This window comes from Carassius auratus, chromosome 23 (assembly GCF_003368295.1).
Source record: "Carassius auratus strain Wakin chromosome 23, ASM336829v1, whole genome shotgun sequence".
In the NCBI taxonomy this organism is placed as follows: Eukaryota; Metazoa; Chordata; class Actinopteri; order Cypriniformes; family Cyprinidae; genus Carassius; species Carassius auratus.
Window position 1 is genome coordinate 2508763 of NC_039265.1, and position 53373 is coordinate 2562135.

At 39.8% G+C, this 53373-nt stretch overlaps 2 protein-coding genes across 5 annotated transcripts; one reads left to right on the plus strand and one right to left on the minus strand.

The window, feature by feature from the left end:
• Positions 1–6857: 6857 nt before the first annotated feature.
• rnf114 (ring finger protein 114) lies at positions 6858–12905 on the minus strand. Its single transcript, XM_026199216.1, has 6 exons — positions 12698–12905; positions 12077–12227; positions 10609–10715; positions 9529–9643; positions 9187–9294; positions 6858–8195 (listed from the first exon to the last, which is right to left on the minus strand). The coding sequence occupies exons 1-6, from the start codon at positions 12814–12816 to the stop codon at positions 8130–8132; spliced, it is 666 nt and encodes a 221-aa protein (XP_026055001.1). The 5' UTR covers positions 12817–12905; the 3' UTR covers positions 6858–8129.
• A 1477-nt stretch (positions 12906–14382) lies between these two features.
• Positions 14383–19465, plus strand: LOC113040978 (spermatogenesis-associated protein 2-like). 4 transcript variants are annotated; one of them, XM_026199213.1, is made up of 3 exons: positions 14383–14475; positions 15683–16438; positions 16968–19465. In XM_026199213.1, exons 2-3 carry the CDS (start codon positions 16088–16090, stop codon positions 18273–18275), a joined length of 1659 nt encoding a protein of 552 aa, XP_026054998.1. In that variant the 5' UTR covers positions 14383–14475; positions 15683–16087; the 3' UTR covers positions 18276–19465. The 4 variants fall into 4 exon arrangements, with proteins under 4 accessions (XP_026054998.1, XP_026054997.1, XP_026054999.1 ...); XM_026199212.1 differs by having other exon boundaries at positions 14412–14581; XM_026199214.1 differs by having other exon boundaries at positions 14412–14581; positions 15686–16438.
• The last annotated feature ends 33908 nt before the right edge of the window (positions 19466–53373 follow it).

Consider the following 53373-nt stretch of genomic DNA (forward strand, 5'->3'; position numbering starts at 1 on the left):
TGCGATCTTGTGGAGGTGTACGGCGCGTAACAGACAACTTGTGTGCTTTGATTGACAGATGAGCTAACTGCGACTTTTTTTCCCCCCTATTGAACAAAAACAGAGGCAGGAGACACACCAGTGATTGAAATCAAAGAGAAATGGGAGGTCTAAATAGAAATGATGAGAGAGTATTTGTGTGTGTTCAGATGGGTTACTTTTTGTGTGGTGTGTGTTCTCTAGGCATTGTAAGCAACTTCCTTTTTGGAGATAAGTGTAACTGAATGGGTGCTAGTGTATGACATGTGACTGTATTTATAACTTCTGTTCAATGCAGAAAGAGGACGATGCCTCTGGTGTACCTAAGACAGCATACGTTTCAGAAGCAGGGTGTCATCAATCACCGGTTGCGATGTGTCCACACTAACCTGGTTTATGACAGCCAGAACAACATTACACTAAACAAACCTGTTTTTGGCACTAGTGATTGATTTCCACACTGTCCCTTCACACGTCACGCATGCCAGAAATCACTGTCAGAGCAGTGGACTCAACTGGTGCTTATTCGAACCCGGGTCTAATTTCAAATATATTTCAAATGTATTAGGTATATTCCTGTACTCAATATGGTCTTATATGTGTGTGTATTTATATAGTGTATAAATGTGTGTGTGTGTGTATGTGAGTAATAATGTTCTCTTATGCTTATCGAGGCAGCATTTATTGCATTAAGTAAAAGTAAAAAAAAATAAAATCCAAATAAAACACTTCAAGTTTACATTAGAGGGGTTTATTTTATGTACGTTAAAAAATAAAATAATTTCTTCCTGTGGCTAAATTTTCTGCATTATTTATTTATTTATTTATTTGCATTAGATTTTTCTGGAACTGGTGATTTATTCAGGATTCTTTGTAGCATGAAAACGATCAGTTTTGCACTCATTCATGTAATTCCTGACTGCTTTTCATATGACAGCATTATATGTTTAAAAAAGCATTCTGTCATGATAATGTCACGTTTACCCAAACAATGCATAAATAAATAAATGTTTATTATATTTGTTTAGTACTTATCCTTCAGGTGCTAAAAGAAGCATTATGGAATGTAGCTGCTAACTAGAATCAAATTCCTCATGATTCCCCTCCTTAATCCGAACAGCAGCATGCTGTGTATGAAAGACAGAAGAGCACAAATATTTTTATAAAGGAGATGTTCTGAAACGTAGATGTTCCTAATTAACAGGAACGCGTCCAGAGGCGGTGCGGAGGTTGGAGATGGCCGGGGGGCGGACTGGAGGAGCTGGCAGGCTCGGGGATGAGGGAGGGAGAGAGTTTCTTCTTAAACCAGGTTTTACTGGGAGGCAGATGTGAAAGACATAGTTAGATGGTGGTTTGGGAAGTGAAATTGCCTCCCCTGTTGGGCATTAAAGCCTCTGCAGCCCTGTTTCACAGAAAGCCAGCAATTCCCAGTGTCCCAGCAGCCCCTCCCGAAGTCTTTCCCAGCGAGGCTTGAATTCAAATAGAAAAATTAATGTGGGAATAACAGCCCTGGGCCTCGCCATCCCGAGATACTTTCATACACTCCCTTTTTACGAATTTTATAAGAGGGGGTGAACAAAATTTGAATTTTTTCCTTTTTTTTATCCAGCATCATGTCTTGCATGATCCAGAGATGTCAAAATCACAGAGAACTAATTTTTCGATATATTAAAGGATGATTAATTTGGCATCAGTGTGTTCTCTCAGACCATCAATGCTGTCTTTATAAACCTTACTTTCTATGAGAGGGGAAAAAAAGTGTTTTGATTGCTTTTAAAGACCTCATGAAAATGTTTTTTTTTTTTTTTTTGATGCAGATCCCATTTTTAAAATACACCACTGGTGAATCACTTGTCAATCTACCACAGTAAAATATCGCCTGGAAAAGATGAAGTGAGGAAGATGGCATCAGACGTCAGTCCCCACAACATGTTTCCAGAGCCACAGCGTCCAGTGAGGTTACTGAGGATATTTACTGTTCATCTCACTCAGATATGGTCACTCCTCCGCATGGATCTGCTCTTCTCCTTCCTGGCAGTGAACCGTCTCCTCACCCATCCATACCCAGACTCCTTCACCACAGAAACCACCGTGACATTTGCAGTCCCCACTACCACAAGTATACTGCAGCACAACAGACGAAGGCTGCAATTATAATCAAATACATCATCTGTAGGCCACATTCCATGCCTCTCAGATTCAGAATAATACCAATGCATGACATCTCGCTCTTATTCCCTTTCCTCGTTCTCTCTATAATGCATCTGAAGGCTGGCGTGGAGCACAGGAAGTTTTCGAGTGTAAACCTGAAAAGCCTGGTGAGTGGTAAGAGCTGATTCAGTGTCAGCTTGGTTTCAGGCGCAATAAAATCAAAGCCAGGACCACTTCCCACATACAGGCAGCCGCACAGGAAGAGCTGCTGGTTGGACGGCAGGAGTTTAGCAGCGGAAGAGTGGTGCAGACTGGGTCTTGAAGTCGGGGATGCCCGGTGGCCGTTTCTGTTCAAACATTTGAAAGGATTAACCTGCCGCGCATCACCAGGGCATGTGGCGGGATGTGGCTTCCTGTTTCTCCTGACGGTGAGGAATTTGGGCGGTGAGCAAACTCCCCGTGCTATGATCAAAACGCACAGATATACCTGGATCAGCAAAATACGAAGGAGAGAGACCTTAAACTTTCCAGGCACAAATATAAGAAGATAAACAGAACACAGCCGCAAGTGAACAGCATGTTAAAGGGAACATATATTAAGAGGTAACTCATCAGCATGTTGATGTGAAAGAGAGTTCAATGGGTACTGAAACATCCTGAGAAACATCTAATGAAACACTGTGGAACAAATCTGACAGCTGGCTTTTACTTGTCTTACAGAGAATATATATCCAGTTATTTTTATAGGGATCCACACAATCTGGAACTTCACTGGAAAAGTCATCTGGAAAGTGAGTTCTGTGCAAGCTGTGCTTCATATATGCCTGCAAAATTTGGCTGAATTTTTTATAATGTTACCACACCTTTACATGACAAGGGGACAATAAAACAGGATTTTTACTTTTTGTGGGGAAAAAAAGCATCAAAACTCTACGTCAAATTTGCAAATTGTGAAGCTAGGATTATTGGAAAAAAACATGCCTGCTAAAATTATATAATGTTGGATGAACTTCACATGTTGAAAGTGCCAATAGTTTTTTCCAAAACAGATGTGAATCTGCTAATGTTTAATTAATAATTTCATGTCATGTCAATACTAACAGTAGAGCTTACAAATACACATATATACATATTTAATATAAAATACAAATAAGGGCATGTTAAAAAATACAAAAGTTAAATAAAGCAGCACATGGTAGATAGCAAAAAGTAAACAAACAGTGCAGATGAAATGATTGTAGTGCAAAAGAGTTTATTCAGACTGATTTAAAGTGACAAAAAGGCCAGGGAGCAAAATGAAGTTTGTTGTTGCACATATCACAGCAGTTTGTTAATGAAATGGCTGGTAACTGGCATCAAAAGTTTTATTTTAGTTAAACGTTGTGCAGATAATATTAACAGAAGCCATTGTAGGAAAAGCATTTTGTTGAAGCAAACATGCCATATTAGCTTGCCTCTACAGGTCTTCTTGTTTTATGGGACAATGCTGCACCAGGTGAGGTCCTGAGCAAGCTTACTATTTTAGAGAAGCCACACATATAGGGACCTTTTGAGCTTATAACATAATATTGCTCAAGGAGCTGCATGAACATATGTCTGTTAATAATACACTTTAATCATAACTTGTGTGAAAAGTAATGGTAGGTGTTGGTGTTTAAATGACCCTTTTAACTGGAAACTGCAGTGAATGTAAAGTATGTAAAGGTTTTCCAAAAATGTAGGTAGGAAGTTTAATAGCTGAAATCATAAAATGAACCAAAATAAGGGATGTGTATGAGTTTGTGAATGATGGCAGAGATGACACCTGCAGGCACAGATTTGGGCCTAGTCTCTCTGTCTGTTTCAGTTCTTGAGACCACGATCACTTCCAACAGGTGATGATTCCTGAGACTACATGGATAACTGAGGAAGGGAACATGACAAAAGGAGGTACGAGTGTGAATCTGGGCATGACACATCTGAGGAAAACAAAGCCTTCGTCTCTCTCACGGCACAAGCCTCCAGGAGGAACATGCTACGCTAATTGCCGCTCCTACACAGCCCTGAGACTTAACACCATTTCACATTCCTTCATCAAAGAAACCACATGCTCAACTTTATGAAAATTTCATTCAGTATGTTCACTTTCTTCTCCCCCCATCTCTATCTTGCCTTAAAACAACTGCCACCAAAAAGGGGGAGACAAAGAGACAGTGAGAGCGAGAGACCATTTCCTTCCTGCCTGGAAGCCCTACAGTAACGTGCTAGATCAAACTTAGAGAACTTCTTCAGCTGCCAGGAGCAAAAGATAATAATAATAAAAAAATAAAAAACAGGAAAGAAGAAAGGAGAAATCTAAAAGAAAAAAAACCCCATCAAGCAGGTTAGAAAATGTACTGTGTAGAGGCAGGAGACCTGATGGAGATCTGAAAACTAATTACTGAAACAGTGTGTGGGAAGGAAAGACAACACGCGTTATGTTGAAGCATCTTCTGTCCCTGTGGAGCGTGTAAATAAACTTGCTGCTCTACACTGATCGCCGGGAAGAGTTTCATCATAAATCCCCCTGTCACTCACAAAGAAGTCCAATTAACACTGCATCTACACAAACCCCAAATAAATGAGTGGAAAAAGCAATATTGAGGCATACTGAGAGCTTCCTTTAAAAATAATAAAAAACATTCTACACAGCATCTCAGGTCCATTATTAGGATTGTTTTTTCTTTTTTTCGCCATGTGGAGTTTTTGACTTTAGCTACTCTCTAAAGACAAATATTGCCCACAACCCATTGTGCTTTGGAGGAGTTGGACTTATTTACAGCTATGAAAAAAAAGGCAGGACTTCCCAGGGGCCGGACCAAATAACAACCAATTTCATAATTGATCATGTTCAATTCAGCTGCAGATTTGTGTCATATATTGCATACTGTCTGAGAAGGTATGCTCTGTATAGCATGAATATTGGCGTATACTGCATCCAGCATGTTGTTACTCTCACATGATCTACCTGCATCAGGTGCGTGGACTCACAGCTTTTATAAATCCTCTCCTGTGGTCTCACGGGATAGTAAAATGTCTGTCAAATGTGCACTTCAGACGTAGTATGTCATTCCGGTACTTTTCGCCATCTTTTTTTTCCGAATACTATGAAAACGGACATGCTACATTTTTAGCATACAGTTTAGTAAGTAAATAGTACATTTCTGACATAGTGCATATACCAATGACATCATCGAACTGAGCTCACAGTATTTAGTGAGTATCCTCAGTCTTAACTCATAATAAACGAATAAACTCCTAATAAACCTCAACACTCAGATCTGCTCTCGACTTTATAACTACTTTAGCTTTACCCCTCTGCTTCACACAGAAAATGATCTTCTGTTTCTTCTCAAGAAGAGTACATTTATGATATAGTATAAAAATACAGTCTGTGACGCACCACAAAGCTTTCAGCCCTCTAGGGGTCAACAATAAAGTTGCATGTGACTCCAGGCACAGGTGTACTCACGGGGAAATAACATTTCTGTAGTTTTTAGGCCTGGTGATTCCTCCACGGATTTGCCATTTTCAGTTATTAAAGGTTAGTTTGCATTGTTTGCTGTGACAACAGTTTTTGCTTTATGCTACCCACTTGCATGTATACATGTACTGTATTTATGCAATTTCCCATGAAATCTCTCCTGACAACTCAGGCTATCATTATTATATTTTTAGCATAGTGTTCATTAATATAAAGACTGTTCTCCGTTTCAAGTGACAACACTAGTTCAACAGCTGTTTAAGAGCACTGTTCATTGTAGCACACCTCAACAAGCTTTTTACTAGTCTACGCTTTCACGGCATACCAGTTTTATTGATTCATGAATTATGGAATAATGTCTATCCAACTGAGATTTCAGTAAGGAGACAAAGATCATGATTTTATGAATGTATTTTAGCATTTGATGTTTGCTTTTGGGAAGTCAATAGGGACGAGCAACTGTTTGGTTCTTTAAAATATCTTCTTTTATGTTCAACAATTTTTTTCAGGTTTGGAACAAAATGGGTGAGCATTTTTGGGTGAGCTATCCTTCAAGTGGATAAGGAACTGAAAAGGCTTCAACTATGGCATCACCTAAAACGTCTTATTTCCTATCTGTACAGAATTTAGGAAACTCCTTTTATACAGCACCAACACATGTATTTCCAGAATGATGATGTACATCAGTTTACGAATGAGAAAAGGGGTTTCTGGGAAAGATCCTGTAAGTGTTAGAGCATGTAGTGTTTGCTCCCCCTCCGTTTAGTCATCCATCAGAGAGGTGGGTGTTGTTTCTGGCCCGACATGTCGAACGCACCGGTGTAAATCACTCACAGTGATTTCAGGGTCCAGTGTTTAAATAATTAAAGAGCTTTAATTTATCAGGATTTAGCACCTTCAGACATGAGAGCTGACAGTCGCTGGGGGACGGGAAATGAGCAACAGTAATGGAGTTAGAGATTCACACTGAACCAAATTGAATGCACATGCAAAGCAATAAAGTCTGTTCTGAACATGCTTCCAGTAACACAATCAAGGATTGAGAAAAGATAAGGCTTTAACTGTATAGCTACATTTAGCAGACACTTTTATCCAAATAAGAACAATAGAAGCAATCAAAACCAACAAAAGAGCTAAATGTAGCAGATGATCATGTGAATGTATACCGGTTTCATTTGGAACAGGCTTTTGAGAAAAGGTTTATTAACTATACACAACCAATTCACCCAAGGAACATACAGGCCAATGAATCATCACCAGTAATAACAGTGCATGAATGAAAGAGGAGCAGGACATGATTTATCATCCCAGTGGTGGAATCTGAGTCAGACAGCACGCAACACAAGTTTGACTTGCACTTTTGTTCAAGATTGCAAGATTTCAAACTAATGCCAATTAAATGGACTAACGTTACCATAACTGCAGTGTACAGTTTGACTGCAAACAAACAAATAAATACAAAATAAAAGTGCAAAAACCCTCTACTGAGTTACATAAATGCACGCATCTGGAGCTTAAAGGAGTAGCTCACCCAAAAGAGAAACTCTCTCATCATCATCACCCTTGTGTCTTTCTGAACCTGAATGATTCTTTCTGATGTTAAACACTGAAGAAGAGGTTTTGAACTGTTATTATCTATATACTGAAAGTCAGTGTGGTTCAAAACAACTCTGTATACATATTTGTCTGTGTTCACATGGTACTGAAATTCATACCGGTTTGGAACAACAAGAGTGTGTGTAAATAACGACAGGACTTTTATTTTTAGGTGAACTATAATTTGAAGAGCAGATACCTCTTGATAAGTCAGATCAAGCCCTGGACTCTGCTTAGGTCAGAGAGTCCAGAGATGATAAACAATGATACAATACTGCCCCCTACTGGTGTGAACACACTCATTACACTTCATGGCACAACACTCAACGTGAAACACACCTACCTCCAAGACCTCTTAAAAGAACAAAACAATACAAAAAGCACACAGCCTGAAAAAGCTTATTCCTTTGCTTCCCCTAAATAGCCTCTGAATCAGATGTCACTCCTAGGATCAAAAGAATCACCTAATGATTCAAGATCAGTATTTTCTGCACTAGAAGCATCTGACATATATCTCAGATATAGCTCGTATTTCACACTGCTCTGTTCCAGTGTCACACAATCTGACAGGCTGCTTCACAAACTATACTATAGAAACACAAATCTGTTCTATAATTTGAATTAGTTATAGATGAGCAGACTATGTATTTTTACAGATACCAACGTATATGCACATATTTTATATATGAATATATGAAATCACACAAAATAAACCAATAGGAACTTTAGCATGACTAACATTAGGGAAAAAACAAATATGTCAGACTAGCCCTGAATCCCAATGTAGTTTGCTCATCTTTTAAGCATTAGCATTGATTTTTGGTTATGTTAAGTTCAGCTGGGGGTCCATATGTCCCTCACATCAGTTTTCCAAGAGAGAGCGCTGTAGAGCTTCCTGGATCATGGCCTGCTCGTCTGTACCATAATCCTAAGAAATAAAAAATAAAAAATGGTTACAAGCAGTCTCAGCTCAGTCCACCAACCACAGCCAGTCTCGAATTCATACTTAAAATAAAAAGTAATATACTTTCACTTAAAAAGTAATGTCTTTATGATATAAAAACTTCATTGAATTGTTATAAGTATGATTGTTCATTTAGTGGTTTGAGTTTGCTTTAATAAATCTATAAAAAGAGAAAAAAACTGGCTACAGGCAATACCAATAATTTCTGAACAACTGTTTTAGTCAAAACCTTTACAGGGACATGGAAACATTTGGTATTAGAAATAAATAGTCAAGCACAAGTCTCAGAATAGTTACTGTTCCATTTCTGTTGCGTTAATAATTAGTCCATTCAGTTTGTTTTTGATGAACAAACATTTAGTAATAAAAAAACTAAAAAAAAAAACCTAATGCTGGTTGCCCTATCTGTTTGCTTCTTTCTTTTTTCAACTTTGAATAAGCTGAATCAATAGTCCATCCATCCATTAACAAACTTCAAAAATGATAATCAAAGATGTGCAAAGAGGCGGGAGCTGGTTGCTGAAGCCACGCCCACCTAGCGCAACGGCAATGACAGCAGCAGCAATCCACCTGTCATTCAAGTGGCCACGCCCTTAATGTGGAACTTTAAGGCTCAATATAATTTAAACAAGTGATAAAAAAAATACAAAAAAATACAAAAAAATTCACCTCCCTCACAGTTGTCATGAAGGGCAAAATTTGCTACATATATATACACACCAAAAACACTTTGTACCAGGCTTTACACATTTTCTTCTGCTGTAAAGTTGGGCATTTTAACATGGAACTGACTCCCTATTGGAGCCAGCCTCTACTCAAGCGGCCAGTCGATGAATTGCAGTTTTAATCACTTCCATGTTGGTTTCACGAGACAGACCGGAAGATTGCAGTTCAGTTAACACCATGACAATTTTTAGTTTCTTTTAACCCTAGAAAACCATTGTTCTCTACTTACCACAAAAGTGTCATAGGCAAACGCATGTCTTATTCTTAGGTGCTGAAAGAAGTCAGCGCTCCTGTAATTAGGGTCACCCCAGGGCATTGAGGCACATATGGGACACACCTGCAGGAGTGGAAACAAGGGTCACGACTCCTGACTCCACAGGTATGTTTCAGAAGGATCTGAGACATAGCTAACAGATATGAATTCCTTTTCATTCATTTCCAAAATACATCGAGCTATACGTAGATACATGTACTTTAATAGAAATGGGTGAAAAATGGTGACTTTTACAAATCAAAACTATATACTTGTCCACTTCTAGGATTGTAAATGAGATCCATCCAAAATCCTCACCACTGGACGTGGGTCGCGTGCGTGCTTTGAGGTGCAGTGCTCCACCAGACCATCCTGGTCAAAGTTCTGTTTGTTACAGTAGGGACAGGTGAACGTGTAACGGTTCGGCACTGAACTAAAGGGACAGGAGGAACAACAAACCAGTGTGTAAAGGTCAAGATGAAAATCATTAAATAAATTGGGTGAATTTTTAATTCAACTTTTTCTTATTGAAAGCGGAATCAATGTAAATGTTTAAAGGGGTCATATGATGCTGCTAAAAGAACATTATTTTGTGTATTGGGTGCAATGAAATTATTGGGTGTTTAAGCGATTTAAGGTTCAAAACAAATATTGTTCTCCACATACTGTACATTATTGTATCTCTCTATGCCCTGACTTTCTGAAACGGGTTACTTTTTACAAAGCTCATCACTCTGAAAAGCCAGGTGTGCTCTGATTGGCCAGCTATCTAGTGTGTTGATTGGCCGAATGCCTCATGCATGTGACGGAAATGTTACACCCCTTTCCATATTGTAATGCGTGTCCTGGTCATAACAGCGGTGAGACAAGACAAAAACAATAAAACCCATTACAAACAAGCCATTTCTTGCATCCACTGGGGACATAATTATGAATTATAATAAGAATTATAATATAACGTGTTGCATTGCATCGCATATTGCTGCGTAAACATAAACCATGTCTGCATTTGTGATTGGAGAAACGATGGGTCCTCTTTTGGAAGACTACACAAATTATTTTCTCTATCACAAACGAAACAGCGTCTGCACGACATGACGGCAAGCGGGAACAGCGAGGATCAAAGTTATTCCTTCTTTCTTTGCGTGAACATTTGGGCGGCGTTATGCAAATCTTCCCACACAGTGACGTAGACATGTGGGGGTGTGTTTAAATGAGGTGTTTTAGGGGGGTGTGCAAAAGTCTTTGTTTTTATAAAGAATATCTCCTTTGATTTTAGACTTTAGTCTTTGCAACGGATCTTATCTATTCATGAACAGCTTGCAACAGTCCAAAGAGAAAAGACAACTCTAATTGGCATCATATGACCCCTTTAAATACTGAAAACAGTTATATTACCTGACAATTGAAGGTTGGTTCTTTGAAATGGCCTTCATCCCTTCTTTGATAAAGTCTTGATATTTATAGCAAGCCACTGTGTGGTTTCTCATGTCAGACAAAAGAACCTGCGAGAGAGTAGATAAAAATGTAAAAAAATAATACTAATCTTCTCGGAACACCTTAGTCTTGAGCCCCTTCCACACTGAAATTCCCACGGGTGATGTGTCCCGGCAATTGTTCCCAGTTGTTAGATTTTGGTTAATTCACACTGCCAGTGATTCCCCGGACCCGTGCGTTCACACACAACCCGTGAAGGTCCCGTAAAGACATGTGATGTGTAATGTACGAGTCGAAAACGCTACTTTCACTTAAACTGGCGAACGATCTCAGCTTTAGCGTGGATAGTGATGATCTGATCTGATCTGATCTCTGCTTCAGTACTGTTCGCAAATATTTTTTCGTCTCAAACGTTGATCTGCCTTCAACACACCCGGTAATAGAGTAACACGATAACGTGCGTCATCACTACGACACACACTTTACGCCATTAGTTCTTGCTTTTGTTCACACAGAGCTCGTTCTGTCTGAATATTACTAGGTCAATGTTATTATTTAATCCCGAGACATGTTTGCATTCACACAGAAGGCAATCCGGTTATGTTCCATCAATTTTTCCAGGTCCAATGTACAGTGTGAAAGGGGCTTCAGACCGCGAGCTCAAGGACCACCCACAGTTCATTCTGTTCATGGACCATCTGATGCATACCACATACAAAACTGCAAAGCCCCAGACAGAATACCTGATAGTACACGCTTTCCACAAGTCAGGGTGAACAGGTTTTGATCGGTCTGACAGGAAACACAAATTGTTAAAAAGGAACCAGGAACTGTTCGCTTGAGTTTTTTTTCAATAACTTTGAACAAATCTGTTTTTTGAGCAAACTGCATGAGTGAATGATTCCACTGTTTTATGAAGACAGACACTTGCTTCATATCTGAATAAAGGACTTTAAACAAATAATTTAAGTTAAAGACTCACCTACTGGCACTTTTAGTGTCATATAAAAATATTTATGTGTTTCCTATTTCAAAAATCTAAATTTTGTGTCTCCAATAAATTATGCAATTGTGTTAATGTCACTTCAGAAGCAGTTCAAGTGCCATTACTGCAGCGTAAAGATGGCTTTTGTTCTGGCGACTGAAACAGTTCTACAATGTCTTATTTTTCTCATTTTTCTAATTGTATTAATTAAATGTATTAATTTAATTATCTGCCAGGTTTTCTTCAGTATTTCCTGTACAAGTCCAAGTTTGTTTTCTATTATCCGTTATTTAATGTTTGTAGTACAATGCTTTTTACATGCATATAATGTGATTGATCAATTTATATATCTGCCTGACAATCTCTTCCGGACAATGTGGAAGAACAAGCGCCACATTTCAACATAACTTACGAAGTTGAACTCCCATACATGCACCCACACACCTCATTTTTACAGCCTTTGCACTTTCCGATTGCTCTTTTCATCTCATCTTGTAAATGATCATCTTTTTTCCACTTGTGCAGATCAGACCTGCAGACCGCACACACAGGTTTCTGAGGCCGCAAGCACTCCTTAAGACAGCTCTCACAGAATCTGACCAAAACAAAAGAATATACTTTCACATTTAAAAACATTTCATATACACATATACTTACATACAAGGCAGGTCATCAATAACTTATCAAGGTAATTCGCTATGTGCCACATTTACTGGTGTTATGTTCGAGCTTTAAAAATCGTATAAAAACTAGGCTATTCATAACTTGAGTATTGTAGTTCGTTTAAGTAAGGGAATAATTAAGTGAGCAGTACTACAACTCCCAGCATCCCACACAGCACAAGTTTAGTACACAAGAAACAAAACTGAAAGTAACCAATTTCTGTCTTCTGAGAAACTCTAACAACAATTGCATTCATGAATGATTGATTATTGGACACGGTCGTGTTAAGATTTAATGTCATGGCATGGAGTCTCCGTGTCGGTTTCACGTGATAACTTGTTAAACATGAAACTAATCAACATGTCAAACGAGGAGCTGCTGCTGCAGGGCTCGAGGACTCACGTGTGTCCGCAGGCTGTGGTCATCGGAGAGATAAATATCTCCAGACACACGGGGCAGAGGTAGTCCTCAAATTGTGCGTCGATCACATCAGTTTGAGGCTGTGTTGTGAGCATAGCCATGTCTGCTGAGCTCTTGAACTGTGATTCACTTCAGGGATGGGAGGAGCAAGAACTCAGCTGATCGCATGAGGAAGTACATGATAAATAGATGACTGCAATGTGTGTGGGTGTAGTCTTTAGATGGAGAGTTACGAGTGTGATATGGCAAGTGGTAACCGATTCACGAGCGAATCACGGATTTGTACCGGTTCTTTTAAATGATTTGGAATGCGTGAACGTCCAAATCAATCACTCGAATGCGATAGACTGTAAACACATTCAATAAAAATATAATAAGGATGATCACATTCTAAGGGGATGTATAAACACTATTACAGGGACACAATACTAGTGCACAAGCTTGCAAAACCCGAATGGCTTTTTGTATCGTTGAGGGCAATATGGATTCAATATGATTCACTTAATTTTTAAAATGCTATAAAACATGGATTTTCCCCAAATTCCTCAAATTTTCTTCTTCAATATTTTCAACAATGCCTAAAAGACCATATTTCCACTGTAAAGTAACATTTTCTATAACAGTGTCAAAAATAAAATCAGGTAGCTACATTTTGCTACATAAAAAAATAATTAAAATAATAATAATAATAATAATAATAATAATAATAATAATAATAATAATAATAATAATCTGCCAAAACAAATCGAACTGCTGTCTATAGCTTCTTAAAAAAAAATGTTAAAAGTGGCCTCAAGCCACTCAAGGAGTGACTGCGCCAAAAACAGCTGTGGATTTCTTTGATGCTATGGAAACATTATATTTTTCTAAAAATTCCTCATGTTTAAAGAAGACCATCTGAATTAACTATTTGGTTTAGCAAAACGATGCTATTTCAAAATAATTGTTGAAAAGAGGTAGAAACCTTTTAAGCATGAAGATGTGGGTGACATAACATTGTGACCCTGGAGCACAAAACTAGCTTAAGTCAGACAAGTATATATGTAGCAATAGACCACAATGCATGTGTCAAAATTATAGATTGTACGTTTATGCCATAAATTATTAGGATATCAAGTAAAGATCATGTTCAATGAAGATTTTATGTAAATGTTCTACAGTAAATATATAATAAAACGTAATTTTTATTAGTGCCTAATTTGGACTACTTTAAAGGCGTTTTTCTCAATATTTAGATTTTTTTCCCCATCCTCCGATTTCAGATTTTCAAGTAGCCTAGTTGTATCTCGGCCAAATATTGTCCTCCTAACAAACCACATCAATGGTAAGCTTATTTATTCAGCTTTCAGATGATGCATAAATCTGAATTTAGAGAGAGAGAGAGAGCCATGTGACTGGTTTTGTGGTTCAGGGTCACACATAAACGTAAACGACAGGACAGAAAATAAAAACATTAGGGTCTAAACTGGAAGGACAGCAGCAAATTGGAACACATTGTCACTGACTGATTACTAATACATAAACAAACCTGATGAGTTAAGGTAAGTGTAAACAACGCGTTGTTTAAGCAAACATTTATTTAAAGTTCAGAAAAGAAGAGCGCTGAATCAAATGAATCGAATGATTTATGCGAACCGATTCGCTGAATGAATCGAACGAATCAGTACTGGGTCCCGCAGCCTGCAGCCTCGGGAGCGCGCAGGGGAGGCAGCCTGGCGCATGCGCAGTGCAGCGATGGGGATTTCCAGCGGAACATGAAGGTAAGAGGCGCTGGATGATGGGGAGAGGGCGGCTCGGTAATGCTACTCCCCAGCACTGCATGACACCCAACGGGCATGTGTACTGACACGTCTTGTTATTACTGAGGTAAATAAGAAGTAATTGCAGGATGGTGTATGGTTAAATTGTGTGGTGTGTGGATTTACAGGGCCCTGCAACTGCGCTAATGTTAGCAGTGCTGTGCTAGCTGCATCTCATATCTGTCAAAGATGAGGTTGAAACGTGTTAGAGTGGAGTAACAACTTCATTAATGTCCATCCCTTTAATAACGACACGCTGAGAGATCAGATCGGACTGACTTGCGCGCTGACAGTGTTATTTACTCAGAGTAAAGGAGACTGTCAGATTAGCTGTGTGGCTAACACACGTCACTGTTTATGTCTATAGCAATGAAATGCAGATAGAACATAGTTATTTATTAACGCTTTACTATGATCTCTGCGAACCCTGACTTATTTATGTAGGGGCTTTAGCTGTACCATGTTTACTGTGGTGTTATGATTATGATATGATGCTGTCTTGATGAATGGTGGTATTTTGGGAGAATTCTGATGGTGTATTGACAGGCCTTCCTGATAAAGTACATGAACAATGACTGATGTTTAGTGTTAGTATGAATTAAGCAGCTTGGAATGACATCACTGAAGATAAACCCTGGGAATAGTGTTCAAGTGTAACCATCTAGAAGAACAGTGCTTCATGGGACCTCATTGCAGACAGTTCATATTCACTGCTAGAAGTAGAGACCCTTTACTCCCATAGTATATGTACATTAATGGCAGGTCCAATATGGAAATCTGTGCCTGCAGAGTTTTGTGAACAGTTCTGAATTCCTGTCATTCACAGAAATGTGTTCCCTCTTCCTTTTAACCCATAATAATAATACTTACAATAAATAATCCATTCCACGGAATTACGCACATCCATAAAAAATAAATAATAATAATAATAATAATAGTTCTCATAAAGCTCATAAAATGTAAAACAGATTTAATTTAGACCCCACTATGATTTTGGGTATGATGAGTATTTTTCAGTCTCATGGTGTGCTTTGTTCTTTCTGTGATGCGTGCCTGCATTATGAACTAGCTTTATGATTGCAGGCACAGAGAGTGAGTCAAGCTTAATGTATTAGTCTGCAGCCTGAGTGGGGTTTTTCAAACAGATTTTGTTCTTCTGTCGTTGCAGCAGCTGGCAGCATTGGACATGGTGTTTTTAATGCGTGCTCCTCTCTGCAAATCCTGACCTTCAACCTACTGCGGGGGAAAGCCTGCAGCAAGGGCTTAATAAGGTGGGGACTCTCCATCCAGCACCCAAATCAACCACCTTCATGTTGAGGTGTTTTGGCTAATGAGGAACCCAGAGATGCCCATTACAGCATGAAAGAGCCCTGGGCAAGGCGTATGCTCGAATTAAACCAAGCACATCTTCACTTTCATTATTCCATATCGCTCTTTTGGAGGATGATCGCGGCTTGCTGATTGTCCCCCGTCACACTGCACCGCTGTCCGAGGTCTTCCGGTGTCCAGTGGGAGAGAGGATGGCAAGGCGTCCCACTTAAAGAAACTCCTGGATTGTAGGATAAGAGGTTGCATGCTACGCAGCCCACTGCCACCGATGGATGCCAAGTTGCGAGAAGATCTATTCCGCAGGTATGTGGCATCTTTGGAGAATCGGCTTGAGGAGGCGGCCGCTGAAGGAGATCGACAAGGAGCCAAGACTGAGGAGGCACTGATATCTACTGCAACAGCACTGTTGGGCTCTTACCAGCTGGATCCAGGGCAGCGCTTCCGCATGGTTCGCTTCTACGAAACTGCGGAGAACTCCCTGAGGACTCAGAGGAGCGCAAACTTGCGGACATTGGAGACGGCCTTTGCGACGCTGGAAACCATCTGTTCCAACTTACTGCTCTTTCCCTGGAAGAAAGAGTTCCGCTGCATAAAGGTTAGTCAACAGACTGAAGGATTCGTTGTTATTTTTTCTCCATGCAAGCATTGTTATTGCTTGCAATTTTTTTTTCATAAGACTATCTATTTCATATATTGCTTTTCAAGCAAGCTCTGATTTTAAATGTTCGAAATATTCAACAAATAACCCCAACTAGTTTGTTTCCGTCAGTTATTTTAAAGTTGAAAAAAGATAAAAAAAAAAAAATGCACTCTTGTCAATAGAAAAAAAAGATCTCACCTTTAATAGTTGAGTATATTTATGTTACAAACCTTTAATTTAACCTTGAACTATGAGGACAAGAAAGAAAGGAAGGAAATAAATAAATATTAATCGAGGTAAAGTGTTCAATTAATTTGAGGTTTTGATTGAGGTTTTAGGTCATATCGTCCAGCCCTACGTTTCAGTGAGAAGTTTGTAGTCTCAGCGAGCTTCACTGCATTCTGGGGATTAATATTCAGCCTAGTTTGTGAATATATATTTAAAAAAAATACACAGTGTAATGACTGTTCTCTCACTCTTGCAGACCTTCACAGGGCCGTACGTGTACCAGTTGCAGTCGGTGATATGTGACGCAGACCTGCGTTCGCTGCTGCGCTCCATGGGCTACTCAAGAGACCAGGAGCTGCAGTACCATGTTCGGGACCATCCAGGTGGACCCTCGCACCTCCGGCAGCTGGCCTTCGAGCTGCTCCTGGCCCAGGCTGAGTGCCGTCTGCTCGGCGAGGTGGTGTCCATGTCTCGGGGCTTTGCCTCGGAGCTGGAGGCTGTGGAGGTGAGGAGGAACACCAGAGAAGATGCGGCAGGGTGCGCTGATGCCCTCCGCCGACGGGAGAGCCTTACAGGAGACTTGTCCCGCCTGTCGGTGCGGCCGCTGGACATGGACCGTGCTCATCTAAGGCGAAGCGGTCGGCCGTCCAAGTCGGTGGATGTAACAGACAGCGCAGGACACTGGCACCAAGCCAGCAAGCCAGTGCTGAAGGCCTCGCTCAGCCTGCGCAAAGAGCCACTGTTCGTCGACACAGAAGAAGACCTGAAGGATGAAATCCTCCGCCCGAGCCCTTCGCTGTACCCTGTGGCCGCGCCGCCCTCTTACAGCCCAGTGGCTGACTTCTTCCCGATTCAGTCGCCCCCGTCTGAGCCATACTCCTACCACTTGTCCTCCCTGGATGAGGTGGACTTGTACACTGAGCGGGGTCTGGGCGGCCACCAGGCGCCCTCAAGGCCACAGAGCCGGGAGCCTCGAGAGTCCCGGGACAGTTGGGTCCTGAAGGGGCATGTGATGAAGTGCCAGGGCTGTGGCATGGGCTGTCCTTCGCTCTCCTCTTGCCAGAGGTGCGACATGATCTTGTGTTCGTCCTGCCACGCCGTGGACCCGGCGCCTTGTTGTGGCTTCCAGGATTACACGAAAACTTCCCGCCCTTTGGACGGCTACATGCCCATCAAGGAGAAGCTGTCGGTCTACTCCAACGCCCACTCGCACACTCACCCTCACCCTCTTCCCCACGCTCAGTCCCACTCGCTGTTGCTGGACAAAGCTGTGATGAGCACCAAGCTGTTTCCCGGTAAGGCGGTGGGTTCGGGCAGCAGTCCGGTGGTGGGCTCCATCAGCAGCGGGGGCGAGCGCATGAGTTTGGGCGGCTCACGCTGTGGCTTCTGCAACAAGCCAGGCGCCTCTCACACCTGTGTCAACTGCTCCAAGGTGTCATGTGACATGTGCATGAGCCTCTACGGCAGTGACGTGTGCACCCGCAAAAACCCTCACCATAACTTTGTGCCCAATCATCAGCTCAATTTCAAGTCCAGCACCATATCCCACCTCGTGTACCGATAGACCAGGAACACATGCGCACTACACCACTGTCGCTGTTTTATCTTTGCTTTTACCATCTTTTAATTACTTTTTTTTTTTTTTTAAACACTTCCTGCTTCCATTCTCAGTTGGCAGTTGTTTGGTTTTGGTCATGTGATCTTGCAGTGCATTTCCTGTCCCTCAGTAGCTCTACTTTATCAAGGAAAACAAAAAAAAGCTGTTTTGAGCGCAGATTTCCATTCAGTATCAGAACTTGTTAGCTTGAGAAATAACCATGCAGCCCATAGGAACTGTGAATGTTTAGCAGAGACTTCACCCTGGAACTGAATCGAGTGAGTGGGGACTTCTCAAACTTGAACAAAAGAAGAAAATAAATTACACTGGAAGTAAATAGTATATATTTTGAATTGTGAATCTATAGATCTATGTAGACTATCGCTCTCATGGTGGGGTGGTTTTCCCAGTTGAATGGGGCTTCGGTTGTGAATTTGTATCAGACTTCTAGTTGCTGTTAAGTCACTATATTGAGTCTTCTGACAACAAATGCCTTGTGGGTTTATTGACCCCTAAGAAGTCAGCCTACGCTGTTCAAAATGCTGCTGTTGAAAGTGAAACCAGGAGGGGGCGCTCCTGGCCTCTAACATGCTTTGCAAGCAAACGTCATGCACATAACTGTTGATTATGTCAGTATATTTATATATTTTTTTCCTCTGTCCAGTTTTCCTTTACATTGTTTTAACCTGTTAAGTCATTGAAATGGAGAATAATTTAATATTTTGCTACACTGATTGTCATGAGAAACAATTATTACAATTCTTTTTTAAGTTCATTGTACAATGCATTTATGGTGGTGTGTTTGCATACAGTGATAAACTAAAGTGTTACTGCTGGGTGAATGTCACAAAGGATTTCGTGGGTCGTATTAGAGCCCTGCATTTCAGGCCAGACTCGACGGGCCCTGGCCTCTTTACGCCCTTCAGGTCAATTTTCATGTCAAAGGTCAGACGCAGGCTGGGCCTCGGCCTTGTTTTAGGCTCCTTACTGTTATATTTTAGACATCCATTAATTAGTGATGAAAACAAAGTGCATCGTGTTTGTTTTCTTTATTTTTTAAAAGCCGATATTGTTGATATTGTGAGTGCACACAAATAAAAGTAGCCCCTTTGCAGTTATGAGTGATGTATTACACTTACCTTTATGAGCAAAAATGACGTGTATCCACTGAAAAAATTATAAGTGATCACGCTGTTGTTTCCATGTCCTGAAGCGTCTCCGCACAAACTATTGGATATAGCGCACATTTATCTGGGTCTAACGTTTAAACATTGTTATATGCTTGAACTGTTTTATATCTACAGATTTTATTTTAGGCAAGTCGTGATGATTTGAGAAGGCTAGATTGATCAAACGTAGGCTCACTGTCTGCCGCTGGTCCTTACTTTAAAAAGAACAAAAACTTATATTTAACGAACAAAAATGCTCCAATTTTTATTTTATTTTTTATTTTTTATTAACTTAATAAAAATACTAAGCAAATTCTAAAAGATTTGGCCGAGGCTCATGCAGGTTCTGGCTCATGTTTCTCCCCACAATCCGGAGAAGATGTGATGTTTACAGATCCGCATTAATGCAGTGATATACAGAGATTCAGTTGAATACTTTATGATCCAGAAGGTTTTTATGTAATATACAATTAAAATGAGGATAAACTAAATTCAGTGCATCGAATACTACTACAATATATTCTTACAGTAGTACTTTATAAATGTTCTATTCACATAAGTGTTACGAGAATTAGAACCTGGAAAAAATGAACTTTCTTTATGCAAAATATTTTTTTCTTATGGGGTAAAATATGACTTGGACATGTTTTTGTGACATTCACCCTAATTGGCCTGATTTTTATTCTTCCCTGAATACAACACTAATTATATATATATATTGTTTTTTTTTTTTTTTTTTTTTTGTTGTTTTTTTTGGTCTGTTCCAACAGAACAAAGGCAGTATGTCATTCTTTTACGTATCCTTGAGTCAGAGATCTTTCAGCCTGCTCTCCTGCTGCTGTAAACCTCTCCGGTCAGCTGAAGGCAGCACTCGATGCAGGACTCGATGTCTGTATGCAGCATAAAGCGAGGGCCAAAATATCTGTCAGGGAAACAGAAACTAGCACAAGACATAAAGATGGCCTGTTCTTACGAAGTTACGTCAGTGTGTGTTTTTGATTTAGTGAGACGAGTGTTAATGGATGCAGTATTTCTCCTTCCCTTTGTCTCTCTTGAAATAAAACACTGCTGCGTCCTTAAATTCTGCAAATGTTTCCAGTACTAACCAGCAGCCAGGAATAATTGGATTGGATTTTACACTCCAGTGAGAGCATGGTAAACCAGTCGAAACTGTAATGTGCCAAACCCCCCCAGGCTGTGAAGACGGGAGAGTCTCCTGCGCTCATCTCTGCATGCTCACTGAGCCATCTGAAAGCGTTTTAACCCCGAGTGATGGATAACCCGTGTTTCTCATCAGTTCTCATCATACCCTGTTTAATGGGTTTGTGTGGTGATGAAGTGCTGGTTGAGTTGACCCTCCACACACACACACACACACACACACAAACACACAGTCCTCTGCTCCTCGTTTCCTCAGTCCATGAAGCAGAGGACAGATCTCTGTCCGGCAGAACAGTTGAATCTTCAGCGGAGACGTTGTGGGGTGAACGGGGTAAGGACTTAGCCAAAATGTTTGTCAGCAAAAGTATAATCCTATAATTATATAAATTAATTAAAAGCGATGATTTTATAAAATAATTGCAAAAATAAAGTTCTACAAAAAAAAAGCACTGCCTTTGGTGTTTGAGTATTGGATAAAACATGAGCTAACACCTGAATCAACACAACTGCAAGAGAGAGAGAGTTAAACAGCAGTTTAGGAGTGAAACATCTCTGCTGGTTAAGCATAATCACACTTTAAACACACTCCGGGAAAGGATGTTTTCCAGTATTTTACAGACCGTATGTACACACATCAAGCACTACACTTCAGAGGTGACATTTCTGCTGTCTGTTCTACAGTGATGAACAAACAAAAGTTCAAGATTGATTTATCAGATATCCATGTGATATTGAGTCAATAAGGAGAATTGATTATAAAATAGATGTAATGCTCTTAGATTAATATCTAAAATATATTTTTGTATAAACTTTGTATGAGAAGCAGTGTTCTTATTATTTTAAATGTAAAATTAGTACACGACTATCATAGTTTAGTGGACAGATTGTTGTGCATATAATTATAACATTCACACTCAGTCTCCTCTGATATGAAAAAATAAACTAAACAAGAGTTGACAGGTTAGCTCTAAACATCAGCAATATATATATATATATATATATATATATATATATATATATATATGTATATATATATATATATATATATATATATATATATATATATATATATATACAGTTCAACATTTAAAATAATAACTAAAAAAGACATACTCAAAAGCAACATATTTTAGCATACATTTAAATAATTATTAAATCACTTCAACAATTTCGTGTCTGCTTGTGTGTGTGTGTGTGAGTTTCTAACTGTGTGCTTAAGTGTATGTGTATAACAATTGTTTTCATAATTGTCTTGTAAATGTCGTAAGAGCAGTCTGTTCTCATTGTTTATATATGTAATAGTATGTAACGTTTATAAGCACAAAACAAACATTTTTTGTACGTTTTGATTTATCCTGAAACATACAATTCGGAAGTGTTACAATGTTTAAAACATAAAATGGTAAAATTTTTACAGCTTAAAAACTTTTAATATTTACAAATCTTTTATATCAGTAAGATATTTGTATCAGTGCATTTCAGTGGTGTAGCCACGGGTGTGCCAGGGTGTGCCTGTGTCACCCACAGTGGCAGCTGGCACACCTAAAAATAGATGCAGAATTATTTTTTATAGTCTCAATAAAAAAGGTTTACTAAACTTGGGCTAATGTTGTTTACTTAGAATATATATATATTTTTAAATCAACCCTTTCACGCGTAAATTACAAATATTTTAACTGACCCCTTGTTTCCATGGCGACGCGTCATGATTGTCACGTGACACACCGCAGCCACTAACAGATGTACCGGTATTCGTTTTATTAAGTTTTTCATTTTTTATTAAAATATATATACAAACTTGCATACCATGTCAACTATCTGATATTCCGATTCTTCGTTTAAAAACCTTTATAAATTATCTTGATCTATAACGAGATGAGCGCTGCAGTTCAGAGTCCTGTCAGCCGGGTTTACAGCACTTGAATTTCCCAGTTTCTCCCGAAATAACGTTACATGAAAGTAAGTGGTTGTTGAACTGGACGAAGAATAGAGTAAACTTTATTGTTCTGCTATGTGTGTCTGATATATGAATAAAATACGTCTGCAAATTGCATTTGATTAGATCGTTTTTGCTGCTTCCATAGACATTAGTGTGTATTTTACAAACTGCCAATGTATTGTTTTACTAGTGATTATGTATATTTAAATGTATGAAACCTAAAATAAACATTATGTGGTTTAAAACGCTGCATATTAGTTGTGATATATGACAAGCGCTGAGCGCGTCCGTCTCTGGCTCAGTGCAGCCAACGCCCGAAAGCTGTTTGAAGCTGACAGTTCTGTGACGTCACTGAACATTCTAAATCCTACTCTCAGGGGCACAGACATACGAATCCAACATATGGTGCAATGATGCTAAAAAATGTTAAAATGTAATTTACATTTTAAATTATTTTTGTTAAAATATATCTGCAGACATTTGGACTGCCAATCAATCAGCAAACAGCAGCTGACTGTGACCCCAGCAGTCTATGATATAAACAGATCATTTTTGATTGCACATTGCTAGGTAGCAATATGTCGCAGAGCTCCTTTCTAAAAAATTTTTTAGCAAAAAACCTTGTCTTGATGGACAGCCGGACACAAGGCCTTAACGTTACAACTGATGAGGAAGTTTCTCCCTCCCCGGGCCCAACATCAACAGACAGTGTTGCCAGATTGGAAATGTCCAAGTATCGTGCCAGAAGTTCATAATTATTGTATTTGGAAGAAAATTATTACATTTAACAATTAACTTCATTTTGACACGACCTGCAAATTACCACTAGGAGTATGGTTGGACGGAAGCAGTGCGAAAAAAATATTATCCCATAATTTTGCTCAGTAGTCTGACAATAAATGTGGCACAACCAGATTTTCATATGCACACCCAGAGTCTCTTTTCTGTCTACGCTACTGGTGCATTTTTATCATTTTATCAATTATCGATTTAGATTTTTAGACCCCTAACCTGCCCATTTTATAGCGAATATAAAAAGATATGAAATAATTGAAATATGCAATACAGCAAATTTAAAAATATGTACAGTATAAAGAAAAATATGACTGATGTTTCCAAATAATCTGTGTTTTTTGACTCTTTTATGTGTGTGTTTATGCTTGTATTAATCCTCATCAGTTATTCATATTCAAATATTTACGACTCATTTATGTTTCCTTTTATTTAGTTTAATACATATTCAAGATGGAATATTTGTGTTCTCCATGAATATGTATGTTGTCCCTGACAGCAAGCAGTTTCGGCCCAGATCCAGCCCACCTCTGGCCCGCATGGATTTCACGCGGGCCAGATGTGGGCCGGATCTGGGCCAACACTATGTTGCTGTCTGGGGTACTAACATATGTGGCAGACAGATATGTCTTTACTGGTGTTTATTTATTTATTTATTATTTTTTTAAATATTGGACATCTTTTAACTACTAACTGAGTAATAATTTTTACATTCTTTTTTATTATTATTATTTTTTTATTATTTGTAGAAATAAGGGACAATACATATTAATTAACATTTTTCACAAATGTAAATATGCCAGATTATAGCCAAAGGCTAATTTCCATCTGCAGACCCCCAAACAGGTAGATGTTACACATAAATACACATAACTACATACAGACACACTATGCACAGGCTATATACAGAGAAGCAAGTACAATAACAGTGATCACAACATACATGTCCATAATACACTATATCCATGCTACACTAACTCAACCCATACACTATTACACAACCCATATCACACTGATAGTTCTATCCCCTTTATTTTTACAAAACACTAACTCTATTTTACATCTAGTATATATATTAATGATTACTAAACATGCTCACATATTTGTGTGTTCCTCAACCATACTTTTAAACGATTCCTAAAAATAGGCAAACTTGTGCTTTCCCTCACTGACTGAGGGATACTATTCCAAAAGCTCACCCCCTGATATGATAGAGCGTTCTGTGAAAAGGATGTCCGCCTAAACGCCAAGACACAGTCACCTCTCATATTGGCTCTAGTCACTCGAGACCCGACAGCACTGATAGACTTTTGTTTAATAAAATCACTGAGGCGCCAGACCATGTATAACTTTATAGATTAAACAGGCTGATTTTAATAATTTGAAATTCGCAAAATTTAAAAACTTATATTTATCTAAAATATTACAATGATGATATGATGAAGGTTTCTTATCTAATATTTTAAATGCTCTTTCGTAGCATACCTCAATTGGCCCGATAGCAGCATAACTCGTATAAAACCAACTAACTTGATACAGTACTCAATATGAGCCAGTATCATAGAGTGCAAGAACGTAATCGCCGCTGTATCCGATAATGAGGTACGAATTTGTTTAAAGTTCCGTAAATTAAAATTTACAGTATTCACAACTTTTTTGATATGTTTTTTAAAAGATAATTTCGAGTTTATCAGAACTCCCAGATACCTAAATTCCTCAACATTAGTTAATTCTTGTCCACCCAAGCAAACTTTTACTGTGGCCACAGTTGTTTTAGGTTTACTAAAAAACATTGATATAGTCTTTTTAACATTAAGACACAAGCATGAATCATTCAGCCTTTTTTGCAAATCATCTAAAGCGAATGAAAGCTGATGGGCTGCATCCTCAGCACTTTTGGCATGTGTAAAAATCACCGTATCATCAGCATACGTATCAACGTATATTCGTGTCAACATTTTTGCATCCATTGGGCAAACTATTCACATACAATAGAAAATATTCATTAACAGTACTAGATGTTCCTTTTCAACAGCTTAGATTTTAGGGAGTTGGGAGTATCTTTGTTACTTAGAGTTATAATTATACAACATAATGCACAAAGCAAGATCTCTCTCTCACTCAGATGTGCACGCTCAAACCTGTGCATTCAAGACTATAGAACTGTCTTCTTTCATGGAATTAATGTTGTACCTTTCAATTGTAAAGAAATTAAGGATCCATCTTTGTTAGCATTTTCAATCTGATATTGGTCAGTAAATTCTTATTTATTTTATTATTTAGCCTAATTTGAATTAAGTGTGTATTCTAATAGGTATTTATTGAATTATGTGATGTATATCAGCAAGTGGACGAGTCGTGGTGAAGCTTATGAAAAGAATGTTTTGTTTAGTAGTGTATTTGCAGTCTGTGCATTTCTCTTCACAAGACAAATAATATATTTTGTTTAACCTAACGAATTCAAGCACAACATCGAAAGGAGAAAAATATATTTCTATTTTTTCTATTAATTAGGCTGTCCGGGCAGATTTGTCCTCTTCTTTATGTTTAACGTGTGTGTTATTTTGTGTGTGCGGATTTATGGAATGGATTAAAAACTCTTCTCTACTCCAGATCATGCATTTTCTAATCTACATTACCAGGAGGACCCGCTGCACCTGTAAGAAAAAGGCAGCTGAGCATAACCAGTGTAACGAGAGAGGGGGCCCCATAGGGGGGATGGAGAGATGTGGCTGCGTGTTATGGTCAGCCATTGGGGGCCCCCTTGAAATGCCTGCCTTGCTTGCCCCATTGCTACACCTCTGAATCACCTTCCTGAAACCTTCATATACACATGTGATGTCACCGTCAGCTGGACTGAGTGCAGCTCTGCCCACTGAGTGGCAGCACTGATTTTCGGCGTGAATGTTGCGACAGAACACACAAAACACATCTAAAATTTAAAAAAGGGTAACAATTTAGAATACCGTTTCTTACTTACTGCATAACAAATAAAGAGAACTAACAGGTGATTATTCATTAACACTCAGTGGCGGATCTAGAGATTTTTTCCTGGGGTGGCAAAAGGGGTGGCATGAGGTTTCAGGAGGCGGGCCATGGACATTATTCATAATTTAAAATGCTTTGGTTTTCATTGAATGTGTTTTGTTCTCTACACTACATTACATGGAGTGAGAGTTAAATCAGAGACGTAGCTGGGTTTTTGGATGGTGTGGGTCTTAATTTGTGAATTGTGGACCTTTTCTCTGTGTAATCACTATCAACACTATCAACAATACTATCACTATCAACTGCTTCAAATGTCTACACTAGTAGCCTACTCTGAGTAGGATTTGAAAGTAGTGGGCTACTTTTACTTGTTGTGATTGAGTAGAATTTCAGTCATGTAGGGATAACTGCAAAATGCGTGGTCAATCAGACAGAAAGCAGTCACGTTGTTTATAACAGGTCAATGTGAGTCAAACGTGCAGTGCTTGTCCATCACCAGCTCATGACACTGCTTAGATATCTCATATATGTCTTTAATTTGGCACGTTGCGTTTGCACTCTGACTTGTCTCGGACTTGGCCACTGGACTCACCAAATGTTCTCGTTGGTCTCGACCGAGTCTAGCAAAAAAAATGAAATAAATAATAATAATAATTATTATTATAATAATTCTTCTTCAAACAAAACCACATTTGCATGCTGCTTTGGCTGAAAACCATAGACTATAAAAAAGTGGAAGTAGTGTCCGTGACTGAAGTCTGTTTTTGAAGCCTAAAGTGTGCAGAGCGGGGCGTCGCCATCTTGGCAGTGCGTCACCGCGAGACTCTCCCGGACAATCAAAAATGGGCAAAAAGGGTGGGAGCTACTTGCTGAAGCCACGCCCACCTTGCGCAACAGAAATTTCATCAGCGGCAATCCATCTGTCACTCAAGTGACCACGCCCTTAATTATGCAGAACTTAAGTCTTAATATAATTTAATCGGATAAGTTATAAAAAAATTCACCCCCCTCACAGTTGTCATGAAGGGCAAAATTAGCTATTTAGACCAAAATAATTTTTTTGGACCAGGCTGTAAACATGTTTTTTCTGCTGTAAAGTGGGGCATTTTACCATGGGGAGTCAATGGGATTGACACCCTTTTGCAGCAAGCCTCAAGCAGCCAGTCTATAAATTACAGTTTTAGTCACTTCCTTATAGGCCTCACAAGAGCGGATTAAATTACTCTTGCAAAGCTCTGATTTCTGAGAGGCATGGAGAGGCAGTAGTGGTCTGTGTTTGATTTGCACTCTTCATTTATAAAGTTTACATTCATTCACTTCACACTCATGACTTTAGAGGTCTGTGTATAATATTGCGCTGATCCCCTCGCTCAACTGTTATCTAACAAACACCAGACTGTGCCAGCTTCAGTCGATTAATCAGGCAGAATTATTCCTTATTATTCCGTTATTAGTCCGTTATTTGTTTTTGAAGCCATTATCTGTCACGACTGGGATACAAGGATTCACGGAGAAAGAACCAATTGCGAGTATGTTTTTATTAAGGGGTAATCCAAGGAGAATAAACAGTCCAGGCATGAGTCGAAACCAAAACATCAATCCAAACATAAACAAAACATGAACACAAGGCAAGGGCACGAACTGACTGACATGAACTAAACAAGGACTCCTTCACACATACTAAGACAGACCCCCCCCCCCCCTACTCTCCGTAGAGAAACATGGGAAAAGAAACATGGGAAACAGACACCAGAAGTGTAAACACAAAACAGGGAGACCAGGAGGGAGGTGGACTGGAGGAGGATCAGAGGGAGGGATGGATGGCCAGGCTAACAGAGGGGAACCGACAGGAAACACAACAGAACACGAAAAACACAAAACTTAAGTCCATGAAGGACAACACGTGGCGCCCCCCAGGGTGGAGCAGAAGACCACCACATCCTTGTGGTTGAGGCCGAAGGCCCCCAGGGTGGAGCAGAAGACCACCACAACCGTGTGGTCGGACCAACGGGAGGACGAAACTCTGGTAATCCCATGGTGTTTATACTGGATTCCAGAAGATCGGTGCTGACTTGACACTGCTCATGAAGATTATTGGTGACTTGCATTTGTACATGAAGATCATTGGTGACTTGTATTTGTACATGAAGGTCATTGGTTACTTGCCTTTGTTCATGGAGATCAGTGGTTACTTGCCTTTGTTCATGAAGATCACCGGTGACTTGACTCAGTCCTTGAAGATCACCAGTGACTTGACTCTGTCCTTGAAAATCACCAGTGACTTGACTCAGTCCTTGAAGATCACCAGTGACTTGACTTAGTCCTTGAAGATCACCAGTGACTTGACTTGACTCTGAAAGGTCAACGGTGACTAGCCTAGTCCATGGTACCTAGCTCTGGCTCTGGAAGGTCATCAGTGACTAACCCTGACTCTGGAAGGTCAGCGGTTACTAGCCCTGACTCTGGAAGGTCAGCAGTGACTAGCCCTGACTCTGGAGGGTCATCAGTGACTAGCCCTGACTCTGGAGGGTCATCGGTGACTAGCCCTGACTCTGGAGGGTCATCGGTGACTAGCCCTGACTCTGGAGGGTCATCGGTGACTAGCCCTGACTCTGAAGGGTCCACAAACACCTGACTCAACTCTGGAGAGTTCACTGGAACCTTACTCAACTCTGGGGGGTCAACAGGAACCTTACTCGACTCTGGGGGGTCAACAGGAACCTGACTTGACTCTGGAGGGTCAACAGGAACCTGACTCGACTCCGGAGGGTCAGCTGTGACTGTCATCCTGTGCAGCAGCGCTGGGCAAGCAGCCATCTTGGGCCATGACTCTGGAGAGTTCACTAGAACCTGACTCGACTCTAGAGAGTTCACTGGAACCTGACTCGACTCTGGGGGGTCAACAGGAACCTGACTCGACTCTGGAGGGTCCACTGGAACCTGATTTGACTCTGGAGGGTCAACTGGAACCTGATTCGACTCTGGAGGGTCAACAGGAACCTGACTCGACTCCGGAGGGTCAGCTGTGACTGTCATCCTGTGCAGCAGCGCTGGGCAAGCAGCCATCTTGGGCCATGACTCTGGACAGGCGGCCATATTGTGCTGTGGTGCTGGGCTGGGGACCATCTTGTGCTGTGGCGCTGGATCGGTGGCCAACTTGGGCATTGGCACTGGGTTAGCGGCCTTCTTGTGCTGTGGTGCTGCGCTGGCGACCATCTTGTGCTGTGGCGCTGGATCAGTGGCCAAATTGGGCATTGGCGTTGGGTTAGCGGCCATCTTGTGCTGTAGCGCTGGGCTGGCAGCCATCTTGTGCTGTGGCGCTGGATTGGCAGCCATCTTGAGCCATGATTCTGGACAGGCGGCCATCTTGGACTGTGGCGCTGGACCGGTGGCCATTTTGGGCAGTGGCGCTGGACCGGCGGCCATCCTGGACTGTGGCTTTGAGCTGGCCGACTTCTTGGGCAGTGGCGCTGGGCTGCCGCCTGTCCTACCGGAAGTGACAGGAGTGGCTGGGGCATCCCACGGAAGCCTATGCTGCAAATAGTACACAAACTCCCAGAACTCAAGTTTTTCTAAAAGCGCCATCTCCTCCTGAGAAACTGGATCATCCAGCCCGCTGTTGAAATAATCCCTCAGGGCCGCATCATTGTATCCCATACCCTCGGCCAGGGACCAGAACACCTGTGCCAGGGCACCCACCTCATTGCCCTGTTGGCGGAGGGCGGTCAAGAGGAGATGCTTTGCTCCTACGGGAAAAAGTCATACCGCTGGTTCTTGCAGTGACGGAATGCTTCTGTCACGACCGGGATACAAGGATTCACGGAGAGAGAACCAATTGCAAGTATGTTTTTATTAAGGGGTAATCCAAGGAAATAAACAGTCCAGGAATGAGTCGAAACCAAAACATCAATCCAAACATAAACAAACCATGAACACAAGGCAAGGGCACGAACTGACGGACATGAATTAAACAAGGACTACACATACTAAGACAGACCAGGTTAGATACACAAGGAGAGACAAACGCTAATGGGAATTAGACAGAGTGTAATGATTAGTAACTAGTGACAGCTGGGTACAAATTAAGCAGAGGACTTGAGGAATGTGATTCATAAAGTGACAGACATCGTGGGGAAGGAGGACACCTAGTGGATTCCCAGGGAATACAACCCAGACACTGTGACATTATCTGTACAATTCCGAATAAGGTATTCGGCTTCAGGCACAACCCTAATTATTACATTACATATTTTATTTTTACATGCAACATAGATAAGATCATAGAAAGTAACGGCTCCACACAATATTGTAATCCTAAAATTCACGTCGTACTTGCAGCATTAGAAAGTAAACAAAATGTAAATAAAGTACATAAAAATAATTTGACCCTACAGCTCCAAACTTGGTTCTAAAGGCCCAGTGTCCATTAGAGATTAGCTCCAACTCTAAACACACTTGAACCAGCTAATCGGGCTCTAGCTAGACACACTAGAAACTTCCAGATAGGACTACACATACTAATTTAAATTAGAGCTAAACTTTTCAGGGCATTGGCCCTCCAGGATTTAGTTTGGAGACCCCTGTCCTACAATGTTGTTACTTTGCACATGCTTTTTTGATCATTAAAAATAATAATGTACAATTATTTTCTTAGAATAGGAGATATGCTGTCTCTCGCATCACATACATTATCAGCAGTTAAGTATGTGGTCTTGAAGAGGATCCTTTTTCTCTCATTTGGACTCAGTCTTGACTTGGACTTGGACTCGAACCTCTTTGAACTCGGTCTTGACTCTGTCTCGTCTAGTCCTGGACTTGGACTTGGACTCAACAAAACTGGACTTGACTACAGCTCTACTGTGCATTCTGCCCATGCTGCTCTGCTGCCACTGACTGGTGAAATTTTGCGGTGGTCGCTGCCGTGCTGGTGATGGGTGAAACCATGGTGTCTGTGAGGGGGAGGGGATTCTAAATCTGCGATTTCTGTTTGAGAGGAGTTTGGTGCGGGTCTCCTTGGCCTTCAACGTGTAGGCTATGATCATAAAATATACTTAAAAAAATATTATCTGATTTATAAATTGGGTGCAACAGGGGTGACAAGACTGTATTCAAAGGGTGGCAGCTGCCACCCTTTGCCAACCCGTAGATCCGCCTCTGTTAACACTTAACTCACTACTGTTAATTAGGGCTGTAGTACTCGAGTCCGGTCTTGGACTCGAGTCCGGACTCGAGACATTTTTCTGTCGTCTCGGACTTGTCTCGGACTCGTTGAATTTGCACTCGGACTTGTCTCGGACTTGGCCATTGGACTCGCCAAGTCTTCTAGTTGGTCTCGACCGAGTCCAGAAAAAAAATAAAATAAAAAATTTCTCCTTCAAAACAAAACCACATTTGCATGATGTCGCGACTGAAAACGTGTGGAAAACGCTAGGCGCGCCGCTCTCCTTATTTCCAAAGCACTCTGTAGCCTGCGCTTGCGCTCCAGTGGCGTCTGCTGTTGCTGGGCAACCATGACCCGCTCTCCATGATGACGCAGAAGTTTCAGCAAAGAATAAATGGAATTCCAGCACTTAAAATCACTTGCAGTAGCTCTGCTAATAGATTCATTTAAAAAATGGCTATCCTTGTACAACTATGATCATCTGTTTCTCCATCTTGCCTTAGCTTTCAGTATTGTTCCGGGAAAGGATGTGCATGACAAGTGGTGCACTTACTGCGACCTGAAAAGTTTAGATGTTTCTAATTAAATTTTCTACATGTTAGATTGTGTTTTATTTACGTCTACACCTAGATAGCCTTTTTTTTTTTTTTTCAATAAACGCTTATTAATGTATAGCCTTATGCAACAATTATATATGTAAATTTTAAAAACTTTATATATGACATTATATATTTACATTTTCATGTAACAGCCAGTATTTGTATCTGTAACAATCACAAAATTTTTCCTATCTGCATTCGGATATAACATCGTACAGTTACTTGATAAGACTGTTATGACTTTTTATATATTTTTTCGTAGTTATCACTGAACAAGTATGTCATGTTAAACTGAAATAATTATTAATTTCTAAAATAATATTTATCATGCAAGCAGAGAGATGTCATGACAAACGTTTAGTGATCATTTGAACACGACTGAATACATTCAATGCACACATTTTCATTACGCAGAAAACTTTGAGCGAGTCTTAATGTTAATGAACTTCACTACACAGATGTATGTGTTCCGCGCAAACCAGCAAAAGGTAAATATGCAAACATGTAGGACAAGTAGACAATGTATCCGTATCTAAGCTGATTATTAGCCTACTCTTGAGAGAGAACTGATTTGGTTTTTGAGAGACTGAGACGCGCAACGCGTCTGTTTGATTGGTGAGCGCGCTGTGCTTATTCCATTCATTCGTATCATGGTAGCCTAAGCTTTCAATATTTGCCTTTTAAATATATAAAAATAATATAACGTGTAGCTATGATGTATTATTATAGTTAAAATTACTCTTGCAACGCTCTGATTTCTGAGAGATAAACAGAGAGGCGACAACAATGCGGTGTTTGATTTGCTCTCTTTTCACTCATAAAGTTTACATTCATTCACTTCTGGCGCTGATGCCCTGGCTCACCTGTTATCTAGCAAACACCAGACTCTGTCAGCTTTAGCCGAGTATTCAGGCAGAATTATTCCTTGAGCGTTATTCGTTTTTTAAGCCATTATCCGTGCCATTCCGAATAAGGTATTCGGCTTCAGCCACAACCCTAATTATTACATTACATATTTTATTTTTACATGCAACATAGATAAGGTCATATAGTAACAGCTCCACGCAATATTGTAATTCTAAAATTCACGTCGTACTTGCAAACACTTTGTATGCATTATGGTTAATGCATGCTGGAGTAGTCGATTGTTTCCGACAGAGCTTGACTAGTCTATGCAAGATCTAGCACAGTAGGACAAAAATTTGCTGTATTTATGTGCGCATGGCCAGTAGAGCCAAACGTATCCATTCTAGCCTTGCTGCGCGCATTTGTCATATCCCGAGCTTTGCGTGTGTCTGTGCACTGTGCCAATTAGGCATAGTCATATACATTTTTGACCACAGATATAATGTCAACAAAAAATAAGGTACATAAAAATTATTTGACCTTACAGTTCCAAACTTTGTTTGTTTATCCAAGTTTAGCTCCCAGGGTCAGACTGGGGGTAAAACCACTCATTAGCAAGGCCCCAAAGGAAGAGAGGGCCCTTGAAAAGTATGAATCTGAAATATATATTTTTTACCTGGATATTTTCATGGGTGGGGGCCATGGGGGCCCATCAGGACTGCCTATGCATAGGGCCCAGGATCTTGTTTAACGCCCCTGTTAGCTTTAACCCTAATTATACACACTTGAACCTAATCAAGCTCTTACTAGACACACTAATCTTCCAGGTGTTTTAAGGCCAGTTGGAGCTAAACTTTTCAGGACATTGGCCATCCAGGATGTAGTTTGGAGACCCCTGTCCTACAGAGTTGTTACTTTGCACATGCTTTTTGATCATTACAAATAATAATGTAAAATGATTTTCTTAGAATAGGAGATATGCTTTCTCTCGCATCACAAACATTATCAGTAGTTTAGTATGTGGTCTTGAAGAGGACCCTTTTTTCTTTCATTTGGACTCGGTCTTGGACTTGGACTCGAAACTTTTGGACTTGGACTTGACTTGGACTCGAACCTCTTTGGACTGGGTCTTGACTCGGTCTCGACTAGTCCTGGACTTGGACTTGACTTGGACTCGACAAAGCCGGACTTGACTACAGCTCTACTGTTAATTACTAAGGAAGATGGGTTCACTAATCAGTATATAATACAATTTTATGATTGTGTTAAGTAACAATTAGTTAATCAATAACTAATATATTCTGTCATACCTCCTGAAGAAGTACTATTAATTATCTACTAGTTAAGGTTCAAGAAAAATAACTACGAAATAACTACTACGCAAATATTCACTATAATAATCAGGCTGCGGCCCACAAATCAAGTACTTGAGTAAAAGAACAGATACCACAATAAAATATTACTTAAAGGGTTAGTTCGCCCAAAAATTTAAATTATGTCATTAATAACTCACCCTTATGCTGTTCCAAACATGTAAGGCCTCCTTTTATCTTCGGAACACAGTTTAAGATATTTTAGATTTAGTCTGAGAGCTCTCAGTCCCTCCATTGAAGCTGTGTGTACAGTATACTGTCCATGTCCAGAAAGGTAAGAAAAACATCATCAAAGTAGTCCATGTGACATCAGAGGATCAGTTGGAATTTTTTGAAGCATCGAAAATACATTTTGGTCCAAAAATAGCAAAAACGATGACTTTATTCAGCATTGTCTTCTCTTCCGTGTCTGTGTGAGAAAGAGTTCAAATCAAAGCAGTCTGGATATCCGGTTCGCGAACGAATCATTCAGTTCACCAAATCGAACTGAACCATTTTAAACGGTTCGCATCTCTAATACGCATTAATCCACAAATGACTTAAGCTGTTATATGATATAAAATATCTTAAACTGTGTTCCGAAGAAAAAAGGAGATCTTACATGTTTGGAACAGAATAAGGGTGAGTTATTAATGACATAATTTTCATTTTTGGGCGCACTAACCCTTTAATATAAAAATTATAAGGAGGCCTATTAATTTTAAAAATTATTTGAGTAAAGGAAAAGTACAAAGTACTACTACAGTAAAAACTGTTACAGTCCACTTATTAGCTTGTAATGGAAATGAAATATACATTTTGTTTGATTCTAAATGTCTAAACTTTTGATTTTAAAATGTTTGTTAAATTAGTTTAAATATGGGCAGTATACATGTTAAAATGGAATAAAATATGCTGTATTAAGAAACGTTCTCTTCTGAAATAAAGTTCAAGTTCAAGTGCAAGTGCAAGTGCATGTTGAGCTTAATTGTCATTCCGCTACATGTGTGGACATACAGTGGAACGAAATGTCATGCCTAACAATACCATGGTGCTACATAAATAAAGACATACAACAATGAAGTAAAACAGTATAAACCTATACACAACTAACCTACTGAATGATTTTGACTATAAAAACTTAATATAAAAGTTGACCTATACTATATATACTGACAGATTTTGAGATGGGGATATGGTCCATGTTTCAGGAGGTAGGGGGGTTGTGTAGGGATTCAGAGGAGGGTGGGGTGGTTTGAGTTCAGGGCTCTCACATCTTGGGGGAAAAAGCTGTTGAGCAGTCTGGTTGACCGGACTCTGCTGCTGTTTTTGTGATGGTAGGAGCTGGAAGAGACTGTGGGATGGATGGGTGGAGTCCTTCACGATACTGTTGGTTTTGCTGGAGCATTGTTTGAGATAAAATGTCCAGGATGGAGGGGAGAGGGGCACCGATGATCTTTGCAGGTGTGTTCACAGTCCACTTAAGGGTCTTGTGGTCTGCTGCACTACAGTTCCCGTACCAGACAGTGATGCAGCTGGTCAGCACGCTCTCTATGGTTCTTCTGTAGAATGTGGTGATGTGGTGAAAATTGGTGGAGGAAGACTAGCTCTTTTCAGCCGGCGGAAAAAGTGTAGGCGTTGTTGTGCCTTCTTGGAGAGTGGCATGGTGTTGGTGGTCCAGGTAAGATCCTCTGTGATGTGCACCCCCAGGAATTAAGTGCTGCTGACTCTTTCCACAGTAGAGATGTTGAGAGGATTAACATACATTATAATAACTTCTGAAAAAAAAATGCCTGTGTCCTGAGCACGTACTATAGGAAGATAAGCGCAGGAAGATGCAGGACGAATCCTCCAGCAAGGAGTCCACATACTTGATGCGCACCATTGGCAAAACTCTGAAAAGTTGGAATCACAGGAAATCACCAGAGATGCCATCTCAGTTTACTGCACAAATCTTGAACACAGAACACCTGTAATGTGTTATGTAGCAAAAGTGTAAACACATTTTTGTACATTTAAATTTATATTATAGTTATTGTAGAATTCTATTTAGACTATTTTTAATAGTTGGTAACTAGTTAATAATAAAGTAACAGTACATCTGTCTAGTTGCAAATTGTAATCTACGAGATTGTGTGTAGTTTACTGTACTGTACCTAGGACATATCCTTGTGGCACTCCATATTTTACTGGTGATAAATGAGATAACACCCCATTTAAATAAACAAAGTTGTGGCAATTGGTGAGGTATGATCTAAAACATCTTAGAGCCTGCCCTTGAATACCTGTTTTGTAATCAATCTATGAGTATGCCATAATTTATGGTGTCTAACGCTGCACTAAGATCAAGTAAAACTATCAAAGAGATGCAGGCTTGGTCTGACAGAAGTAATTTGTAATTTTAACAAGTGCAGTTTCTGTGCTATGGTGGGGCCTGAAACCTGACTGAAATTCTTCATACAGATTTTTTATTTTTTATTTTATTTGTTTATTTATTTATTGGAGGAAAGAGCACAATTGAGCATACAAACACTTTTCCACAGTTAAATCAAACACTTTTAATGCATTTTAATTACATTAGAATAAATCAGACAGATATTGACTTGCTAAATGTTTCTTGATTCCAAAAAAGGGGTTTTGTAACAGTGTTTTGATCTCTCTAGTGTTCTCTAGACAGGATAATAGTGTGTGTTGTTTACAGTTTTGTGTGTCATCTGAGGCCAAAGTTGAAATCTGACAAAAGAGAATGTATTTTTGACTTTGACATGGAAGTATGCACAAGTTCTATAGTTTTGAGATTGTATTTATCATTGTGAAAATAATTGTGCATTTCTTTATGAATTGTTTGTTAACAATAGGACAAAACTGTATTATTACTGCATCATCTAACTTAAGCATTCACACTGATCACGCCACCTTCCGGAGGTTGTGACCTCTGTAGAAGTTAAAGGTCATCATCTCCGTCAACCATGAAGAACACAGGAAAAAGATGAAAGAGATCACCTGAGGCCAACCTCAGCCATGCAGACTTTGTCCGGAGGCCTCACCCTTCCTCCTGGGTCAGATTAACATTGCTGAAGTTTGTCTTTCCTTATTTTACTCACACACAAAAAAAAAAAAAAAAAAAATACAAAATAAATCCAAACAAACTTTTACCTCTATATTCCTCACTTAAGCATTCATTCTCACTGCATCTGTATGTCAGTGTTGGGATTACAGTAGTGCTCAATGTAGTGCTCAACACTGTCAGACTTTCAAAATCCTTCATCTTTTGAATTAAGATGATCAGATTTGAACACATCCACCACAAAATCAGACTTTAGTACTGCCTTTTACTTTGAGATTGATCTGAAGTTCAATGCAGATTTAAAATCATAATAAATTGTTTACTGATACTGTTTTTGTAACCAAATCTTTGCATGACTACAGTAAACACTGCATTTAAATGGTTTAGAAAAACAAAATTGGTAATTAAAAAAATTATATTAAATAAAAGTGTATACATCACCTCAAATATGGTTATCTAATAAGCATGTGTCCAATTCTGTTTTAAACTCCTGAGACATTGGTGTTTTATTGAAACATTGGCGTCTCTTTGTATATGATATGACGATAGTTTTCTCAAAACAAGTAAAATGCTCATGAAGTGACTCAGCAGTTCTAGAGATTACAGGTGCATCTCAATAAATTAGAATGTCGTGGAAAAGTTAATTTATTTCAGTAATTCAACTCAAATTGTAAAACTTGTGTATTAAATAAATTAAATGCACACAGACTGAAGTCATTTAAGTCTTTGTTTCTTTTAATTGTGATCATTTTGGCTCACAATTAACAAAAAACCATACAGTCTCAACAAATTAGAATATGGTAACATGCCAATCAGCTAATCAACTCAAAAACCCGCAAAAGTTTCCTGAGACTTCAAAATGGTCTCTCAGTTTGGTTCACTAGGCTACACAATGATGGGGAAAACGACTGATCTGAGAGTTGTCCTGAAGACAATCATTGACACCCTTCACAAGGAGGGTAAGACACAAATATTAATTGCCAAAGAAGCTGGCTGTTCACAGAGTACTGTATCCAAGCATGCTAACAGAAAGTTGAGTGGAAGGAAAAAGTGTGGAAGAAAAAGATGCACAACCAACCAAGAGAACCACAGCTTTATGAGGATTGTCAAGCAAAAGTGATTCATGAATTTGAGTGAACTTCACAAGGAATGGACTGAGGCTGGGGTCAAGGCATCAAGAGACACCAAACACAGACATGTCAAGTAATTTGTTGAACCACAGCCAATGTCTGAGGCATCTTACCTGGGCTAAGGAGAAGAAGAACTGGACTGTTGCCCAGTGGTCCAAAGTCCTCTTTTTTCAGATGAGAGCAAGTTTTGTATTTCATTTGATCATTTCAATTATCATGGTGTTGGTGTGCTTGACTGGCCAGCAAACTCACCAGACCTGAACCCCAGAGAGAATCTATGAGCTAATTTCAAGAGGAAAATGTGAAACAAGAGACCAAACAATGCAGATGAGCTGAAGGTCACTGTCAAAGAAACCTGGGCTTCCAGACCACCTCAGCAGTGCCACAAACTGATCACCTCCATGACATGACGAATTGAGGCAGTAAATAAAGCAAAAGGAGCCCCTATCAAGTATTGAGTACATGTACAGTAAGCCCTTTCCAAATTCACTTAATTTTTTTTTTTTTTTTTTTTTTTTTTTTTTTTGTTGAGATGTTTTTGCTAAATGGGAGCAAAATCATCAGAATGAAAAGAACCAAAGACTTAAATTACTTCGGTCTGTGTGCATTGAATTTATTTAATACACTTGAATTCGAGTTGAATTACTGAAATAAATGAACTTTTCAACGATATTCTAATTTATTGAGATGCACCTGTAGGTATGATTATGTGTTCATGTACTCATATATTGAGGTGGCAGAGGCCTGGGAAAAATTTCAGGGAAAAATACGGGGAAATCTCAAAACTCATACAAACAAAGCTGATACAACCAACTTTACAACATGGGAGTAAGACACTTTTCCATCTAAACTTCTAAAATAGATGCTTCCAGAAGTCATAGATCCTCTTCTTAAAATTATTAATTTGTTAATGTCATTAGGATATGTCCCTAAACCATTTAAACTGGCTGTTATTAAACATCTAATAAAACACAACACAACTTGATCCAAGAGAATTAGTTAATTACAGGCTGATATCAAATCTCCCTTTTCTGTCAAAAATACTAGAAAATGCAGTATCCTCTCAGCTATGTTCCATCTTAGATATAATGGTATCTGTGAGGATTTCCAGTTAGGATTTAGACCATATCATAGTACTGAGACTGCTCTCATCAGAGTTACAAATGACCTCTTTTGTCATCCGATCATGGTTGTAGTTCTCTATGAGTGCTACTTGATCTTAATGCTGTGTTTAATACTGTCACAGTCATGGAATTCTGTTCCTTTTGTGTTATCCCTATCTGGTCATGTTCCGTTCCTCATTTTGTTAATTGATTAATCCCCACCTGTTTCCTTTCCTCTCATTACTTTCCTTGTGTTAAAAAACCCTGACCTTCAAAGACCACACTGCAAAGACTGCTCAATCCTGCAGGTTTGCATTGCACAATATCAGAAAGATCAGGCCCTTTCTAATGGAGCATGCTGCACAACTTCTTGTCCAGGCCCTTGTCATTTCTAGGCTGGACTACTGCAATGCTCTTCTGGCTGGACTTCCACCTAGCACAATCAACCAGGAACACTTCCTATAACACCTGATGTACTCGCTAAATCACAAGCAGAATGGCTTATACACTAATGTAGTTTTTTTTTTAAATCTTATTCAGAGGTCCCCGCAGCCACCCAGATCCAGTCTGCATCCAGAACAGATGGTGGATCATCACCTAGAGACTACATTAACATATGCCGTGTCTCCACCGATATTGCCCGGAACATTTGTACCAGGAACTTTTTCCCCAGGAACTTTTCTCCCTAGACCTGTTGCTTTCTGCGTTTCCACCACGGTCTAAAGTACTGGGAAGACTAGGCAAATAGACTGATGACGTAGGTCTGCACGCGTTTAATGCTATATAAATAAAGGTGACTTGCCTCTAGTTTAGCTCTAATCTTAGTAGTATCCCTGAAACATATTTTGTCTTTTAAGGAAATCATTGTAAATATATATTTTTAAGCATAATAATTTATTTGCAACAAGTAATGAAATGACTCCAGACTCAACTCTAACTTATGACGAAAGACTCCAGACTTGACTCGGGACTCCAGCTTAAAGACTTCAGACTTGACTTGGACCTCAGATGAAAGACTTGTGGACATGTCTCAGAAAAAGAGAAGAGTGAAAGAATGTTTACTTTGAAAATTCCTGTTTAAACAGCGTCTTTGGATTATATGTTTCTTTTTTCTGTTTTTTGAGCAATGTAATGGAGAGTTTGCAAATAAAATTTTTTTGAAAAAAAAATACAGTATGCCATTTTCTCTATGTAAAAAACGTACAATGTGCATTCAATGGTCACAGATATGCTTGACTCAATATATGTACACAGATATGCTGAGTGACTGAAGCTACAAACACTGAAGTTTGCTCAATTTTGGAGAAAGAACAAAATAAAACACCTACAATTTACTACAGAACATCTCGTGTTACATGTGTTACCGTGGAACCCTAAAGGGAACTTTACATTGCATCGAAACATTTTCAGAACGAGAATACCCACTGCACCACATTGCCAAGTCCCTGTCTGGTGTGTATCTGGCAAGCACATCAAGACAAGAGGATCTGGGATCCTGGGGTAAAAGCCAGGTCCAGGTTATAGAACCAGAAACACCACCAGGACATGGAGAGGGCACCTTGATGTGCTGCTCTAGTCTCAGCCTCAAGATTCTGCAGAGGAAACAAAGAATGAGTGGGGTTCTTCCCAATGACTGACCACCTAGAGGGGCATGATAAGGTACTATTGCTGCCACATTTCCTTGTGGCGGGAGCTCTGGACTGCAGTATGGTCTCAACAACATCACTTAAGAGACTGGATGCTACGAGATGTGCCCCCTCAGAGTCCACACCCACAGCTTCCATAACTCCAGGCAGGGTTGAAGTACGGTGTCCTCTATCTGATAGAGGAGGTCCCTCCAAATAGCTGTCAAGAAGGAACACAAGGTCTGAGAAGAATACTCAGACTGGCCAGAATGGGGTCACTAACAGAGGACAGACCCTGTCCTGCCGTACTCTCTCCACAACTTCTGGGAGCAGAGCGACTGTTGGAAAAGCATACTGATGAAGCCTTGACCATCTCTGCACCATGGCAGCCAGCCCAAGCGGAGCATGTTGTGTAAGGGAAAACTGGAGCAGACAGTGTGCCGTTTCCTTGGATGCAAATATAACACAATACTAACTTCTTAATGAACTGTTGTATAAGATTAGGGTGACCATATGAGCCATTTTCCCAGGACGCGTCCTTGCTGGGTTTTTATATTGCCTAAAATATCCAGATTTTGACTGTTTGTGCTGTCCAGATCCATCATTATATGACATTCATAAGAGCTATAGAGAGCAGAGCAGACGGCTCCTTATGCATTAAAAACACTCTCTTGTTACTATGGTGTTATACAATGATCGTTGCGCAGCGACGCTTCAAGTCGAATGAACGAAAAAAAAAAAACACCTAACATGTACGTGTATTTGCATTGCTTTGATCGTTCTCTGTAGATCTCACCTTCTCACACGCCACGATTGGTTGATTATGTACCATACCTGCATGTTATTGGTCAAACTACTTTGGATGTTTTAGGCAATATAGAAATCCTGGCAAGGACGCGTCCTGGAAAATGGCTCATATGGTCACCCTATATAAGAAGTTTCACATTTGCACTCATGTGATATTGCACTTACTGCTCGTGTGATATTTATTTTCTAGGTGATGTAAATATGAGACACAATCTCAAATGGGTGTTTTGCCCCATATTTTAAATTGAAGGGACATTTTCTAGGCTCCATCATGCAGTAAGTTGTTGTCTTCCCTCATATTAGTCATCAATCTACTGTTTGAAATGGCAGATGATCCACACAGGTCTGGGGCAAGGCAAGTGCGTCAAGAAAGCCTTTGTTGTCATTATACACACGTTCAGTGAAATTAGGATAGCATCCCCAGCATAATTGACATAGATCACGTAGTGCACATTTAACAAACACATGACTCACAACTTAATCTTACATACTTGCACAAAAAAGAATTTCAAGTTCACATGACATAAAGTTCAAATGTTCCCCCTTAAGCAAAATAGATTTACTTATTTAGTAACCTCACAAAACCAGTTTAAAGAATTAGTTACAAATGTAGCCTCACATGCTACACATGTATGTAGTTTGTAAGAGGGCAAATATTACATGAATCTGTACAATATAGACATGTTATTCTAATGTAAATTCAATCTTTTTTCTTTTCTTTTTTGTAAATAACATCCTTGGAATAGAATAATTATTATTGCTGTGTGTATGTGTGTGTGTGTGTGTGTGTGTGTGTAGGAAATGTAATCTTGTGGGGATATTTTTTGATCCTCATCGGGGAACAAGCTTATGAATCTATTTTTACCATTATTTGACCAGAAGAGACTTGGTCGACCGATATTTTATTAGTCACTTAGTAGCAGAAAAAAAAAGCATGAAGTCAAGCTGTCCGTGACAGACTGCTCATTAACAGCTGGTCTTTGTGGTAATATTAAGTACTCCTGCCCTGAGAGCAGTGCATAGTACACTAAAAATAACAGTAATGTGAATATTGAGTACTTTATTTCCATTTTAAATGGCATTATATTGATCTGCTACAGTGCTTATCGATCCAAACTCCATAGCCCACAGTTATTTGACCACTTCGTTATTTTGGCTCGATATTTCATTTGTTGTAAATATGATTTGAATTTAGAAATGCTTTTAACGAAAAACGTTTGATAATTAAATTAAATTTAATAAGTGAAATTACATATCGAAATTAAGTGCAAATTAACCACTGTAAAACTGCCCCTCATCTGAGACAGATGTACAGGCCCTCCACAACTGAGACTGAACGCCTGTAGTTGGTGTCCATCAGTGAAATTCTAGCAGTGACCCTAGCTAGCAGGTTATCAAACTGGGCACCCGTCATCCTGAAGTAGCGCTGAAAGCGGCTGTCATCCAGGCGCAGTTCCCGGAGAAAATGGTGAACCTAGTGGTGTGCTCCTCTGTATGGTGCTGTGAACCCAGAAACATCTGCATTTTGGCAGAAAGCAGCGTTCGTATTTATCCACTCCATGGTTGGTTTACTCGCAAGGATGTTTTTAGCGCAAGTAATGTGAAAAACATCCCGCAAGTAATCTAAAGCGTTTGGTGTGAATGCACCATTAGACAGTGTTCTAGGTTATTACATTCAGAGTTTTTAGGGCCTATAATTAACACCTGTTTTTTCTAGGGATGCACCGAATCCAGATTTTTGGGGTTCGGCCGAATACCGAATCCACTGTTTAAGATTTTATCCAGGCGCGTCCGCACCGCAACGAGTTAAAAACATTTCAACTTTTCAGAATGTTGCAAGCGCACAGCGGTCATGTGACAAGAACTAACCAATCAGCTTCATCCTTTCCCGTAACAACGTTGAAAGATCAGCCAAGATGAAGGAACAGCTGATCATAGTTGTATATGGATTGCCATTTAGTTGCAGAGCTACTGCAAGCGATTTTTAGAGCTGAAATTTCCGCGTCTTCATGGAGAGAGCAGGTCATGGTTGCTTAACAAAGGCAGACGCCTCAGGGGCGCAACTGTCCGAGCGCTTTGGAAAGGAGGAGAAAGACGCGCCTAGCGATAGTCTTCAGCATAAGTATCTTATCAGAAATATCTTCAATGTGTTCGAAAGAAGTATTGCACAAAGACTCCAGAACCACCTCCAGGTCCCATGAGGGCACCTCGGAGGAAATGTGTAACAAACACAAAAGCATTTTCACAAAGCATTTTCCCCAAGACTGACCACCAAAAGGGTGTTGTAAGCAGCTATGGCTACCGCATAAACCTTCAGAGTGAAGGCAGATAACCATGTGGAGAAGCACTCCTGTATAAACTTTCCCAACCAGACTGGATGTTAGTATTACTGGCCTGGTTGGAAGCTTCATACTTCGACATTTTGCTTTCTTTCTAATAGAGTTTCTCCTGCTTATGCAGACACACACTCACAAACATCATAGATTCACTCATTGACAAGCAAAAGCTAACATGTGCATTTGCTGGATGCACCTTTATGCTTCCTTTTTGCTCACGTTACCCCACTCTTGACGTCCCACTCTTGACGTCTGACTTCATTGGACTGATTTCAAACGTGCTAAAGAACATGGTCTTGCCAGAGCATTCCCAATGTGTCTCGACACAGCTTGAGTTCCTGAATGGGAACCATTATGTCTATGAAATGTCCTCCCAAAAATTGGAAACCAGGGTGTGCGTGTGTGTGTAGTGGACACAGCTTAGACGGGTAACTTTCTGTTTGTTGTTGTCGTGTGTACTGCGTTTGAGCTCCGTCACTATATTATTTTTTTTATCTTAAAAATCTATTTTATACACCATAATTTATGTTTCTATAACTTGTGAATATCATATTCTATAACAAAAATAATCAGAGTGCCTCGTTATCACTACTATTAGCTTATTGCCCATTAGCATCGGCAGTGTGGTTTCCGCTAACCATCTACTCCGTGTGTTTCTCTGCACAGGCCGAAGTACCCAGGACACGATCTTCCCAGATGTCCTTCACTCATCTGAAGTGGGGGCATCTGCAGCGAACTACGCGAGCCAGACCCTGGGCAATGACTTCTCCCCCTCTGGTCTTCGAGATCTCCACCTGGAAACCGCTTCGGTCCCCTCCATCGTCCGACACATCCATGCTACGTTAGTCGAAGGTAAAGTGCACACTCACTGTTTCCCTGGTGCTCGTGTTCTCGATTTTTCTGCGCAGATACCTGCAATCCTGAAGGCCGACGAGAGCCCCAGAGCAGTCGTGATTCATGCCGGGTTTAACAACACCATGCTGCGGCAGACGGAGATGCTGAAGAGGAACTTCAGGAACCTGATCAACACTGTTCACAGCACGATGCCCGTGGTGATGATCATCGTGTCAGGACCACTGCCCGTGTATCGTCGAGGACACGAAAGTTTCAGTAGACTTGTTGCTTTAAATTAATGGTTGTTGTCATGGTGTAAAGAACAGAAACTGCTATTTGTTAATAATTGGAATCTTTTCTGGGAGCATCCTAGGCTTTTTCGCGCTTATTGCTTGCACTCCAGCAGAGTCGAGGTGGAGCTGCTCTCTGACAACATCTCCAGGACACTTCATTCCATATGACTAGTAAGCCAATTCTCAAATAACTATTATGATGACTTTTGTTCTACACGCTCAAATGATAGAAGTACTTGCACTTTCCAATCTATTAAGACTGTCTCTTTTCCCCGAATAATGAGGTGAAAATATTAATGTAGGATCTAGAAAAAATCTTATCGTGATTAAACCAGAAAAAAATTAAGTAAATGAACAAAAACTATTTTTAAAGTTTGGGCTCATAAATATTAGATCACTCACACCAAAAGCAGTTATTGTAAATTAAATTATCACAGATAACAGTTTTGATGTACTCTGCTTGACTGAAACCTGGCTGAAACCAAATTATTATATTGGTCTAAATGAGTCTACTCCACCAAACTACTGTTATAAGCATGAGCCCCGTCAGACTGGTCGTGGCGGAGGTGTTGCAACAATATATAGTGATATTCTCAATGTTACCCAAAAAAACAGGACACAGGTTCACTCATTCGAAATACTTCTGCTTGCAAAATTAATCTAATGTATCTCTTGCTCTGGCTAATGTGTATAGACCACCAGGGCCATATACAGAATTCTTAAAATAATATGCAGATTTCCTCTCAGACCTTCTAGTTACAGTTGATAAAGCGCTAATCATGGGAGATTTTAATATTCATGTTGATAATTCAAATGATGCATTAGGACTTGCATTTACTTATCTGATAAACTATTTTGGAGTGAAGCAAAATGTCACTGGGCCCACTCATCGTTTTAATCATACACTAGATTTAATTATATCACTTGGAATCTATCTTACTGATATATATATATATATATATATATATATATATATATATATATATATATATATATATATATATATATATAGTACCTCAAAGTGATAATGTTACCGATCATTTCCTTGTATCGTGCATGCTGCGTATAACTGATATTAACTATATGGCTCAGTGTTACCGTCTGGGCAGAAATATTGTTCCAGCCACCAAAGAAAGATTCGCAAATAACCTGCCTGATTTATCTCAACTGCTATTTTGTACCCAAAAATACACATGAATTAGACGAACTGACTGGCAACATGGACACTATTTTCTCTAATACATTAGAAGCCATTGCCCCCATCAAGTTAAAAAAGGTTAGAGAAAAACGTACTGTGCCATGGTATAACACTCTTTCAAGAAAAAAAAAAAAAAAAAAAAACTTGTAGTCTTTATGGAGAAAAAAAAAATGTGTGGAAAAACAGTATGTCCAACTATAGACAGGCTCTAAAAACTGCCAGGGCAGAGCATATCCACCAACTCATTGAAAATATCCAAAACAGTCCAAGGTTTTTATTTAGCACAGTGCCTAAATTAACAAATAACCAGATGCCACCTGATTCAAATATTCCATCAACGTTTAATAGTAATGACTGAATTTCTTCACTGATGAAATAGATAACATTTGAAATACAATAGCAGATGTAGATTCTACAGCATCTCCATCGTATCACTGATAAAGATGATAAAGATAAAGATAAAGATAAAGGTAAAGATAAAGGTAAAAAAAATGCTGGACTATTGGTAATTCCTAAGATACAAAGTCCACAAAAGGAGGTAAAGCTTTTTCCCATTTGGCTCCCAAACTCAGGATTAACCTTCCTGTTAATGTTCAGGGTTCAGACACACTCTCTCTGTTTAAATCTAAAAAAAAAAACCCATCTCTTTAACCAAGCATTCAAATAATGCATCTCTTAAATTGTGACTGCATTTGCATCTGATCAAATTCGCATTCTTATTCTTTAGCTCGGGTTAATCTAATTAATTTTACTTTGTTGGAACAGCAGCTATGTTAATGATGTCTCTATTTGTTTCTCTGTTTTGCCACAGGATTTACACAAGCTCCAGTCTGGATCCAGAACACCTGAGAAGAGAGGATGCTGACCCCAAATGATGCTAACCCTGACTCAACAAACAGAACTAACAAATGTTGCTACCAGCGTGACTGCATAATATAATAATTGCTGTTAATAATGTTCATGGTCTGGCTGACTACATCTTGTATTAATTATTCTGAAAAATCCTGTCATATGCTCACAAACTGGCAGCCACTTATAAGCTACTACGAATTATTTTAGAAACATTTTTTTTTTTTTGTAAAGTTGCTTTGTAATGATTTGTGTCATAAAAAGCGATATACAAATAAACTTTAATTTAATAGAATTGTTGAATAGGCTACAGGCTAAAATGGGGTGCATACAAATATTTCAGCTGGGTCTGCTAATATGACTATTATTGCTTAGCACCTACCGATATTAATTTATTGATGCTGAAACATGCATTTTGAGTGTATTGAAACATCTAAAACGTAAACATTATTACACATTTACAGAAGAAAGAAAATATTTGCGACCATTAATTTTTTAGATCCAGTTTACCCTACTTGTGGCGCCAACATTCAAGCAATTTAAAAAAATGTTTCTATTCATTTAGAACTTTTGAAACAACTTGTTACTCTGCACTGCACTGTGTTACTCTGCACTGCACTGTGGGTCTAATGACCAAGACTCATACTCAAATGATACTCAAATGATCCCATACTTATTTGTGTTCAAGTTCTTTAGTCTGAAGTCTGTAAAAAGTTTGCACGTGATTTGGCATTGTAGCCAGTCACTTGCATTGCAGTCATAAACTATAAAAAATGTGAATAAAAACTGGAACAGCAAATTTTTTTTTTTCATAGCATGAATCTAACTTGCATTTGTTTTGGCATTGTACGTTTTAATTTATATTATGGTGTAAGGCGCATAATTTTATTAAGGAGTGTTTAAGAATGTATGAAGGTATCTTTGGTGCAAAATAACTGAGCATCTGTGACAACAGAATTTGTAGGTGTAGAGGATAGCCCACGTGTGTATCGGTAAATTTGAGTTTACAGACAAAAGTTGCAAACTTGTCGGGCACTGCATAGACATGAACAGCCATCAATCACTTAATTAACCCTTGCATTGAGTTCCTCAATGAGGTTAAAATTACATTAGATACACCAGTACAGATCAGAGTCTGGAGGATACTTTTGTCGCCTCTGTAAAGGGGTTCCCTTTGTTGTTGTTGAATGGGGATTTCCCGATGTTGCTGAGTGACTGGAAGTTCAGTAGTCGTTGAAGTGACGTCTTGGGAAGCCCGTGGTTGGGCGTTGGCTGAAGACGCGGAGCTGTGTGGGCTGGTTGAGGTTGAACGGGCACTCAAGGTCAGACTCGGAGGCACGTTGTTACAAAACTTATCTCAGAACAAGAAACTCTCAACGTAAAAGAAAAGAAAATAAAGTAAAAGAACAGAAGTAAAGTTTGATGAGACTAGGTGGTGTTTCTTCTCATCGTGGCTAAGTATCAGCAGGCATGCAGGCTGAAGCACGCTGGAACAGCACTCAAAGAAAGCTAAAAGTCATGACTAAAAGCAGCGGCTGAAAAGCAAACGCTAACAGCTAAAAGCAGAATTTGATGGCGTCCTAAATATTTAAACTTGCATTTTGGCCACACCTCAAATGTTGTCTTGACCAATTACATATTGTCTTTTCTCGGGGTATCATAAATCTAATCTTAAAGCATGTGGTCCGAATTTTCCCGCTCTTACAGGGTATAATTTTAGACATGATTCCTATAACAAGAATATGATATATATGATGTGACAAATAACTCATGGTCAGAAACATTTCAAGCAAGCAGATTGAAACACAAACATACAAAACATGAATATGAAACCCTAAGCTATCCAATAGTTATTAAACGACATACACAATAAGGGATTATAAACATGATGGTCAAATGTGTGGGTTACATATAAATGAATATGGAGTTAAGCAATGGACTGATATTCATTTATAAGTCCTTTTAAGTTCATTAAAAGACAGTTCTTGCGCCATTTTCTGACATAAAGATAAGTCCCCTTAGGAATTTCAGTCTAGTTCTGCTAAGTGGGTGGGAAGTCAATCCATGGATCTTGTTTATTACTCTCATGGGTCACCGACTGAGGTAGTTTACGTCTTAATTGTGATGATTTTGGGTAACATTTAACAAAAACCCAACAATTCACTATCACAACAAATTAGAATAGTTTATAAGACCAATAAAAAAAAATAGTGAATTGTTTGCCTTCTGAAAAGTATGTTAATTTACTGTATATGTACTCAATACTTGGTAGGGGCTCCTTTTTGTTCCCTTTCAGTCGTTTACATTCTACTGATGAATGGGGTCTCGCCCGAGAGCTCAATTACCTTCGAGTGGTAACAAAATGAGCCAATGGTACACAGTGTACTTTGGTCTGCGGGATTAGCATCGCGAGCTCTGCCACACTGTGTGGGTATATAAGGAGCAGCGCGAGCAACTCGCATTCATGCTTTCGCTTCGGAGCCGAGCACAACACTTGCTGCTTTCACCTGAGTGTAATCAAGCGAGTCAGCTGGTGTTTGTGTGTGATGGCGCGGTTCATCTGGGCTTCTTCCATTCAGCTCCCACGTTCCCCTGAGTGCTTCAGCACCACTGAAAGAGCTTTTTCTTTTTTCTAAGAGAGTAAGAGTTTGCATCTTTTTAAAGATGTCATTCTGCCCATGTGTTTCTGGGTGTGGTCGATATACTGTATGGCACCTTGTGAAAGCACGCCAAGACTGCGTTAGTCGATGACTCGTTCTCATTGCGGGAACATGGCCATCTCGACATTAAGACCGAGACTCCATTACCTTAAAAGGTATAGAGTCCCCTCTGCCACACCCCATTCTAGCTCCTCTTCTCATAAGAGGGCTACTTCGGCTGGTGGCCAGGGTGATCTAAGGGTTACCGTGTGGTCTTCCCTGACGAGCCAGCCTCCTAGGGCCACACCCCACTCACAAACGTTGCAGCCTGTTGAGTTTCCGGATGAGTTTGCTGGATCCTCTCAGGCTCCTGACATCTCTTTCTGGGCTCAGAAAAAGAATTAATGCCAATCACCGCATCACAAGGTGGCCTTGAGTCCTCAGGAGATGACGATTTGGCTGCGTTGACTCCCTCGGGAGTGCCAGCGTTGCCCGAGTCTGATCCCGAGCTGACGGCCATTCTTTCCCGGGCCATCAAACACATCCTGCCACAGTAACCAGCTGCTGCCTCCACACTGCTGCTGGCGCAGACACCTCAGCCTGCTCATCGCTGAGGGCACCCTCCGTGGTCTCCTCCACTCCCGCTCGGCCACAACAGCAGCATTCACCCTGGTCTCTGTCCCTAAACCTGCCAAGCGTCAGGCCAAGTGCCATTCCTGAGACGGGCGACCTGGAGTTGGGGATGTCAGGTCATCAGGAGATGGTAGCAAGCCCAATCCTTCCCCCGGAGGAGGGCCAGGGGAGAATCCTTTGCTCTAGTTTTCTTATTGTTCCACCCAAATCTTCACTAAAATAGCTGTTTCCTCTACCTCCTGGTCCCAAGAGGCCAATGATGACAGTTGGCGACGTGCTTCCTCGCCGCGCTTGTTCCCCTCTCCCCTTGCCAGTTTCTGGGGTGTTTGTATTACAATGGTGGGCAAGATTGCTCCTGTCATGCGCAAGAAGGTAGAGCCGGTCCCTCCAGCTGACACGAAGTGCGGCTTTTACAGCCCCTACTTCATGGTACCCAAGAAAAACAGGTGGGTTAAGGCCAATCCTGGACTTGCATGTCTTGAACAGAGCTCTTCAAAGACTTCCATTCAAGATGCTTATGCCCAAGCGCATTTTCAGATGTATTTGTCCGTTGGATTGTTTGCAGCAATCGACCTGAAGGATGCGTACTTTCATGTCTACATTCTTCCTCGACACTAATCGTTTCTTTGGTTTGCTTTCGAGGGGCCAGCGTATCAGTACAAGGTTCTCCCATTTGGGTTGGCCCTGTCTCCCCGCATCTTCTCCATCTCCACAGACCTCTCGTTTCTATGGGTTGGCATTGCCCTAGAACCAGTGTCCAGCAATGTTGTGGTGTCAACAGAAGCCTCTGCCACAGGCTGGGGTGCCATGTGCAACCGGCATTTTGCGCCAGGTTCCTGGACAGGACCCTGACTTCAATGGCACGTCAATTGCCTCAAGTTGCTAGCAGTATGGCTTGCTCTGCACCGCTTCAGGGCCCTGCTGAAGGGCAAGCACATTCTGGTCTCACCATTTCCTCTTGTGGAGTCACCTGAGGTCGCTTTGTGCCATTTACATGCCAGACAGGCTCAATTGTGCAGCCGATGAGCTTTTAGCTTTGAGCAACAGTCTCGCCCCGTGGAATGGAGACTCCACCCCCAGTCGGTTCAGCTGATTTGGGAATGCTTTGGAGCTGCTCGGGTAGACCTGTTTGCATCTCCAGAAAATTCCCACTGCCAGTTGTTTTATTCCCTGGCCGAGGGCACCCTTGGCACAGACGCTCTCAGTAAGCTTGTTTCAGTAAGCTATGCGTTTTCAAGGCTTCAAGGTTTCATTGAATGCTATCTCTATACAAGTGCAAAGTAATGCATTCTTAGTCAGTCTTTTATTTTGTAATTTTAAGAGAAATAAACATATATTGCAATGTTAAGGAATTCCTTTTTTTATTCAGATATGTAAATCAACATGTATAAATTGTTAGTAGTCAATTAATGGGGAGATAATCGAAATCGAATCGGTCTGAAAAAATTAATCGTTAGATTAATCGATGCATCGAAAAAATAATCGCTAGATTAATCGTTTAAAAAAATAATCGTTTATCCCAGCTCTAATTGCATTGCATAAGAATTTTTTGTATGATATATAATTCTTTGAGCTTGCCAAATTCGGCCTTCTTAATAGCAAATCCATCATGGCACTAGCGCAACTGGCTCTTAAAGGGAATAGAAGATGAGACTCTGATAATGAATAGGGACAATCCATTTAGACCATACGCCTGGGTTTTTTCCGTCGTTAAAATAGCAAAAGTGGATTTGGACACGCCCTGTGTGCACCTGCGCCTTGCGCTTTACACACTTTGTGTTTAGATTGTTAAAATAGGGCCCTTTATTTTTTCAACACAATATATCACATGGAGATGGCATTTAAGACCCAACAGAAACAAATCGAACTGACAAGAACTTATGTACACAGGGAAACAAGGATAATTAACTAGACAAACCTGGAACAAATAATAATAATTTAACATGATGGAAAACTGGGTCATGGAGCACATGAGGGGAGGTAAACAGTACACAAGACGGGAACAGAGTCTGACAGTAATGTTATTATATCATATTAAATAAAGTATAGTAAAGTAAAATTCATTTAATATATGTGACTGAAAATATAATGTCATGATATGAAAACTTACAATATAATCAAAATGTTAATGCCACAATTTCAGTATTCATAAGGATTAATCCATATGTAAATAAGATGCTGTTACTACATCAGTATTGTTCTTTTAGTTGCTGTCCATATGTCAATATACATTTCAGTGTCTGTGCAAACGTAAGTAAACGTGCGTGTGTTAGAGCCACACTTACAAATACATACACATAATTACGTTGCATTTCCAGTTTAACTTCATTCATGCCCTAAGGAAAAGGTTTTTTTCTTTTGTTTGTTTGTTTTTTAACTATATCTTTAAGCAAACCAGTTAGGAGCATTGTGAGGCCAACAATGAAAGAATCCAGCTCAAAAATGTGATGTAGCAGACTGTAAACATGCCAATAAGGATTATAAAATATGTCCAAAACCTGATATTTCAAGCTGCAGGCTATATATATATATATATATATATAT

Excerpts from the sequence above, each read along its gene's own strand:
- LOC113040978 (XM_026199213.1), top strand. The coding sequence starts at position 16,088 with ATGCTACGCAGCCCACTGCCACCGATGGATGCCAAGTTGCGAGAAGAT. Across the intron at positions 16,439-16,967 it reads AAGAGTTCCGCTGCATAAAG|ACCTTCACAGGGCCGTACGT; the intron begins GTTAGTCAACAG and ends TCACTCTTGCAG.
- rnf114 (XM_026199216.1), bottom strand. The coding sequence starts at position 12,816 with ATGGCTATGCTCACAACACAGCCTCAAACTGATGTGATCGACGCACAA. Across the intron at positions 12,228-12,697 it reads ACCACAGCCTGCGGACACAC|ATTCTGTGAGAGCTGTCTTA; the intron begins GTGAGTCCTCGA and ends TGTTTTGGTCAG. Across the intron at positions 8,196-9,186 it reads TTGCCTATGACACTTTTGTG|GATTATGGTACAGACGAGCA; the intron begins GTAAGTAGAGAA and ends TTTATTTCTTAG.